This window comes from Cyrtonyx montezumae, unplaced genomic scaffold, assembly GCF_038088225.1.
Source record: "Cyrtonyx montezumae isolate F1298 unplaced genomic scaffold, pur_monq_1.0 scaffold_8, whole genome shotgun sequence".
NCBI lineage: Eukaryota > Metazoa > Chordata > Aves > Galliformes > Odontophoridae > Cyrtonyx > Cyrtonyx montezumae.
In genome coordinates this window covers 60386145-60457999 of record NW_027072089.1, presented here as the reverse complement: position 1 = coordinate 60457999, position 71855 = coordinate 60386145, and the positions used below count along the sequence as shown (strand labels likewise).

The 71855-nt window shown below is 39.9% G+C and overlaps 3 protein-coding genes and 1 long non-coding RNA gene across 4 annotated transcripts in view; 2 read left to right on the top strand and 2 right to left on the bottom strand.

The window, feature by feature from the left end:
• Window positions 1–13021, top strand: part of SLC6A19 (solute carrier family 6 member 19) — a 19369-nt gene extending 6348 nt beyond the window's left edge. The window contains exons 2-12 of the mRNA XM_065752093.1: window positions 744–884; window positions 2104–2241; window positions 2875–3056; window positions 3396–3506; window positions 4237–4349; window positions 6004–6132; window positions 7602–7758; window positions 8689–8893; window positions 9518–9677; window positions 11382–11544; window positions 12329–13021. Of these exons, the coding sequence (XP_065608165.1) occupies window positions 744–884; window positions 2104–2241; window positions 2875–3056; window positions 3396–3506; window positions 4237–4349; window positions 6004–6132; window positions 7602–7758; window positions 8689–8893; window positions 9518–9677; window positions 11382–11544; window positions 12329–12538 (1709 nt within the window). The 3' untranslated portion in view covers window positions 12539–13021. The remainder of the gene's footprint in view (window positions 1–743; window positions 885–2103; window positions 2242–2874; window positions 3057–3395; window positions 3507–4236; window positions 4350–6003; window positions 6133–7601; window positions 7759–8688; window positions 8894–9517; window positions 9678–11381; window positions 11545–12328) is intronic.
• A 1435-nt stretch (window positions 13022–14456) lies between these two features.
• On the top strand, window positions 14457–37350 carry LOC136058554 (sodium-dependent neutral amino acid transporter B(0)AT3-like). The gene is made up of 12 exons (XM_065752094.1): window positions 14457–14901; window positions 21806–21946; window positions 23570–23707; window positions 24430–24611; window positions 25006–25116; window positions 30210–30322; window positions 30626–30754; window positions 31491–31647; window positions 32490–32694; window positions 33922–34081; window positions 34983–35145; window positions 36422–37350. Exons 1-12 carry the CDS (start codon window positions 14739–14741, stop codon window positions 36656–36658), a joined length of 1899 nt encoding a protein of 632 aa, XP_065608166.1. The 5' UTR covers window positions 14457–14738; the 3' UTR covers window positions 36659–37350.
• Window positions 19030–33253, bottom strand: LOC136058561 (uncharacterized). Its single transcript, XR_010623136.1, has 4 exons — window positions 33200–33253; window positions 25888–25989; window positions 21181–21365; window positions 19030–19473 (listed from the first exon to the last, which is right to left on the bottom strand). It is a non-coding gene; the product is annotated as an uncharacterized LOC136058561 (long non-coding RNA).
• Window positions 37351–42532: 5182 nt separating the features above from the next.
• On the bottom strand, window positions 42533–71379 carry TERT (telomerase reverse transcriptase). The gene is made up of 17 exons (XM_065752092.1): window positions 71104–71379; window positions 68634–70557; window positions 66397–66592; window positions 63036–63225; window positions 59690–59872; window positions 58151–58312; window positions 57705–57800; window positions 56086–56121; window positions 55902–55987; window positions 54003–54116; window positions 51857–51928; window positions 49808–49993; window positions 49017–49143; window positions 48641–48702; window positions 46692–46816; window positions 46394–46531; window positions 42533–42697 (listed from the first exon to the last, which is right to left on the bottom strand). Exons 1-17 carry the CDS (start codon window positions 71377–71379, stop codon window positions 42594–42596), a joined length of 4077 nt encoding a protein of 1358 aa, XP_065608164.1. The 3' UTR covers window positions 42533–42593.
• Between the last annotated feature and the right edge of the window lie 476 nt (window positions 71380–71855).

Below are 71855 nucleotides of genomic sequence, written 5' to 3'. Positions count from 1 at the left end.
CATATCCTTATATTATTTACCATCTTTGATTAGGAAGTTGATGATAGTTTGTAATGACATTTAGCTATAACTCTACTATGTCACAGTTTTCAAGCATTTTACTCTGCACTTCGGTATTCCGATGTGGATTTACATGTTGTCTCCAGGTCTGAGGTGCACTTTACTAACAAAAAAAAAAAAAAAAGATTTTTTCCTATACTAAGCAGCCTTGTCATAACAAGTTTGAAACCCTGAACTTCAGATCTCTCCTACATAAATATAACAATTGTATTATAAAGTTTTCAGGAAGAGTTATTGGCTGTTTTATGGTGACAGCCCTTACTCGTGCTGGCACCTTGCTCCAGGCTCCTGCTTAATCATTCCTAGCTCATTTAAGAGCTACTTATAATTTTTATGATTCACAGTTATAAAACCTTCTACAGAAAAAATAAATAAATAAATAAAAAGGAAGTAATTCCAGGAAAGTAATTGTTTTACCTCAATTGCCAATCCAAAGGTGGCTCCTTCAGAATTTAACCTTGGGAGCGAGTAATTTAAGTTTGCGTGTGACACTTGGGAAGAATAAGAATTCCTACCTGAAACCACACTTGTAATAAAGTTTCCCACTTGGACATTATTCAAAGGCATTGTACAGAAATCAGAGAAGGGTTTGCACAACTCACTGTTTGAAAACCCAGAACTGAAGTTTGTGCTTTGCTGTCACATTCCACTGACAGGAAGCGTTTTTTTCCTTTCTGTTACAGGGGCCTTCATGATCCCTTTCCTGATTTTGTTGGTTCTGGAGGGTATCCCCCTGCTTCATCTGGAGTTTGCCATTGGTCAAAGACTGAGGAAAGGCAGTGTGGGAGTCTGGAGTTCCATTCACCCCACCCTTAAAGGTGTTGGTAAGTCTGATGAGAATATAAAAAGCCACATAAGAAAGCACTAGTCTCTGAACTAAGAACAAAGCTTCAGAATTTTAGTTTGGTGTGCCATATTCTAGTTGTACCAGATGGTCTCTAGAGGAACTTTCCAACCTTGGCTGTGAGACTCTGTGACTCTGGTCATCACACACTTGAAAGGGATACAGACAGTTAAGATTACTGGCAGCATCAGCTGTGTCTGTTAATCAGTTACAAAAGATATTGCATGTGGAATTTTTCAAAATTCTTCAGAACCTTAATGCTCTCAGGACATAGTCATTAGCATTCACTCTCTCACCAAGAAGTCACCACAGGTTACTTGGGAGCAAGTGGAGAAGGAGAGATACCAATTTGATTCGTGCAGCTTTTCACAGACTCTGCCTCCTGGCGGCCAAACGCCCCATAAAAATAAGATCGGACACACTCCTCTGCCTACCTCTGTGGTGACGCTATGGAAGAGAAAGACAATCTGGGTCACATTTAGGAAAAAATCAAAGTCACTTGATCTGTACATATATACTTAGCATCTCAGATTTCCTAGGTATCAGAAGGCAAGACTGTGAATAGGAACTGTTCTCACCGATGGGAGTTGGTCTGTCCATAAAGCTGGCTCCTACATGTGCATCAGCTTCACTCACAGAGTAATTTTCAGCTATATATGTGTGTAGGACTACCCAGTCCTGCCTTCAGGTCACGAATTCACAGTGATAAAACCTACATAAAAAAGAGAGTGAAGAAGAGAGTGGAAAGGCAACTAACTGCAGTTGGTAAATGCTGAAGAGCAACAACGCAAGGCTCATACCATGATCCATACTTGGGACCCAGAGCTGAGAACTTGAGCTCATATTTCCCATTTTAGCGAATGTGCATCACTCTGTGCACTGAAAATAGCAGTGTTAATTCTGCCCTTGGAGTTCTTTTCTTAAAGCATTAAACTTCATTTTTGTCAAGTTTTGGAGAGGGAAGGAAATAAAAGCATTTTTCTTTGTACTGACAACCTAAAAACAGGATGTATTTCCATACCCTTCAAATAAGATTTGTCCAAGCTGCTTTCATATTCATATAACTAGTTGAACTGATCTTTTATGGTTTCCTTTTTTATTCCCTCCCCTCCCCCCTGCCCTCTCCACAGCTGTATTTTCTTATGTCTTCTAAAGAACACTGAAGTTTACATTGCATTCTAACTTTTATTATTTTTCAGGCATAGCAGCAATGTGTGTATCTTTCCTGGTGAGTTTATATTACAATACTATCATTGCCTGGGTAATGTGGTATTTCTTCAATTCCTTCCAAGAGCCCCTGCCTTGGAGTACCTGTCCTCTCACTGACAATGGAACAGGTATGTTCTATGAAATGTTGCATTTTTTTTCATAGCACATTTACATGTTTCTAGCAACTAGACTAATCAGGGCTTTTTCTATAAGACAACGGTAAGACAGGCCAATACTGTCGTGAATATTGTGCTATTTTATTATTTGTGTTCTGTAAAAATGTACACTACATAATGTAAGATCAGTATTTAATCTTTGAGGCCAACATGGATGTTTTATAAGAAACTTTGGAGCTGAAGTCACTGGAAAGAATTTGACAGATGTATTTACATTCAGAATATTCACAAAATGATAGTATAAGCATTAACATTTTCCAGATAAACACATTTCCTGTACATATTTTCCTTGGCACAAGAGGATTATAACTTCTTTTGTAGGAAAAAAGAAAAAGCATATAGGAAGAAGAATCTTTGAAAGAGCTTCAAAGAATGGTTGAATTAGCCATGGATTGGTCCTCTCACTTTAATAGAAATAACAATGACAACTGTATCCCTGTTAAGCAATACTCTTTTTGAAAACACTGTTCAGCAATGAAATCTTCCAACAACAACAACAAAAAAAAAAGGTTGACTTTACACAGAATAATTTTGAACACTGTTTATTATTTAACCTGCAGAATGACCATAATTTTGTGGTTACAGATTACATAGAAGAGTGTGCCAAGAGCTCTCCTGTGGATTATTTCTGGTACAGAGAAACATTAAACACCTCCACTTCTATTGAAGACTCAGGCACTATACAGTGGTGGCTTCTGTTATGTTTAACGTGTGCATGGGGCGTACTGTACGTGTGCACAATCAGAGGCATTGAAACAACTGGAAAGGTACTCTATTTTGTTTCATATGAAACAGATGACTTTCATTATGCTGTTGTGAGTCCTTACACAGATCTAAACATAGTGTAGAAACTGCCTGTTTCTTGAGTGAACGCATGTTGAAAACTTCAGGTGTCATCACTGGAGGTGTTTTTTGAAGAAGGAAGCTGGATGAAATTGAAACTGATCTGATTTTATTGATGTGGACACTGGTGTGAGCAGCTCAGCTTCCTTGTCCATACAGAGCTTAGAACACTAAGTATTACCACCTTAACATTAACATGAGCCTTTACCACAGGACCGAGACATTGTCTTTTGCTGACACTCCTTTACATACTCCTTGTGCAGGCCGTGTACATAACATCGACGCTTCCATACCTTGTGCTTACCATCTTTCTAATCCGTGGCTTGACTCTGAAGGGATCAGTCAATGGAATTGTGTTTCTCTTCACTCCAAACGTAAGTCATTGCTTAGTCCATGCCTTACCGAAACACGATGGAGTTCCTTCTGTAATTAACAAGTGAGTGAAAGTGAATCCCCTCTGGTTGTGCCTCAGGCATCTTAAAAGCCTTGATTCTGACAGGCGAATCTTTCTTTGCATCAGATGTAAGATATACGCAGAAACATGTATACTCTCTCTCCCTATCTCCTCCATTAAAATTTGTTATAAAAAAATGGGAGGATCATTGCAGAGAGATGCAAAGGAGTTGTTTCAAGGGAGCTTGCTTTCTTTTCTAGGGATGCCTTGTATTCTAGTTAAGGGTGAGTCTAAATTTAAACCACAAATCACATAGCTGGGAGGAGAACTATCTAGTTGGAATAGCTGTACAAAAGACCTACTAGGATGGTTAAATATTAGGCAAAACTGAAATGATTTTCTTTTTCCATAAGCAGACCTCTTGAGTGGTCATTGCTACTGCTAAATGACTTTTCTGGAAATGGGCATGGCAGCTGTCAGATATTTACTAGAAAGTAAATTGTTTATCAATTTTCAAAATACTTGTAGAAAACCTGCTGATAGGCCTGCATTGTAGAAAAATAAAAATAAAATGTAAGTTCGACAAAAGCACTGACATTTTTAACACTCTTCAAAAATTTAAGTTCTGCATGTCTGACGTTCCTGTTGTTTAATTCCTCATATTCAGCCTAACTAGCAATGTTACATAGACTGTATGTCTGATGCCCCAGGTTACTGAGCTGGCTAACCCAGTGACATGGCTGGATGCGGGTGCCCAGGTGTTTTACTCTTTCTCCCTGGCCTTTGGAGGCCTCATTTCTTTCTCCAGTTACAACCCTGTTCAGTAAGTATTCAGGCAAAAGCCAAATTTTACATAAATATTTAATTCTTTCAAATGAAGCCTATCTGCCCTACTGTTATGCAGTAATTACTTGAGACTGGGACTCCATCCTGTCTGCCAGGTAAGGCACAAATTGTTTTGCTGACCCTGAGCTTATGAGCCAAGATTTCAGGTCCAAGGGCTCACTGACTTCATGCAGAGTGACGGTGTGGGTCATGCTAGAAAGGAGGGACTGGCTACCTGCCACAAGGTGGGAGCATGGCTTTGCCATTCCTCTCCACACAGCTGGAGCCAGCTGATTTTACATCCATTTCAAAGCAATTCACAGACCACAGCTGTAATCTTTTGTTTAGGGATTAGAAAACATACCTAGGAATTTTTAAATTCAGAGTGCTTCCTTTATGCATGAGATGGGGCCAGGGAAGAGAACACTCTTCACCTCGGGACTGACCTAACCATCAAATTATGATGCAGTGCTGCATTCTACCTCCCAGAATACTGGAGTAGCCATCAATGCTTCTTAGTGCCTGCCATCACTTCAGCATTTTCTTTTTGAAAGGCAAACTGTGTGGCATTCTCTGAGCTCAATATTATTGACAAATATCTCCAAATTAAGTTTTGAATATCTGGTTTAGTCGCACTTGTGATGACGAACCTGAGCATCTCACCTCTGAACAAAAGAAATATGATATTAAGCCTGCCTCATGCTACAGTGAAAAAAAATGACAGAAGGAAACAGCAAAGAATTTCAGACCAATGCCCTTGACCCCTTACAGACCTTTTTGCAATGCTATGAATCAGGAAAGATCGCTAGTCTTTGCTGGCTTTCCTCTCCTCTCAAAGGTGAACATAAATTAAATATGACATCAGACTAATCCCAATAGCCCTGCCTTGCCCAAGAGAAATACAATAACTAGAGTTTTACAGCATTCTAATAAAACCATTAACTAATTTCATATTGATTCTTCATCTTCTCTCTCATATGAAAGTCTCTTCCTGGCTATGCAGATTTTCCATCTCAGCACACACACTTCTAGAAGAAATGTCTGCAGCAGAAATGTCTCTACAAGGAAATTTAGCTTTCTCAGTGGAATAAATAGCCTCTCACAGTTTCTCAGCCTAGCATTCCCACAGTATTTCCAAACTTTGGAGGCATTTTGAGCCACTAGCGTCCAATGATCGAACAAAACTATTCCAAAATACTCTTGGCTACTATTATCTTCACCATACCACAGTTCTATGGAAGCTTTTGTTTACTTTTTCTTCTTGGCTGATTTCAAACCCAAATCTTCCACTTTGCAGCAGAATACTCCACCTGCTAAAATATATCCTACAATAATATGTGCATACATACTTGTGAGGCAAAAAGAGGAGGAAACATACTTTTTTACCCCTCCTGTTTTACTTGCTATGAAACTTGGATAAAATTGAGAGAATTATTAATTATGCATTGAGCTATTTGAGGAAAAGAAAAGAAAAAAGAAAAGCTTAAGGCACTGAATTTGAATCCACTAAATCTATCTTTAACAGCTGCACTTAAGTAATCTTAGAGCCCATGCTGATGTACCTGTGCATCTGTAAACTACTTTTGTGTTACTCTTGGTGGCCAGTTTGGGGACTTGTTTGAAATCTGTTGTCTCTTTTCTCTGAATTGCAGCAATAACTGCGAGAAAGATGCTGTGATTATCTCCGTGATCAATGGTTTTACATCCATCTATGCAGCAACTGTCATATACTCCATCATTGGATTCAGAGCCACAGAAAGATACGATGACTGTTTTGACAGGTAAGTTATTGAAAGAGCTGAATATCCAGATGTTTGTTTGGCTGAGGCGCTTCTCTCAGCCTGACAGTAATGCCTCTGTCACTTCTGAACAATTACAGCTCATGTACACAAGTTTTTGGACTGCCTGCTACTCCAGAAAATCAAAAGAACCCAGCAGGGAGTGATAATTGTCTGAGCCACTTCGTTTCTTTCATAGATTTTGTATAAGCAAACATATTTTATAAATATGACAGGAGCAAGATGCAAAGGGACAAGGCTGGACTCTTCTCAGCAGTGTGTGGTGATAGGATGAGGGGAAACGTCCACAAACTGAAGCATAGGAAGTTCTGCTTAAATGTGCATGGGAACTTCCTCACAGTGCAGTGACGGAGCAGTGGCACAGCTGCACAGAGAGGTGGTGGAGTCTCCTTCTCTGGAGATGTTCAAGACCTACCTGGACGCCTACCTGTGCAACCTGGGCTAGGGAGCTGCTTTGGCAGGGGGTTGGACTCCATGATCTCTAGAGGTCCCTTCCAACCCCTACAATTCTGTGATTCTGTGATTTTACCTGATTCCTAGGTGTTTCCAAAAGTAATTGATGAAGAGGACATTTTGTATTTTAATGGTGGTGCCTTTTTTCCCTGAAACATTTGAGATCTAACTGCAGTTAATGTGACAATTTATGCCAACGTAAAGGCAGAGTCAGTTTATGATATATTTTTTTCATCAAATCATACTACAATAGCTATAGTTTAAGAGTGAAATGGAATAATGCTGAGAAATGGCCACATCTAGACTACAGTGTAGCAACTTTGATACTCCTAGTGATTCTGCATGCTACATGGAGAAATTACCCAGTGCTAGAGAGTAATTAACCTTCCATTTTAATTAATTCAATCTTTTATTAAAACAGAAAAATTATCTAGCAACTTTACTAAAAATTGCAGAATTCAGAATTATCCCTACCAGCAATGTACCTTTAGACAGCCCCACATTTACTTTGCCTCCTGCAGAGCTTAAATGCTTGGGTGTTATAGAGGTACCTAATTTCAGTAGAGAAACTCTGACTTCTTTCTCACCTGCTCTGCCAGGTGTCACGGGTTTCAGTAAGTTCCTCCATAGCCAGCTGGGAAAGCCCATGATGTTAACTGCAGGCACTCAACACAACCCCAAGAGCTTCCTAGGCTAAATATCTGACTAAGCACATCTCTTTGCAGTGCAAAGAGGGGCACCAAGCTTTTGTAGGGGTCTCTAAAGTGTCTGATCCCTTTAGCTTTGGCCTGAAAGACATCACTGGGAAAAAAAGAATTGCACTTGTGTGAGACTACTGGACTTCCAAGTTTCTAATTTGATCCTGAGCAGCAAAATATTTGATTCCTTTAAACCGTTTTTACGAAAGACACTGTGCTCTTAATGACTTAAGGATGAAAACAAATTCCAAGGGTGTTACAAATAAACTATTTCAAAGAACTTGTATTTCACTTTCACAGAAATATTCTTACCTTGATGAATGCGTTTGATTTGCCAGAGGGCAATGTAACCCAAGATAACTTTGAGCAAATGCAGCAGCTGTGCAACATGACTGACCCAGTCACCTTTGCAAGCCTTAATTTTGAAACCTGTGATCTGACAAGTTTATTGAGTGAGGTAAGTTTTACACCATAACTCATACCGATACCATTTATACTGCAAAAACGGTAGCAACATTTTTACTTTTTAACCAAGCAACATTTTCCATTATGAGTGTGGGTGTTTTTTTTTTTTTTTTTTTGGCATTGTACTTTTTTTTAATTATATTTCTACTGACTGTAGTTTGCTTGTAATGCTCTTGGGCTAAAAAATTACTTCTGTTTATCCCATAGAATACTGTTTTGCTTTTGAAGACAGAAGCACTTTAAAAGCAGTTCAACTCCTCTAAAAAGTTCTTTCAATTATGGCCTGGTGTAGCTATCAAAACATCAGCAGGCATTTCTCTGCAGCTACCTGGCTGCAGCTGTGGTGGCAGCTTCTGGCACATGTGATGTACAAACAGCTCTCCTACTGGTCATAAATGCTTCTTCTGGTTTATGTGATTCTTTGATGAACAGTTCATTGCTGCTACACTCTCCACCACGGTCTTATCTATCGTCAGTGCTTTACAGATGGCAGAACTATGCTAGGATAAACAGGCAATTAGGGCTATGTTGGAATTACAGAATCATAGACTGGTTTGGCCTAGAAGGGCCCTTAATGCCCACCCGGTTCAACCCCTGCCATGGGCAGGGCTACCACCCAGCATGTAAGGCTGCCCAGGGCCCATCCAACCTGGCCTTGAGTGCCTCCAGGGATGGATTATCCATAGCTTCCCTGGATTAGAAATGGAATCATACAGACTTTTGTTTTCCAGTTCCATGAAATAAGATTTGTATTACAGTTACGGTGAATACATCGCTGTATTTGGAGGTTCTTGTGGAAACAGAAAGTACAATTATTGTTGGATGCTGTAGTATACACCGACTCTAGTGAATACAGATGTAAATTTAAAGTCTGTGAGATGTTAATGAACCTAATTTTTGAAGCTTATGAAATCTTCCACAGGGAGTTGAAGGAACTGGTTTAGCCTTTATTGTCTTCACTGAAGCTATCACCAAGATGCCTGTCTCACCTCTGTGGTCCATCCTCTTCTTCATCATGCTCTTCTGCCTGGGTTTGTCTTCTATGTTTGGAAATATAGAAGGTGTGCTTGTACCTTTACAAGATCTCAAAGTCACACCCCCTAAATGGCCTAAGGAACTTAGTACAGGTAAGTGTTTTATCAGAGACAAATGATCTCCAAACCGTTCAATTAACAATTCATAAGCTAAAAAAATGCAGTGTTACACAAACAGAATCATGGGCAACTTTGCCCTAAAATTGATAAATGAATTTGGGTTTATATGTATATATGTATAAACTTTTCAGTGAGGCTTTATTCAGGCTAGATTTCACAGGGGAATTTGAGTACTGACCAAGAATGGAAATAAAGGGCCTTTCCCCTAGTCCTTGAATATCAAAGCCCTTGGCAGTACCATGTGGGGAATCTTCTGGAATAGAAGACATCTTGAGTTCATGCACTTTGTGTTGGATACCCAGAAAATGAGCTCTACCTTCTGCTCCATGGGATGTGCCTCAGTTCTCTACTAGACTTCTTGTCAGTTGCCTAACAGGCACTTTTCCTCTGGAAGCCTTCTGCGAGGTGGCTGCCCTACACACCTGGACATGGTCACAATGTTCTGGTACAAGCAACACCTCAGCACACACAAGGAGCCCAGAAGTCCACCCAGTTCCACTCGGTTTTGGTTGATTCTTTGGTTAGTTTTGTTGGTGTTCTGTTTTTTTTTTTTTTTTGTTCTAAATGTACTGCTGTTTTGTGCTTTGTTTTTCACAGGTATCATCTGTGCAGGGTCTTACTTGATAGCCTTCATTTTTATCATAAGGTCTGGTAATTACTGGCTCGCTCTGTTCGACAGTTTTGCTGGCTCCATTCCCTTGCTCATAATTGCCTTCTGTGAGATGTTTTCAGTTGTCTACATTTATGGAATAGACAGGTATGAAACATAAGTTAAACATGACTATACAGTAGTGTATACATGGAGTAGTTGCATAGCTGCAGCCCTGCTGCAACTCAGTGCACATCATTTCTGTATAGCAGTCACTGGAGTTATGTAACTGTAGTTTAGGGTGGCTTACGTGATTTAGGCTTCTAAAAAATTCTCAACAAGAAGAAATGATGCTTTGTTAGGGATTTGGTGGGGATTTTTGTTTGTATATGAACAATTTAGACTCTTTCATTAATGCATTGTGACAGGTAATCCTCTATAACAATCAGCTAAAATAGAAACATTCCTAAAATGCTGCAAGAGAATATCAAGCATTACTAAGCACCCTGGAGTGCACAAATGCCACTATAGCTTGCTAATGTTGTAAATGTGGCAGCATCAGAAGAATTGCATAAATTGAGAATTGCATCTCTCCATTCATAATGAATACCTAAGAAGTAATTAAAAAAAAACAAACAGTGGGGAGGCTTCAAACACCCAAAGGTCTTGCTTGAATCTGTGCCAGCCCAAGCTGTGCTGCTCCTAGTGATGGGCAAATGACTTCTGGCCCCTGTTCCCACACTGAGAATCTAACGCTGTGTGAGGAGCTAAGAATCTGCTTAGATAAATTGGCTCCCTGTCTCAGCTCCTCAGCACCATGTCCTGCACGTGCTGGTGAGATCTCCTGCCTCCAAAGTCATAAGTCTCCCACAAGATGCAGTCCTGCCTTGGCAGGAGCTGTGCAGAATGCTCCATCTGCATCCCTCAGAGCTGGCAGGCAGGGCAGAGCACTCTCCACAGGGGGACAGGGGGCATTCATTCAGGGAAAGGCAGGAAGTGGATCCAAATCTGGATCTGAATATTTAATTCTGGATTGCTAATTAGATCCAGACCAAAAAAGCAAGCTTCTTTAGTTTTGTTGGCTAATTTGGCCACAGGGGATCATGGGGAAGGTTAAGGAACCACAAAGGCTTCAAACTGCTGAACTTATTTTATTTAATAGTGTGTGCGCATAGCACTGCATCATGTGGCAGGGGTCATACACAGGGTTCAGGATTTTGCTGACAACATCAGCTGCAGTGCAGGGATGGATTCTTCCTGTGAGGACATATTTGCCCCGTATTCTACTGTATGCTACTTAATATGAATGACACATTTCTAGGGGTCCTTAATGAGCAAGCGTAAAGTTAAATACTACTCAAACCGAGAAAACCGATAGGAATCCAAATTAAGCAAGCATTTTCCATATAATCTCATTTCTAAAATTATTCCAATTTGCTTCTTTGTAATATTGTGTCTTTCAATCAATGCAGCTTTGAGATTCTTACAAAAAAAAAAAAAAAAACACAAAAAAACAAATAGAAAAAAACCAACCAACCCTGAAACTCCACCTACTCAGACTCTTTTGTTCTGAAACTATTTCATATATGCTTCATAGAACTCTTGAAGAAAGTACCTTTCCAAAAATAATTTTCCTGCCTTACTGAGGAAACTGTGTGTTAGAAACGTGTAACACAGTTACAGTAATAGCTGCCTAAATTCAGACTGTGTGGGTCTACCTTTAGGTGTCAATGTCACTCCTCCACTCACATGGACATTAGCAAAGCCCAGAGAAGCTTGGTTCAGTGTCATTTGAACTTTCCTGCTTCTGGGCCTGCAACATTTGATCCTTTCCCATTTTTATTGTCCTGAAGTTCCTCTTATTGCTCCTAGGTTTAACAAGGATATTGAGTTCATGATTGGACACAAGCCCAATATTTTCTGGCAGGTTACCTGGAGAGTTATCAGTCCTCTCATTATGTTAGTTATCTTCTTCTTTTATTTTGTGGTGAAAGTCAACCAAGAACTGCTCTACAGTGTTTGGAATCCTAAATACGTAAGTATATAGAACAAAAATATTTATTTAGAATTACTTGATATCTTCTTCTTTAGCATAAGAGTCACAGTCAGTTATACTCATTTTCCATCTGAAACAAGTATCAGATTAAAAAAAAGGTTAAAATACAAAAAGTGATAATAAAAGAGTAGCACTTCAAAAAATGAGTCCTAAATTCAGCTTTTCTGAAGTGGACAAAACCCTCAAGCATTAATCCAATTTTTAAGTGAGGTTGCAACAGGATCACTTAAACACATCTGTTCTGTGGTAGGAGTATAGAAGAGCTGGAAATATCACAGATTTTCTACACTGACAAAAGATCATCTCTGTGGAAGCATTTTGTTATTGGTTTCTGTGTGCATCTAAAAGCACAGAACTGCCACAGTGCTGGTTACTCATCACTGACAGAAGAAATTAGTATTCTGCTAACCAGATTTCTTCTTTCCCCTTCTGCATCATTTGAATTATATCAATAAATCACCACCTCTTCCTTTTCTCCACTTGAAAAATAATAAGCTGTGTGGGGTACCAGGGCAGCATAATAAAAACAAAGATGAGGAGTCCACCATTTTCTGGAGGTCTTCATCTCCTCCCTGCTTATCTAGCTCTACTTTTTTTCTTCTCTGGGCTCATAAAACTAGAAACTGCTCTCGAATCAGCAAATCCCCATGCCCTTATGGCTAACTGCTGCTGCAATTCTATTTCTCTTCTGTTAAAATACTGAATGCACACATTTTCAGGTATTTGTTTCTCTCATCTCCTATAATCTATTTTATTCTTTCAGGAAGAATTTCCAAAACCACAGAAGATTGGATATCCCAGCTGGGTGTATGTTATTATTGTAATCCTCGCTGGCGTGCCTAGTTTGGTCATCCCTGCCTTTGCCATCTACAAAGCCATCAGAAATTGCTGTCAGAAGAGAAGGGATCGCACAGGCCTTATAAGTTCAATATCTGAGACATCTGTTAATGGCAACTTAAAGAATTCAGCATAAAAGCATGTAAAAATGTGGAAGAATGCCTTGCTAAGAAAGCCATAAGATTATCTTTAAAGAATTCAGAATTAAATTTATTGCCATAAAAGGATAACTATGTTTTGTTTCCAAGTAAGCATTTGTTTCCTTAGGAATGCAAGGCACAGCGATGAAGTAATAGCTTGGATCCTGGGAGCCACATTTGCAAGTGATCGTAAAAACAGGCCAAAATAATTTCTCCTGCTTCTGGTTTTGAAGACAGTTTGCTTGAAACTGGCTTGGAGGACTCTGTCTGGGGATGCACTGCAGTTGGCAAGCCATAAGTGACTCTTCCCTGTCCAAATGTTCTGGCTGGGTGACCAAAATGGAGGGTAATTTATACTGCCTTCTCTTGCACATTAGATTGTTTTTACTTTACATGCCACTGTGTTGCACAAATCCACCAATCTTATATCTCATTCAGAAGTTGAAAATATTTAATAAAAACATTTCTAAGAACTAGAATGACAGATTGAGCCATGTATAATTCTGGATATTTTATTAATCTCCTGTCCAAGTTCCTAGCAGCCTCAAGTTGCACCAGAGGAGGTTTATATTGGACATCAGGAAAATTCTCTTCACAGAGAGATCGGTCATTGGACAGGGCTGCCCATGGAGGCAGTGGAGTCCCCAGCCCTGAAGGTATTTAAAAGACATCTGGACATGACACTAAGGGACATGGTTTAGTGATGAGACTCAGTAGGTCATGTTGATGGCTGTACTTGGTGATCTTGAAGGTCTTTTCCAACTTAGATGACTCTATGATTCTCTGGTTCTATGATATCTATTCTAGATGTCATTATTAGACTATATCTACACCAAGTAGTGAAGTAGCAGGCAATATATTTATTTGCATTTCAACTTGTTTGTTTGTTTGTTTAATATTCTTTGAATGTTATTTAAACCCTTACAAGTTGCTATTCTGTAATGGGAAAGACAGTCTTTGTCAAGTTTTCCTACTGAGAATGGACAAAGCTGAGCCTGAAGCAGCTGCAGAGGGCAGGGATGGAAGTGCTGCCAGGACAGCCCCAGCACAGCACTCTCTGATCTGAAGCACAGCAGAAGTGGGAGGGAGGGTAGTGGGTGCTGTGGCTGATTTCTGTGACATGGACTGTAAGGGCTTGGAGTCCAAAACAGCAAAACCCTGGTATTTTAGAAAGAAAACAAAGTTTTTCTCACACTCTTTCAATTGAATTTAAGCACTCGGCTGTTACATTCCTCAGTAACTATTTAATGGAAAATAAATATAGCCACTTGGGATTCATTGACAGGTGGGAAGTGATTAACCTCAGGCAGTTATGGTGAAAATGGACATGATTTTGGTGTCTGAACTTACGTGGTCTTGTCTAGAGAAGAGTCCCATCTTGGGTTTGCTTAGGAACAAATGTTGTAGGGATCCTCAAAGAGTCCCAGCCATAGTGCTTTGTGCCTTTCCAATAACTTATGTCAGTCATAGGTATGTGCGTGGATGTTCAGAAGGAGAAAGCAACATGGAGGACAGCGCTAAATGAGGCAGGAGCTGTGAGGCTGCAGCTGGTCCATGTGTCCCAGTGGCAGATCTTGGCATGGGCAAAAAGCTGCTGCAAGTACAGCCACGAAAACACACTTTTATCAGGCTCTGTTTGAGGCTTTGGTATAACAACAACAGATGAATCAATTAATACTAATTTTGTAAAAAATACATAACTTCTTGTACTTTCTTACCAAAGATGTCTTCAGTCACTTTGCTAACAAAGCAAGAGAGAAAAAGTCAATGTTTCCTCAATTCCCAGATCTACACATTTTACAATGTTAATGTCTCATTGCTGTAAAGGTTTCTTTTTAATTATATTCACTGTCACACTTCTTTGGTGGTATCTGAGAATAGAAGGGGAACAGAAAATAAAAATCTGTTTGATCCCAAGTTACCCATTAACAACATATTCCTAAGTTCCCTAACTGTAGAAGGAACTGCAGAACATCAAGAGTGGTCACTCTGTCTATATAATAATAAGTCCTGGTTTGGTATTTAAACTGTGGCACTTGCAATGGCACGTTCCTTTGCATTACATAAAAAGAAAGCTCCGCCTCTTTTTGGAGAACCCTTCTGTCATCCCCCATAAAACCCACAGTGGAGACAGGTTTTGAAGCATCCTCCCATTTATAGGGAAGGGGATTAGGAAGCCAAAGGTATTTCATACAAATGTCTAAAGATTTACCAATGGACGTGCCACCTGAAGTCCCTAAAGAAGATGGCAGACCGAAGTGGGACAATAAGTTCCAGTATATCTTAAGTTGCATTGGATTTGCCGTTGGCCTGGGGAACGTGTGGCGGTTTCCATACTTGTGCCAGATACACGGAGGAGGTAAGGTTGAAATAGGACTCTGCCAAAATATTAAGCTGCTATTCTAATATAACTGTGCTAATTTATGATGGACACGGAGCTTACATATTTGTATCACTTTCTTTTTAGCTATCTAATTCTCAAATTCTCATAAATGTTTTGCGCTGTTGTCTTTCTCTTTAGATTGGCTTTCTTTGTAGAAACACATTTCATTTTTAAAGGATGCATCTGTTTAGGAAATAAGACCAACTCGATGCTCAGCTCTGACACTACTACTACAGCCCTGATGGGAGGAGGAAGCTCACTTGCAGAAGCCAGAAGTCCTGAGAAGGCTCTAGTGAGGCAGCTCTCCAAACAATTGGCAGTGGTGCTTCCCCAGGAAAACAAGAGTCGCTCCTCTCCCTTCTCAGTCACCTTCAGGAGGTAACCCACAAGCCAGGGCTCAGTGAAGCTAAATGACACTTTCTGATGGCTGTGAAGCTGCCTGAAATGCTCAGCTGATTTAACACAAGCAAGCTGATACTGATACCTGTCCGAGCTTTTCTGTGGGCACCATTCCCATAAAGAATTGCTTTAAAAGCAGCCAATTTAGTAAATATGAGTGGATCAGGAATAGTAACAGTTAGCTCACTGCTTCCAGCAGCTTTTGAGAGATATCATAGTAACCTGTCTCAAGCAGAGCAATGTAGCAAATTATTTAAGCCCAATTTTATTTGTTATCTTTCAATTAACAGGATAAGTACAAAATTCAAACTGATAGAAACATGCAAATGGCAGAAAAAAAAATCCAATCTCATTCTATAAAGGTATCTGCATTGCTTCATGAGCTACATATATTTGAATAAGCCAAGGAACCATGAGCTGATGCTGTCATTAATAGCAGGAGGTATTTTAGAAAGAAGCAGGCACCAAAGGACTCTGAGCACCTGAATGAATGAAATCAAGCAGGCTGGATCAGCAAAAAGCATCCTGCCATGCATAAACAATGCACTGGGAAGCAGATGGAGATACTGCTACAGATTCAAACGTAACACTTTTCAAAATCAAGTCGATAAAAATAAAATGCAGAAGATCCCCAAGATTTGTTTGAGATCTGGAAAATGTATGGTATGTGGAGTGATTTCAGTACTCAACCCATTTAACTCACAAAGTTGAAAATAAGTGCAGATGAGGACATGGAAATTATTTTGACAGCAAGAAGCTCTTTAGTAGTGAAAATGTAACAGCTGGAAGCCACTGTTGCACTAATTCAAGTAAGAAAAAAGCAGCAGCAGTATGTAGGTGTCTCCCAGGAGACTTTATATTATTTATTTTCAAGATGTGAAACCCAGCAAAGCACTCTCAGCTGCTTACCATAACCAGGTGGCTAGAGAGCCATAGCTATGAGCATGCCATTTCTCCGTCAATTGGAGTGGCTGGAAAAAGCCTGTCTGTCACTTTAGCTAATGACACACACATAGTGAGGCAGGATATGCACCTTTAGAGGGACATCTCCAATGCAGAAATGGCATGGGGCTGAAGGGAGGGCATTCTGGAGTTGGACAAACACCCTGCAGCATCTAAGGTGGTCTTGGATGCTTGACAGCATGTACTTGAGCCGTACCCAGTATGTCCAGAGCAGCATCTTTGGGTCTCTGGACCCAAAGACAAAGCAACATACATCTCATAGGAAAAGCCAGCACTTACACAGATTTTTCAGCATTTCATTTTTTGCAGAACTGGATTTCAGTTTTTCTTCTCCTGTAGGTGCATTACAGAATCACAGAATTGTAGGGGTTGGAAGGGACCTCTCAAGATCATCGAGTCCAACCCCCCACCAAAGCAGGTTCCCTACACCAGGTGATCCCACTCTAAACAATTACTGAGAGTGAGAAAAGGTACAGTCCTACAGCTCACTAAGCTCTAGGAAATGCAGACCAATGACCTGTGTTAAAGGCAAGCTAAAGGAAAGCTGCTTGGTGTCATGCTAAATCCTGTGCTAGCATATTTCCAAATGACTCATAAAGTTCATCTTTAACTAGGCAAATTAATTACAGGAAGCCAAGAAATAAGTCTGGGCTCCTCCATGGAAAGTTAAAAACTTAGATAAAGTGTAGGATGGAGAGGGCTAAGAAGAACACTGATGACACCTGGCAAACCAGTGGCATGCCATGCTATTGCCAAGCACAGACAGCTACCAACAGCAGCAAGGGTGGTACTGGAACAGGCTGCCCAGAGAGGTGGTGAATGCCCCATCCCTGGAGACACTCAAGGTCAGGCTGGAGGGAGCTCTGAGCACCAGACCTGCTGTAGGTGTCCCTGATCATCGCAGGGGAGTTGGAAGGGATGGTCTTTAAGGATCCCTTCCTGCTCAGTTCTGTGGTGCAGGTGCTCTGCTTTACTACAAGCATGAGACAATGGTAACAAAATAAAGCTTGGTGTATGGATGGAGAGCCAGTATTTGGTCACTGGGTTTTAACAAAGGGCCCAGAGGGCTCAGCTGATGACTAACAATGTGCTGACAAAATTCTTTGGGATTTATAAATTATTTATCCTGGATAGCAGTTGTTGGGAGAATTTGAGTGACTAATGAACAAGACACCAAGAAGACAGAGCTGTTAGGTTTACATATGTGCATAATGTGATTGCACTTTCATTCCACAAATTTCAGGCAAAGATGTGATTTGGGGTTGAATTTTTGAAAGCAAACAACGCAGATGCAAAAGCCCACTAGATTTTCAGGTGTACTGGCGCGCATCTGAAGATGTGAACAGCAACATGGTTAACTGTGAGACCCAGAGGTGGTGACTGCACCACAGCTCCAGCCATGAGCACAGCAAAATCTTGTATGGAAATACACAGAAGTCCGAGTCTATGGGTGAATGTCTTCTGGGGTTTAGAGCCCATTTTCACCAATGATCCAGGTGTTTAAGAGTTAGGCAATGGGCTTTTCCTCATTTCTAGATCTTTTAAAAAACAAGAGATAAAAATAAGTGCTTGTATATTTGTCTCATGTCAGCTGTTCTCCTCAGACCTCTGAACCTTATTCATAGCACATTAGTGTTACTCAGTAACTCGGATCTAATATAATATCAGTTTTGCTGACATTTATCACCTGCTTTCGTTTACTGATTATTTGGATTTATTGCCTGAGTTAAGTTAGCTATTTACTTTTCATGACTAATGGATATGAAGGTTGTTTGCTGCAGCAAGCGGAGATAAATATAAAGGTTCCCGGGCAACTGGGATTGAAAAGATATTTCTAAATGATCTGGTATATATTTTGTCACCTAGAACTGAGACTCAAACAGATCATATAGTCATAGATCTACATACATATATACATGTACAATCACCTGAAAAAAAATTAAAAAAACCCTCCAACTGTAACACACTACAAATTTGTTCTGATTCCATCTGGCATACATTTGTCTAACCAATGGGTAAAAAAAATTCTCTAGGCCTGAGCCTACTGGAAAATGCATTTAATACAAATTGCAGTTCTTTTTAGGAAAATAAAGGCACCCTAAATTCCTGCAAAAAGGGTACAACATCCATGTACTTCTGAGGGAATGGTTTCTAGATATTCATAACCCATGTCTGACCTTTTGCTAAAATCTGAATGACAGCTTGCTATGAAATGCAGTTGCTTGACTCACTGCATTCAGAAGGAAACCAAAATCTGAGAGAAACAACACGTAGGCCTAAAAGGAATTGTAAAAATATAAACAGATAAAAAGAAAAAAAGTATGTTGCAAAGAGCAGAACTTTTCACTATTTGACAGAACAATTAATTCAATTATCACCCGCCTCAGCTTTTCTCTGAGAAGTCGAGAGAGTTGGGCTCTGTCCTCACAAGGAAGCATTACAGGGCTGGAAGAACAGGTCTGTGGAGCAAAGCAGTTGGTCCTTGGGACTCAGCATCCACCTGAGAGTATTATCTTTAATCTCAGGCTTGTACCAGCCTGACCTTAGTCCAACCAAAAGCCGATTTATGGATGGAGTGCTTTACACACACTTCCAGTATCTGGGCAGACAAGGGAGTGGTCCTGATCTAGGCAGAGGAATTGCATTTCCATAGGCCAGGCATTAGAAGAGAGTATTGACTCTTCTTTCTTTTCTCAACCTGCGCTTAGTTCTTATGCTTAAATCTTTCTCTGGTACGTGGAGTAAGTGTGCATCATCATGTTTGTAGGTACAGCCATCAAATAACGGCACCTTTATTTGCATTCAGTGCATACTTTGCTTGGTGAGTGAATGGAAAGGCTTCCTTGAGGTGACGTTACAGTCACTCTACTTGTTGATGCCATGCTCTGTTTCCCCTTCAGCTTGCTGGTTGCTGTGACTCAGGGTTAGACGGTGCTTCATCATCAGTTTCTTTGGCTACACAGCCATCAACAGCTCTCGACAGGCTCTCCTGTAGTTCATGTTCTTTTCCAGACTGCCACATGTAGGTGCTACACAAACATTGCACCCTTCATGCCATTCATGTTGGAGTAGGTCCAGAGGATGATCAGAAGACTGAAGCACCTCTCCTATGAAGAAAGGCTCAGGGTGTTGGGCTCGTTTAACCTTGAGAAGGCTCCAGGGAGATCTCACCATGGCCCTTCAGCACTTAAAGAGAGATTATAATCAGGGGGACTGATTATTTATATGGACAGACAGTGAGAGGACAATGGGGAATGTTTTAAACTAAGCAAAAGGAGATGTAGACTACATATTGGGAAAATTTTTCACTGAGAGGGTGGTGAGGCACTGGCACAGCTGCCCAGAGAAGCTGTGGATGCCCCATTACCTGAAGATGCTCAAGGCCAGGTTGGATAGGGACAGCTGAGCTGGTGGGGGGCAGCCCTGCCCACGGCACAGGTTTGGAACTGGCTGATCTTTGAGGTCCCTTCTGACACTCTCCATTCTATGACTCTGTGATCAGAGTGTCATTTCCCAAGCAGAAGGCTGAATATAATTAAGCCATAGCTTTTCCAACCTGATTTACTTGTAGATTGCAATAGAGTACACTGAAAATGCTTCTGGCTGAACAGGGGAGTCTGCACTCATTATTACAGGGTTATTTCCAGGGAGGTATGATATGGGAGATAGGTGCCTTGTGGAATGGCTGCAAGGAAAGGCTCAGCATCCCCAGACTGCGTGCTCAGGAGCCACAACCCATAGCTTGGACAGGACATCTGACTGCCAGTAAGGTGAGAAAGTTGCAGAATTGGCTGTATTCCGATGATCTCACTGGGCTTGAACAAGAGCACAGGGCTGAGGAAGGCAATAGATTACAAAGCTCCCGTGGAAGGGCATGAGAGTTCCTCAGTGTTTACACAGGATCTCCAATGCCTGCCTTCAGTCTAGATTTCATCAGGTGGTTAAACACTTCAAATAAATGAGCTATTGTGGTTCTCACACTCCTCTGAATCTCTCGCTTTGTTCCTGATACTTAGGAAGCTCCTCTAAGTAGGGGGAGTGCCAAGTAGGGCTCCCAAGCATCCCAAGTGGGGACCTCACATCCTGGAAGTCAACTGTGAGACTCCTCCAGAACTGCTTCTTAGTGTTACAACATCTTAGGAAACCAGGCCACAGAGATATTTGTTTTCACCTTTGGCAAAGTAAAAGCATCCTCTCATTGAGAGGGGCATTGTGCTTTTCCCCCCATGTATTTCTTCATTAAAATAAACAACCAAAACACTATTAAATAAACAACACACCTTGCCTGGGTGTTGCATATAGTTACTGCAATTATCTAGCAATGGGTATTGCAATTCCTAGCTCAAAATGATTTGACTTATATGCCCCACCTTTCTTAACAGTCAGTGATTACCAAACAGAGGCAGCTCCAGGAAGAGCTCAGAAATCCATGGTAACTCCCCACTGCCTTTTCCTTGTGAAGGGCTGTGCAGAAAGCTGGATTGCTCTGCTCCTTCAGCATGAGGACTGCAGTGATGGCATAAAGAGATGTAGAATTGCCAAGAGTGATGAAAGGGCACAGAGCTGCCACAAGTTGATAGGAGGATGGGAAGGTGTTGACACAGCGTTTCTATTTCTGTTTCCCCAAAGAAAAGCCATTTTGAGGGCACAGTGTCTGTTGGCCATGTCATGCCAATAAACATCCATCTCTTAGACCATTTTGACTCAAGTAGACAAATGGGCAGAAGGGTTGAACATACCAATGAGATGTCACTTGGTCTCATGAAAATCAGTGTCTGTGTAAAGAATAGAGACCCAAGGCAGTGCACATCATCCTGCAACAGCCAGAAGCACATGCTGTCTCCCACTCAATAGAGATAAAGAGGAAAGATGTAGATGATGAAGGATACAAACCTGGATGAAACCAGACGTCACAGCTCCCACAACTCACAGAACAGTCTGGGGCCTGTTTCCAGTTTCCCAGCACCTAGAGACTCTTGTAGAATGTCACGCAGAAATGTGGCCTCCTGAGGGTCTCCAGTGTAAAGTCCTGCTTTGCCAGTGGGAAAGGGCAGCCCCTCAGCTTTGGTTTGATTATTCTCAAGAAAAGAGATCATGAAAAAAGACATCAGAATGGAATGACCCCTGCATTCCAAGAACTGTGGTAATTGTTAATGTTTTACAAGGGCTAGCCATAAAATCTTTCCGATTTTTGGAGTTTCCAGGAGCACACTCCCTGGCTCATGTATCTGCTCCTATCCTCACACCAAAATAAATGCAGGAAAGGATGTGGATTCTTAGAGCTTCTGTGTTCATGAGGGCAGTCCTGCAGCACTAGTGGTCCTGCCCTTTCCTCCTTCATTACCATCACCAAAACCACCCACAACCAGCAGCAGTTCCTGGACATCCACATCACCAAGTGCCTCTCTCAACACTTCTTATGAGGACTTTGTTACAGTCATGAAATAGAGGAGATAACAGCAATTTGAACAAGGTGCAGATAACTGTATGGCTTAATTGCACTTAATTATGTTTTCAGGGGCATTCCTGATCCCATACTTCATCGCTCTTATCTTTGAAGGAATCCCACTGCTGCATCTTGAACTTGCCTTAGGACAGTGCCTGAGAAAAGGCAGCATCAGCGCCTGGCACACCATCTCACCTTACCTAGGAGGAGTTGGTAGGTCTCTGGGGATATCTGGCCTGAAGGAACCACAGCTGGGCTCCAGCTCAGCACTTATTTCCTACAGACCCACATCTGATGCTCAGTAGTATATCACTCCCATCAGGTGTCACTCCAGACATATGGGAGCCTAAAATATGAACCTTTTAGCCTTTGATGTGGATGCTTGAAATAGGAGAACTGGAGCGTGTCTTTGCTGTATGCAGGAAAATGGGATTGGTGGTGACAACTGTGCTTGTGGAAGGAAAGGAGTGGGTAAGAACAGCTAAGGGTAAGAGGGCAACTGGGAAGAACAACAGAGCAGCAGGATGGGATTTTCAGCTAGATTCCTCTCCCACTACTAAGCAGGTCCAACTTCCTTTTGCCAAAAAAAAAAAAAACAAACCCAGCAAGCAGAATCTGTGCTGTAGATATTCTTTCTCCTTCACTGTAGGAACACAAGATAGTAGTTTAGGGCACATGTGCACAGTATGGGACAAAATAGTGCCCTTTTGCAGCTATACTGTGCTGTGAAACTTCAGTCTCTTTTGGTCTGCTGTTAAAGTTATGCCATGTTGTAAAAAAAAATAATACTGAATTGTACACCACATCAAAGCACTTAATCTTCATCTTTTAAACAAGTAGTCTAAACCTCAGACTCTTCCTGCATCAGATAACATCTCAAGTATTTTGTAGGAACTGGGACAACTCAAAACCCAGCGCTTTAGAGAGCATGAAGCTCTAATTTCTGTCTCAATTTTATTTTATTTTTATGAGATGAGCAGCATTCTGTGCTTAAGCTTCCCCTACATGCCCTATTCCTATGCTAGCTGTTCAGATTCTGGTAACAAGGAGCCAGCAGCTCAGTCTTCATGTACTCTGAGCAAAGTGTCATCTCCATCTGGAGGCCAGATTGGATAAAAACCCTGCCTAGCTTTGACTTCATAGCAAGAAATCAAACTAGAGATTTAGCGGGATCCCTTCCAGTATGAATTTTCCCAGGCTCTACCCAAATGGAAGCTGCTTTTGGAAGTGGGGTAGCACCAGTAAGTCAGGAATGGGGTATGTTCCCAGCTCTCTGTCTGGAGAGGACTCAGTAGCTCAGGTACCCTGAATGTCTGAGCCCAGCAGGCCAGTACTCTTAAAGAAGCCAGCTGTTTCTCACAGTGTTCATATTAGACAACCTCAGTGAAGTCACAGAAAACTTTTTTCCTTCCCTATGGCTGAAAGTGACTCTGGCACAACCTCAGATATTGTCCCTACAATGCTTGAGGAGTTGAGGGTGAAAGGCCCAAAGTTGTGGGCCCTACAGCTCCTGCTTCTGGTTTCCCAGAGCCCTGCTCTTGGCATTTGTCACCTGCTTGCTCAGGTGTCTGCCTCCTGGCACAGAGTCCCCTAGAATGGTAAAAGACTGAGACCAAGGCATGAAACAGGGGAGCACCAGCCTTCTTAGAGCAGGGCTGGTGAAGCCAGGGGCTGTACATCAGAGCTGAGCACACAAACACACATCATCCCTGTGAAGATCTCTGAGAAGAAAAAGGGATCTTGAGAAATTAGGAGATGTGATATTCCAAGAGCAAGTGCAATGACTGGTAACTTTTCCCAGTTTTTCTAAGCTGAAATCTCACATGTCTTCTGCAGGGGTTGCTTCATGGATGGTGTCGATTCTGGTGAGCTTATACTACAACACCATTCTAACTTGGGTGATGTGGTACTTCATCAACTCTTTCCAGGAACCCCTTCCATGGAGCATCTGTCCCCTAAATGAAAACAGAACAGGTAACTCCTGTTTCAGTGTTACTGCAATTGGAGTACTGCAGACATCAGAGCCTGGGGACTAACAGGGAAAAGGAACATTTGGTTTACTTGCTTTGCCAATATGATGATACAGGGACTACTTGAAAGACCATCCAGTGCTTTTGACTATGAAGAAACAGCCTTTTATCAAGATACTCGTGACTGTTACCATAAACTACATATCAAGACAAGTAAGATTGCTGATATAACTGCAAAACAAATTTTAGACACCTTTCAGTAACTGGCTTAAAGGAGATTTGCTCACAACAAGCCAGAAGGTCCACTACTCCTTTGATTTCAGACTAAAAAACTAAGTAAGTGTTTAAAAAATAATTAAAATAAATAACAATATTTGAGATGGCAGAGAAACTATTTGAAGACAATTAGTTACACATTATCCATTACAAAAACTCTAGTAAGACACAAAAGAACATATCTAAACAGGATAAAAACTGTTCTCTGTTCTTCAAAATGACTTTTTGGCTTTTTTTTAGTGACACGTTTCTTAACCAAAATTGCCTTTTTTTTTTACATCATAAACAGAGTATACTGCTAAACTTGAATGAGATTGCATGTAAAAAACAGCAACCCCACTGCTTTCTGCTCCTGTAGAGAGTTGTTTCCTTGTTACAAAGCAAGTGGGCAAAATATTACCACATTTTGATGTTTATTCTTATGCATTCCACGTCCTTTTTTTTTTACAGGGCTCAATGAAGAATGTTATGAAAGTACTGCAGTCAATTATTTTTGGTACAGAAAAACTCTGAACATAACACCCGACGTCACCGACAGTGGCACGTTACAGTGGTGGCTTGTTTTGTGCTTAGCAGCTTGTTGGGCAATTGTGTATCTATGCACAATTCGAGGGATTGAAACTACAGGAAAGGTAGGAGGACACAGAGAAGTAAATATCTCAGGGTATTATCCTGTGCTCTGGATGTCATTCTCCAGAGTTCATCAATTTCACTGCCAGGTACCACTTCAGTCCCATTTCACCATGCTCCTTGTCCAACAAAGTGGTAACAGCAGCCCAGATAGCTCAGAGATGTGCTTCTCTCCTTTTCCTTTGCAAATGCTCTTTGCCCTAGTAGTTCCCCCTGCCTGTTCTAGGAGTATTTTTTTAATACATTATTACTAAATATTACTGAAGCATTTTATAATTTTTAACCATGTTCACTTGCAACTGTTTTATCTAATATTATTAGGATGGCACATAGCAAAAACTTAAAAGATCAGTTTATGTTACCGTCAATAACTTTGTCTTGTCACTTTCTGACTAGGCAATTTATGTAACAGCAATATTTCCTTACGTGGTCCTAACTATATTCCTTATTCATGGACTCAGTCTACCAGGAGCCACCGAAGGTCTAGTGTACCTTTTTACCCCTAATGTAAGTATTACTGCTACTGTCAGAAACAATGCTTGTTCTTTTTCTCCCCTCAGATCTCACGCTATATATTCATTTTGAGGTTCTCTCATTTTTTCTCATCTTCTCAAAGGGACAGGAGTCCTAGATCCCTCCATGTGCTGGTCACTTCAGACAGAACTCTTTACACTGTCCAAAGTCAAAGTCAAATTTGACTACCAAGTGCTTGCTATGAGCTGCAGGCATCCTTGTAGCTCTGCCTCAGTAATAAAAAAACCTCCATAAAGTGAGGTGAAAAGAAGAAAAGCAGCACCCACTGACACAGCAACCTCTGAGCTTGGGACAGCCAGTGGGAACACAACTGCACAGCTGGCCTTCAAGGCCCCAGCAGCTGCTCTGTGACCACCATACCCTTCCTCTGTGGTCTCAGTGCCCATGGGCAGACTTTGCCCTTCTGAACTTGTCCATCCTCTACTTTTCTGGGGAAAAAACTGATAAAACTAGTGTGGAAAAACGCACTCTGAGTTAGCTACAATGGAGAGGTGTATGGCCATCAGTGTTGCTTGTCCATAGAGCCTTGACTAATAGACAGTGAAGACATTCTTAGAGTCAATCTACCAACATTAACAATCAGTCTATTTTGACAATCTATACTGATTTCACTGAAAGGAGCACCACTCTCCTGTTCTGCAGGCAGTTGCTGGCTGTCAAGGCTAGATGTGGATAAGCCACATGCTCAAAAGATAAGCTCATGTAATACAACTACAAACTGCTTGAGTAGGGCGAGTTCAGTACCTTTTTCCCCTCCCAACAGGGATATGCAGTGTGTGAGAGGAATGGGCTTGCACTACTCGCATTATTCCAGGTTCTCAAATGGCTCTGATCATGTTTTTCAACCTGAAAAATAGAAGAACATGCATCTAATTGCCAAACTCCTGCGATACAGCAGTGGAGAACAGGTTTGGCCAATTCAGCTGTAAGAATAAATCAATACCAGCATCCTGAATGCCATCCAGGTGATTATAGGCTCTAAACCAGCAGTAAGGAGCTCTTAGGCTCTCTCCCACGGCAAAGTAGTAACCAAGGCGGCAATTCGTGATGAAACAGCATGAAGCCAATGTCTGCCTCATCTGTTACCCAGCCTGACAAGCCACAGTTCAGAAACACTGGGTATATTCCTTTCTTATCCCTCAGGATACCAATGTCCTGTTCTTCCTCAAACATGGGAATTTTTATCTTCCTTCCTCGCTCCCTCCTCTCCCTGCCCTCCAGCCTAAGAAAGTAAATAAGCTGCTGGATATGTTCATACAAGTTACTCAGAGTACCTAACCAAGAACTTCTTTTGATTTCTCTACAAAGCCTCTCTTCCTCTGCTCTCTCATTTGTTAAAAATTGTTTTCTCACCCTCTTTTTGGGATGCTCTTTATGTTGTCTGTTTGATATGAACGACTTTGTTTTATTAAAAAACATTCACCAGAAGTGCTGGGGGGCCTGAAATGCTAAGAGCTAATACTAATGCCTGGAAAAGCGAGAGAGTACACAGCATTAACAGCCTACAGGTATTTATCCACTCTAGAGACTGTTAAGTACAGACCAGCTTAGTCTGCAACAGGAACACAGGCATTATGGACAACAAGTCAAGAAACCCAGAGGTACACTGCTTATCTAAAAAGGGACAGCAGTGAAAGAAAGCTCAGACACAACACCTCTTTCATCCCTTTCATCCCATGATGACGTGGACAGCTACTTGAATACCATCAGAGCTCAGAAAGGACAGTCTGAGCCTTTACAGGAGAAAAGGACATCCACTTTTGTAGAGCTCAGACAACAAATGCACCCTCACAGCAGAGCAATTTAATGTCAACCAGTACTTCAACTCAGTGTTCAAATACATCAACTAAAAGCCTATTTTCTGCGATGCTCTACTTTAATGAAGAAAACAGATCTGACCAATATGGCCAGAGCAGCACTAGGCCTGTTGGCATTTGGTTCCAGTCTGGCTGTCAGCTTTCTCTAGATGAGCTCAGATGCCTTTGGACATTGCACAATGAACTTAATGCAAAAGTTAGATTTTTGTGTATTCAGTGTATGAATAACAAAGCCTTGAGGTACTGCAGTGCTGAGGAACAAATCATCATCAAAAAAGGTCTTCTGTAGATTGAAGTCAGAATCAGACCAACTGCAACCAAACTGCAGCTAATGCAGTTCCCAGGGTTGTCCTTGAAGAGTCATCTGAGGATGATTTTGGCTATAAAACTAGATTCTTATCAACGAACTTGGACAAACTGATGCAACAGCCTGGTAAGTGACATCAACAATTAGTGTTATTACTGAATAGAAATTTCTATGACAGTTTGCTTTGTTAAACTAAAACAACTGTTACAGAGGCTTTTGACTGACAAGGTTAGCAAAGACAGTAAGAATACAGCTACTACATTTCCTTCTAAATTTGTGTTTTTAGTACTCGTTAGAAAAACACATAAACAGTAACTACATGCATATGGATCTTAAATACAGCAGGCTGTGGTTTTATTTTCATGAAGGAGTGCACAGCCAGCTTTTTTTTCCATCTAACACTTCCATTCCTTAACTTCTAAAACATATAATGAGCATTTCTTTTCCTTGTCTTTCAGATATAAAGAAGCAAAATCCCTGGCTACGTGGAAACAGACAAGAAAACAAAATTAAGATCTGGAAGTTAAGCTTGCAGAACCTCGAAAGGGAAAGCAAGTGTTGTACATGAAGCAGAACAGGATTTGGAACAGAGTCCTTTGGAAAGGTCTTTGACTAATCAACCAACCAAAACAAAGCTCTCACAGGCAGCAGAAAAAGGATTCTGTCAAGCCTTTATGGGGTTCAGCTTCTGTGGTTAACTGCATCAGCTCAGGAGCACAAATGCTTCTTTCTCCAGCCCCTTTCACATCTAAAAGTGTTTCAAGGAGTGTAAATATCTGGGGGGGGTTCTGCAACAGTAAATGCTTACTTTCCACATTACTTGTGTTCACCTGTTCACATTCTGATTTGATTTCTTCATCCACACATTTCTAGCTTCAGCACATTTAGCCATTTAAAAACATGCTTGTGAAACCTACAAGACAAATTACTGAAAATGAAAAATAACCTTTAGGCTCATAATTACTGGCTTATGATCAGATAAAAGACCTTGCCATGATGTTCTTAAATTGGGCAGTTGTACGGAAACTGTTGAATCACGGCCTGAACCACTGATTGATGACCTGAGGTGAGCACTGAGTCAGCCACAGGAGCACAGGTGAAGGCAATTCACCTGCGTGATCAGAAGGGGTGGAGTCTGGCTCCACCTCTCCCAGACCCCATTTAAGGGCTACCACCACTGGGGAAGGATCTCTTATTGGGGATCCCTCTCCTGTGGAGTTATTGGTGAGCCTCAATGATCTGCAAAAGGTGAGCTTTTCTTTATTTACTGGTTGTCTGTTTACCACCCTGATAAGCCAAGCAAAACATACCATCCACCTCATTGTTTTCTGTGAATGCTCTTCTTTTGGGTTATTCACCCTACAGCAGTATTGCTCAACTTACCGCATGTGTTAGGTTTACAAGGGTCTTTTCTAGGAGTTCTTAGCACAGCTCCCCAAAACAAAGGTAGGCCCAACAGTAAAGTCCACTGGCATCTGGATGTGTGTATGCTAGTACAGTGAGTTGGCCACATCACTTACATCACTTTTCACCTGCCTATTTTGACTGTTTTCTTCAAGCTGAGGTTGAGTAGCATCTTCCAGAATTAGTAAATGTATTATATCTAGGGCCAAACTAAACTAACTCCAACTTCATGTGTTGGAAGACGCTATTCAGGAACGTCAGGTTTATAACAACTGCATTTGTCAGCACCAACCATTGGCTTGGCAGCACGTAAATGGTCAAGACAGCAAAATGAACATTTCATTTCTGCACAGCAGTCTGCTTCTGGACCTGCATGAGGGCATAGCAACATGCATGCCAGTATTGAAGGGTTTGGTTACAATCTTCCAAAATCCTAAAAGATCTGCGAGCCCAAGCTGAAGCACTTCAGCCAGCAATGGTTTCACCTATCTGCTCGTTATACTGTACTGTATGAAATGTAACACCTGATCTCCTGTGGTCAAAGCACTGCCATGCTTGCAGAGACAGCATATGGGGTTTATCCAAACTGAAATGAATGCATCACTCTCATTCTTCAAGCTCAGACCAGCTTTAGAGAAACAAAGTACTACAGCCTTTTTTTGGCACACACGTATTCCTATGCATGATAGTGGCAATCTGCTATGGTCAACAGCCTAGAGGTGTAGACATGACACACAGCACACAGTTCAGCCTGGATGACTGGGATGCCAATTTTTTCTGTGCTCAGACTGGTGTAAAACAAAGTGATGTGCTCACCTGTATTTTGCGTGTTACTAGTAAGAGGCCTTTACTTTTAGATGACTTTTAATGGCAAAATTTTAGTCCAGTTATTTATTTAAATTGTAAACTGTTCTTTTTAACTGGAAAAAATCAGATTTTTGTTTCAGCTAGTTTCCTCTATTAAATCTCCCCGTCTCAAATCAAATTCCAAATTTCACTCTATTAAATTCTCCTTCTTCCTTCTTTTTCCTATGTTACTTTTCACTGTTGTTTTCACAGTAGTTTGAATTTAAGATTCTCATTCTATTTTTTTAATGAGTATTCCATTCTTGGATTTTAGATTTTTTGTTGTTGTTGTTTTCAAATGTGACAAAGGTTAAGTATTTGTACAGTTTTAGGATGATAATGACATTAGACTCTAAGTTACTCAGTATGTATAATAACAAGAAGAAACACACTGAACAAAAATGTAACATACTGTCTCCATTGTGTGCTTACTATCTGTGTAGAAATGCTTCTATTATCAGACAAAAGAGCTGTATAACTGCATTAATGAGAGTTTTAAGACCAAACAGATTTTATACATATTAATAACTCCTTCAGAAACATCTGCTCTAATTACGTATTTTGAACTAATTTTCACTTTCAGTGCACATTGTGAATTGTGACACCATCTATTTCACATGTGAAACAGAGCAGCAAAGAGAACAGAGAGAAAGTTTAATTCCTAAATAATGCATTTATTCTGATTATTTCAGCTGAACATCCTGAAAAATCCCCGTGTATGGCTTGATGCAGCCACCCAGATTTTCTTCTCTCTCTCTTTGGCTTTTGGAGGGCTTATCGCGTTCTCAAGCTACAATCCATCAAAGTAAGTAGAACTGCAACCTTTACATGTTGGATAAATTCTTGCAGCACTTCATGCAACTTTCTAAAATTTTCAAAACTTGGCATACTTTTAAGGGATCTTAACAGCTGCTGTCCTTCCAGGTTTTAGTGTCCTATTTTATCATTTACCTTTTTTTTTCTTTATGCTCTGTGGATATATTTTGTACAGATCTACCTTTTGCATACAGTACTAATTGTTAATGTGGAAGTCTCCATTATATCACAGTGGGGGTGTGGATAGACACTGCTTTTTTAAGCCAATTTCCTTACTTGAATCTACTTCTAGAAATGACTGTGAAAAGGACGCTGTGATAGTAGCAATTGTGAACAGCATAACATCCCTCTACGCTTCCATCCCAATCTTTTCTGTTTTGGGGTTTAAAGCAATCACAGGCTATTGGGACTGCTTGGACAGGTGAGAAACTTCCATTTCCAGTGTTACACAGTGGTTTCTACCCCTAAATAGATCACATGTTACTTGAAGACATGCACATTGCTAAAAAGCAAACATATTGAGAAATCTAACAGAAAAATATAGATCATCATGACATGATTGGAGTAGTATTTGTATGGAGTAAAACATTACAGAAGAATATATTTGAATTAGTCTATATAAACAACACACAAATTAAGGATCATATCTTAATCTCAAATTAGCATTAGAAATAGTTAAAGCATTTTTCTCTTCTACGGGATTTGTTAAGTTATTAAATGCAAGAGATGGAAATGGTATGGGCATATAAAATAAGAATTGAAATCTATCTCAGAGACCTGACTTTGTATCTGAAAATTAATGATATAATATATACAATATTATTATTTGTAAATATATTTATATATTTTATATATATATACAGGCAAACACATCATTTATATACAGGAGAGAATATATCCCGTGTGTACATATGTACTTATCTATCTGTTATATATATATATATATGTTATTTATAAAAATATCTACATATAGGAGATATAACTAAATAAATGGGGATATATATATATGCTTATATATATACATGTTTAGGAGAAAAAATTATAAGCATATATATCCCTATGTAGTATTTTCTTTGATTATAAATCACACTGAAAGTAAACAATTTTCTATTAACATCTGAATGCCTAACATTTCCACACATTGGCTTCTCTGACAGAAATATTATCAGTGTCATCAATGAATATGATCTTCCAGAACAAAGCATTACACGACAGAACTATACAGACTGGATTACGTTCCTGAATTCATCGAATCCTGAAAAACTTGCTGGTCTCAAACTGAAAAGCTGTGATCTTCAAGAATTTCTTGATCAGGTACCAGTTGCTTCTAACAAAACAACCCTTAACTAACTAACTAACTAAATATGATTATAGAAGAACCGACAACTATGTTTACCTTATTTTTACTTTGCTTGTAATTAATATATATATTTTATAAAGTCATAAAACATTTCTTCAAAATTTCAAATATCAGCACTACCATAGGGTAGTGCAAACTGCTGAGTGGTACAGCATTCAAAATGATACATACTTATCACAGAACTAGTCTATGCTAGCCAGCATAGCCTAATTCCAGAGGACGCAACATAAGAGGTGACAAAGTTAAAGCTTCACTATTCCCACTGATTTTATCTGACTTTTTGATTGTCAGATGCCATATTTTTATATACTCTGCCATAAATGTATCCCTTTTGACCTTAGAAGGCCAGCTTCAGAAACACATTTACAAACTGTACAGCTTAATTAGGTGCAATGACAGGAAACAATCACTCTGATTATCTTGCCTAGCACAAACCCTAAAAACAATAACATTCTAAATTATTCCTGATTTAAGTCAACCTTGATTTAGACTGTACCTCAGAAAATAATGTAAGCATAAATTCTGGTCTTGAGGTTCAGAATGTGAAGATGCAAGGAGCATATTACAGAATCACAGAATCAGAAAATGGTTTAGGTTGGAAGGGACCTTAAGTAGCACTCAGCTCCAAAGCTCCAATCTCCTGACATGGGTAGGGTTGCCATCCACTCAGATCAGGCTCCCTAGGGCTCCATGCAATGTGGTATTGAACACATTCAAAGATGGGGCACCCACAGCTTCTCTGGGCCTAAGAAATAACGTTTAGGCCCTTACAATGTGTACTTTGTGTATTCTGCAGAGCGTATCAGGATCTGGCCTGGCTTTCATCGTGTTCACTCAAGCTGTTATCCTAATGCCAGGTTCACAGGCCTGGGCCATCCTGTTTTTTGTAATGTTGTTCAGCTTGGGCCTCTCTTCCATGTTTGGAAACATCGAAGGAGTCTTCACGCCTCTTCTAGAACTTCAAGTTATATCTAAATCAATACCTAAAGAGCTTCTGTCTGGTAAGATATTTGGTTTGCTTTGTTCAAAGAAGGTGACTTCTGTATAGATGCATAATGATCAACTGCTTAGTAAATATCATAAAGGGATTAAGAATTTGTAATATTAACTTAGCTATTGTGTAGTGCTAAGTCGAGGTAGTGGATTATATTTGCAGAAGATAAGCACATAGATGAGGTAGCACTTTAGCATATTGGCCTTGCCATTGTCCTTAGCTTGCAAGAGCTGTTTCGGTCTGTGAGCACTCATTAAATTATCAGGACTGGAGCCAAGCTTCTTTTAAGCTGTTGCATAGATCAGGAAGAGCTTTGTCTCCACTGAGGCCTTTTGACAAATAAAATACTAAAGTAACAAGTGAAACCAGCCAGTGTTCCCTCTGTGCAACAACTTACTGCGTCCCATCTTATCTTGACTGTAAGACAGATTACTCGCCGTATTTCATTCAGAACGATAGCACTACCAATTATTTAACATTTACTGAACAGATACTGAGGAATGACTGCTTACTGTTCAAAGCTGGAATTTTTTCCAGCTGAGATGCTCACCAAATCCAACCTACTCTTTAGGAATTGGGCTCCCAGTTGGACTTGTTCATTTTGGCTTTCTTTGCTGAAATGTAAAAGCCTGCATTAGCAAAAAGAAACAAGAAAATAAAAGGAGAGATCCGACTGTGAGACTGATCTATAAAAATTTTGGTAGTTTCAAGTAATGGATTAACACCTGTATAACATTTTAATGTGCCACCTAAATCAGATTCTTCTCATTCCACAATATTTTATGTGGAAACAAATCTATTCACAACTTGATGAGGTAACTGTATATACATGTGTTTGTACTTAAACCTTGGGACATAAGGAGGCCTCCTTCTCACCTCTGGGCCCCTACCCACCACAGGTCCCAGCTGTTCATGCAAACAAGTGACTGCATGAAAATGAGAACTAATGAAGTGAGCTTCAAAATTACCATAAAGCAAGGCACAGTCTAGACTACTTGCTTTGGAACTCTAATAACTGAAGGATACTTTAAGTCACAGGAGTGCTTTTGTCGTGCAACCCACTGGTGCCTTTGGTCACCACACAGGAGAAAACTGAGTTTAGGAAGTGGTATCAACTAGGTCCATACATGGGGAGAGAATAAAAGTCACTCTCACACAAGCAAAAACAATTTAGAACAAAAATAATCTCACCAAGTTCAGTTCTCTGGTAACAAAGGTATCTTTTTTTCTTCAGGTATAATATGTCTAGTTTCCTTCCTTTTTGCTCTATGTTTTACCCTGGGTTCAGGGAGTTACTGGATTGACATTTTTGACAGCTACGCAGGCTCACTGCCTCTTCTAGTCATCGCTTTCTTTGAGGTGATTGGGGTTGCGTATGTCTATAATATTAAAAGGTAAGCTGGAAATGCAGACTTTTTACTCATACAGGTAAATGCAGTGTCCTCTCAATCTGTGCGTGTTACATATAGATACAAACACTAGCACTCCAGGTATGCTTTCCCATTCTGTGAATATTACTATCATTCTTTGCTTCAAGTTTCATGTATGTAAAACAAGAGAAATCAGCATCTATTGTTTGTCCAAGCAGAGTTGCATTGTCTTTGAAATATCCTTCTGTTACTGCCATTTCGTTCCTTATATTCTTGCTTTTTTTTTTATCTTCTGTTTTAGTGTCAACATTTATGGTAAGCAACATACAGTAGCTTTCTCTCATTAAAAGGGTCAGCCAGCATGTTAAAAACCTCCTCAGTCACAAAGACAGATTAAAATCACTCTTTAGTATAAAAGCTTTCCTATGTCCTTCGTAATTGTAAATACCAGGAATCTCAAGTCATTTTAATTGAGATTAAGCTTATCTTCTCTAATTGGGATCTTTCAAGTCCAGAAATTGTCCCAGTCCTCAACAAATGTTAGTTTTCATCATTCTCTTTACTCTCGTGCTTGCTGGGACTTACACTTTGGTCTAATTTTCACTCTGGTACTCGAGTCATGGAAGTCCCAGTATCTTCTGAATTAGATGCAACAGAATTGCTGTTAACATGTTTATTACTCACCTGTGGTTAGAAACTTACACTAGCAATAAGTGCTTGGGTTATGTAAACTGACACGCAACATTCATTTCAGGGGGAAAAAAAAGCTCTACTTATTAACACCTACAGCAAGTTATTAAGTAAAGGTATGGAGTAGAAAAGATTCAAAGAGCTGTGCCACATGTTTAAAACTTTCAGAAAGAATGCTGAGAAAATGAGATTGTTATCACTAAGCTCTGACAGTTCTATACATACCTCTTAAAAGGTTCAGTGAAGATGTGAGATGGATGACTGGACGAAAACTAAATATCTACTGGCAAATCACATGGAGGTTTATAAGCCCTCTGCTCCTGCTGATTGTCTTTGTGGCCTTTGTTACTCTCCAGATACAGAAGACGCCAAGCTATGCAGCCTGGAACCCCAAATATGTACGTTCTCTAATATTAGCAACGCTTAACAGAAGTGAGGGTTGTATGCTTTTCTCTCCAACCAGATCCTATAAAACCATTTCTGTTCACTCCTTACTTACACAATGTAGTCCAAAGTGACGAAATGCTCAGTACAAGAAGGCTCCAGTGTGCACAGAGATTACAAGGTTACAAATACTAAAATGGCTTTCCAGCAACAAGGGCATCTTTCTGAGAGGTCTTGTGTCACCATGCTCCATATCTTTTAGAGAGGCATGCAATGGAGAGAACTGCCAAGTGAAATGGCTCACAGAGACTCCATAGCTACATCAGTTTCATAAGTGATGCGCAGCTCCAGAGCTGCAAAACAAACACTGAGCATGGAAACATTTTAGGAGCCTTAGGGGAGACCTTATCGCTCTTGACAATGATCTGGAAGGAGGTTGTAGCAAGGTAGGGATCAGCATCTTCTCCCACATAACACTGACAGGACAAAAGCTTTATGCTGTGCCAGGGGAGGTTCGGGTTGAGTATTAGGAAAAATTTCTTCTCAGAAAGAGTGGTGAGGCACTAGAACAGGCTGCCCAGGGAGATGGTGGAACTACCATCCCTGGAGCTATTCAAGGAACGTGTAGATGTGGCATTTTAGGACACCGTTAGTGGGCACAGTGGTGAATATGGTGACAGTTGGACTAGATGATCTTAGTGATCTTTTCCAACTCAAGTGATTCTGAGTTTGCTTAAGAACAACTGATACCAATGGGACACTGATGATGTATGACTGTGCAATGTAGACAGACAGGAAGGGAAGGAGGCAGTGCTCCAAAAACAGTGCTTGTTAATTCTGTGCCAAAGTCTTGCTGGTGTTGAAATCATTCAATATGAACAGTTGCAGCTTCTTGTATCTCTCTCGAATACAGCCTGTGTAGGGGTCAGATCAATTTTGGCCTTACAGTGCACACAGATTGCAGTAATTCTCACAGATTGACACAAGCCTCTGTAGTGTAATATATGCAGATGGTGGAATAAGATCTACAAAAAAAAAAGCCTATAAAAAAATTTAGTTACATTTAGACTCATGAGAAGGGTATACAGAGAACATAGCCTCTGAATGAAACTACTGTAGAGGAAAAATAAAACTTCTGCTACCCTTAATAAAACAACGTAAGAAAATGTATATGGAAATCATAGCAAAAACTTCTGTAAGTTCTCTGACCACTTTATTTTTGTCTGAGTTTTTTTTTTTTTTTTTAACAAAAATCTTCATAGGAACGCTTCTTAACAAAAATCTTCATAGGAACGCTTCCCTACAAAGGAACAGAAAGTCTATCCACCCTGGGTACAGGCCATCTGTGTGCTGTTGGCTGCTCTTCCTTGTGTATTTGTACCACTGGTAGCACTCATCCACCTGATCAAACGAACGTGCAGAAGCAAGGACTCAAGCCTTACACCGCCAGAAATGTTTTCATGTCAAGAGGTTAACAGCAGCTTTTCTCATCCCAAGAAAATAAATATTCTATCTGTCTGTAAGTAAAAGATGACAGCTTCTGTTAGACGTGATTAGATGCGTCGCTCAGCTTATATGGTTAATGCAGTTCTGCTTACAGCCTACCATTAGCACTCTATAACGTTGCTGCTATGTTCTCTTTATTTTCAACTTATGTCACAACTCTTGCTGTGATGCACCTGCATCCTGTCCTGAAACCAACCTACCAACAAGCACCAGATCCATTGCCATGATTCTTTTCATGCATTGCCAATTTCATGTCTCCCTGAGGCCAGATCTTCTAAACCTTGAAAGCCTGACAGTTATTTCAAGTGTCCTCTGTCTTCCTTCTCTTCTCTTTCCAATAAACAGCATTCCTAAAGATCATCAACATAAAAATTAAAACCCAAGGAGCTACATTTTCTTTCACTAGCCCTCCCACTTAGAGAGTCAGAATGAAAGCTCATGAAGGTGACTCCTTGCTTAGTCTACTTTTTGTAAATCCCTTTATGCATTTAAACAGTAGTTATTTCATGATTATTCTATAATCTCAAGCATTGCAAATAAAGCATCAGCAATTAAAAGAACATAATTAAGCAAAGCTGAGTAATTAATTTTGCACAAACACCTTAGCTAGCACATTCTAGGGATTACTGTAGTGGAAAATACAATGAGAACAAGCATTCCCAAAGATCAATCTTTGATTTCTCATGCTGAACGTGATAAATGACTACTGTGATTAAAAAATATCTGGAAGTGTCTTAATGTGCTGCAACCTTACATGGCATGACCATGAAGCTGATATTTATTTAAAAACAGGTTACCCTGTACTTGCTTGCAGATCCTGGCTGTTCTGATGGGAGATTAAAGGTTCCTTTTGCAGAGATACTTGAGCAACCAGTAGCTTCTGAAAAAAAAAAGACTGAGAAAGTATGGGAGGGTAAGGCTAAACAAAGTCTAATTAAGAGTCAAGAGAGACAGTTTCAGTATTTAGCTTTGTGATAAGCTATGTATTAATAGAGCTTTACAAGGGATAGCAGGCATTTGATCACAAGCTGAAAAAGAATGAGATCAACTCAAACCCCTCACTGACGTTACTTCTCTCCACAAAACACACCAACTTTCAGGCCGATTCTCTCAAGCAGTATGGAAACAGAGTTGTTGTCTCTAATTCCTTTGCAATAGCCTGAAGGGTCACACCAATGGAGGCTCCATGGTGGCATGACTTTGGCAAGATGATGACTAAGAGACACAAGGGAAGGAGACAGGCTCACTTGAGAGATGAAAACAATGGTGAGGGATGACTACTGACTGACAATGCTGTTTCCATGAGGAAGCAGCAAACATCAAAGCCTAATGGAGGGAGCCATGCTGAGAGGAGCCTGAAGCTCGTGGGAACAGCTTTTGCTCAGACATTAATATTAATCCATTGTCACTGGAGCCAGACTCTTCAGGCAAGACATTTCAAATCCAAATGCCTTTCCCAACCACTCCAACTCTTGCCGGATGTGCCAGAAGCTTGATAACAACTAGTTCAACCTACTTGCTCACTAAGGTTATTACTAAAAGCTCAAAGCAATACTACAAGCACTACCTCCCTGTTAGTGAGAGACTGTGTGCAGGATCAGGAAATAATAACTTGCTCTAACAGAAGTGTTGGAGAGATCTGACAACACTCGTGTGTGTGGCACTGACTCACTGCTCCTGGGCTCTTTAGCTTATCCCTGGATGTGCTCTTCACCTTGTAGTCCTGGTTACATCAACAGCAGTATTGCTGCCTTTGAATGCTCAAGCCCTTCCTCTTCTTGTAATACCAAAATAGAAACAAAATGCTAGAACATCTGTTTTCTAAAATACTTTTGCAAACTACTGATTGCTTTTAGAAGGGTTAATTGCTAAAAGTGAAGTTAGGGGCATCAGATAATAAAACTATAGAAAAAAAAAAGTGGAAATTAGGCACATAACAGATTATTAACTACACATTACAAATTAAATTTGAAAGGTTATGAGCTAAAAAGACTTCCATGAAGAATAGTCTCAATAAAGAGACTGTTTCAAGTTTGAGCATATATTCATGTAAAACCTAACTACATAAATAGAAATTTTAATTAAAGTGTGCAATATATATTCACATATTTGACTACAGATAGATGTTTATTAAAATCATATACGCAGCGTATGTCATCAGGCTTAAGAATCTGGTCAGAGGTATGTCTGTGACAAAAACTGCACTTAAATAAGAAAATAATTAAAAATGTATAGATTTATAGGCTTGAATCTTGTGGATGTATCTCAAGTCACTGCCATGACACAGACAGTAAAAATTTGAAATTTCCTGCCCTCTGAGCTGCTCATTTCTGTTTCCTCAATGACAGACTTCATGGATCACTGGACACATGCTTCAGTCTGCAAAAGGAGGCAAAGGGAAGAGACTTTTCAGTTCCAGTAACTACAGTTCATAGTAGGGAAATGCACAGGGTTAAGTTACTGTTTAGCTGAAGTAGGCATGTAGAAAATCTGCTAAACAGCTCCAGCAGGAAACTGCCTTCCTGTTCTTGGTGCATTTTGGATGTGATCTGTACTGAAATTCCTGTGCTAGAATTGTAGCCTCATTTCAGTAAAATTTAGTGCTACAATCCTTTCTCTCCTGTTCATAGAGAGCACGGTATCTCATGGGGACTTTTTCCTCTTAAATAGCATGACTGACTTTCTCTTGAGTAGCATTACTGAAGTCTTTTCCTGGGAGAGAATACAATAGGATAGAATTATTTGGGCTGGGCTGTAAGCAGAGCTTGAATTCTTCAAGGGTTAATCTGTAAGAGACGCAGCTACGGGTATTGTGATTTCAGCCACAGCAGAATTCCTAGCTCTATGGTATGAATTTGTATAACAAGCTCAAGTATCTATTAGTACAAAACAAACAAAAATCCAAAACAAAAACACAGCAAGAGCATCGCAACAGCACCAGAAATGAGGAAGCTTCCAAATTATTCTAAAGCAGATAGAGAAAACCTGTACATAGAGGACCATATTCCCTCTGGAACACAAGCACTTCCCTACACTGCAAAATTTCATACCTACCTCAAACTGAAACTCACAGTCTGAAACCCCTCCCCAACAGGAAGCAGTGAGGATACCGTCTAAGCATGTCAATGCTTTGACATCTTCTAGAAGAGTTTGTGTCAAGTTTCTCCTTTCCTGTTCTGCATAGAGATAGTAAAAAACAACTTTTATCCCAACCACGCCTCTTCCCCAAGGTGGCCCAATTAAAGCCTCCAACAAATTGACTTGGAGCACAGGTTGCACAATGCAGTTACACCAGCTGGCCTAGCTTTCAATCTTTCTACTTACCTTCTCTTAAACACTGAAACAATTTAAACATTCCCCTTACCCATAGAGTCTCCTGAATTTTCCCAGCTTTCCAATGACTGTTGAAAGCTCACATCATAGGTTCAGAATGCTCCTAAGCAAATTATTTTAGTATTTCCAGCCCAAAGTTACTCAATCCACCAAGATGTTTCCTGTCAGCATTTGCTTTTTAACATACATACTTGCCATCATTTAAATAGAAAATATTTACCATCGTAATATTTTGCACTATTTATTTTAAAACAGTTCACTATGGAAGTAGCTTTAAGGAACATTTCTACCTTCCCTTCAATGGTATGGTCCAATCATTTTAGCACAATAAATCTATGCTACTGTTACATTAAATCTATTCCTTGAACATGCATTCCCAGCATTTTCTCTACTAGTCCTGAGCTGTAGCAGCAAGTTTCCAGTACAGACTGCATTATTTTCTACAAATTTTCCAATTTCCCATTTGCAAAACATATACTAGTTTCAGCACTGCTTTCAATGGTCTTCTTATATAGGCTATTTTAAAAGGAAAGTGATTTCTGAGAAGTATTTGCATTTGCTTACAAATAGCCTTCAGAAATAGCAACTACTGCTGTAAAACTGATGACTTAGCAAGTAGTTACACATAAAGGCAAACATCAGCTCAGAGACTTGCAAGCATCACACTTTATGCATTTTTTCCAGAAGTACAACTTCAGCCAAGGTACTGCCTTGTTAGTTGATGTGCCACTTAATCTGCTGTGGTACAGAGTAAAAATGGGCTAGTCCAAGCAATACATCTGCAAGCTAGAGCGTCCTATGGAAGCAGAATAAAGAAGCAATGAAGTTAGAGACAGGTGCCCACCTGTTCTGAGCTTTAAGGGGGAAAAACACCCCGATCTCTTCTAGAAGGGAGCATGCTGAAAGACATCACAGACCTTCAGTCTATTACAGTTACTAAAACACACAAAATAGTAACAAGGTTCATCTCTTTCTCAGCACACATTGAAAGATCTGCATTTAAAGTCTTTAAAAGTAAACCTATACGTAACCACCATGCTCTTGGATGGAAGCAGAGGGGTTTTCTTCTAGTTCTCACAAACCCACCTCTTTCCAATGCTTCTTATAAACAGTGAATCATTCAGCACAGTTTCTGCCCAGTTTTCTACCACAGTTTTCCAGGACACCCTTTTGATCACTCTGAAAGTTTGCCTTGAGACAGCCATTCAGCACGGAACATGGCCCATCTTCTCAGCGTGGATTCACATCATAGGACCCTGGTTTGTAAGGTATTATTCAGACTTCCCTAGCCCCTGTCCTGCACAGCTGTCTCATAGCAGGCATACTAATTCATTCTCAGGAAATGATTAGGCTCATCCTTCTCAGGAGGCTCATCCAGAATACAGTGACAAGGACAAAATAAATACACATTCGTTCTTACTGCTGCCCACCAGCAAAGCTTTCTTCAGCATGACACACAAAATGCACTGAGCTGGTGCAGTAAAGATTCAAAGTTTATACCACCTGCAACTATGCAAAATCTTAATTAGTACAGCAGAAGATTTAAAGAACAGCAGACAGGAAGGAATGCATAGCTGAAGGAAGACTGAATGGGGAGTATACAGCCACAGGAAGGAACAGCTCCCTCAGAAGTGCAGGAAGTTCTTAAATTGTTTAAATCTCATCCCTGCCAAGAGATTTTATTTATTCTAATCAAAGAGCTCTACATTACAGCACTGAAATTCAACATGTGAGCCAAGAAAAAAAGGCAAGTGGGCAGGCTTATCAGCGCAGTCCTAGTGCACAATTCAGTCCTGTATAACATGCCAACTTAGGTGCTAGACAGTAGTTCAGTAATATTAAGGAGCAAAAGATAAGCCTAAATAAAGAACAGGAAATGCAAATATACCAAGCAGATTACTCTTCTATTATCTAATAAAAAAACTCTGTTTCCTCTTGGTTTTGTATTTATAAACACATCACCATTGTTCTGTACATCTTTATAAACTCTCAGAGTATATTCAACATCTTAACCATGCCCAGATATGGCATACAAATTTTGACTGCATTCTCCAAAGCAAAGAAGTCTTTATCCCATATATCTTGCTAGGTACAGACACAAAATGCACTTTCCCTGTATCAATAAGTGCCTTCCAAGACACTGCCCAGTTGGGTGGGATGTTGAAGTTTGCTATAAAATAAAGGTATTGGAGACAAGTATGCATTATTGCAACTATGTAGACAATTTATTATAAAATTGTCTGCAATAGAAAATCAAAGAACAGTTCTTCAGAAACAACACATGACAAAAATGTTGATCTGTTTATACAGAGAGCTTCAATACATCTTCATCAAGAAGACAGGAGTTACTGCAGGAGATCAAATCAAGTTCACAGGTTGTACTTCAAACAGGCTTCGAGCTTACAGAAAAACACAAACATGAAGAGTTAACAAAACAGCTTACTCTTTTAAAGTCATTGTGTGGTAACCCCCCAAAAAAATGAAAATGCACAACAAAAAAATAAAACTTTCAAGTAAAGATCCGCTCAGTTCACTCTACCAAAATTAACTACAGAGAAAATTAACCTAAAAATTTAACATTTATTTTTAAGCCTGGAAGGATTATGAAATAAACCTTCATCACTTAGTCCAGTATAGTTTTGAAATCTTGACAAAGAGATGGTTCCGTCACTGTCTTCAGCAATTCCACAGTATCCTTTGGGATCTTCCCAAACAGATGCATCTTATCTACAAAGGCACAAAAACGATGTATTACTACTGCAGGTAACTAACAATTCGTTCTTAGACAAAATGCTAGTAAGCCACGAAATCAACAGTAACTCAACAGTACAAAAAACTAGAACACCTAGAATATGGGGATAAAAAGGCTATAGGAAAGTATGCTATTTAAGGGCAGAAGAACACAGCAGACAACTGCCAGTAACTAAAGAGGCTAAAAATATGGAAAACTGAAGAGTACATTCCTCCTCTTACGTCCTTGCAGTACTGCTTGTCTGTAAGACTTTTTAAAGTTTTCCAAAAACTACAAGACCAATTACTCAGTAACTATATCCACCAAAAAAGTTCTGTCACAGCACTGTTACTCTGAAAGACTCTAATTTAAACAATGCTGAGGACGTGGGACAGGTCCTTATCTAGCTGGTGATATTTATCTACAGGAGTAAGGTATTCCCAAACTGTTTCTTTTCTCCTCAACTCTCAGAGATCTCAGATATGGTATCAAAGGAGTCTATGTTTGGAACTGCCATAAATAGAGAGGAAAAAGAATTTCATGGAGAAAGCAATCCCCCAGTTACAGCAATCCCCCACTGTGTCCCCTTGTAAGGCTACCTGGAAAGACACCCTTAAGGGGGAAAATTTTGGAGACCTAAGATTTAAAAGCCTTGCTCAATTATCTGTTTATTTTTAACAGGACATAACAGTTTTGAAACACAGAACGTCACTGAAGTATACGGCCAACAGAATCAAAGACAATAAAAAGGACTTTTCAAAGATTAGAAAGAACATGGAAAATCCTAGCAACAGTTTAAATATGTAACCTAAACAGGGTTGGTAAAATTGTCAATGGTGCAGAAAGGCAGACGTGCTCAACAAACATTTGTTCTGTATTTGGAAAGGAGATAGATGGTGTATTTATATCTTATCATGATAAGGAAAGACTCTTGCTCCTTTCCCAAGTGGTAATAATAGGAGGGACGTTAAACAGTAACTAAGTTTTAAATACTTAACTCTAAAGGATGATTTTAACTTGCACTGACAAGCCACTGATGTTGATATTTAACAGGTTTTGGTACACTGAGAAAGACATCCTTCCCAAAGCCCATGAGCTCAATATTGATTTCCAAGGAGAGGAAAGGCATGTGTAAGGAGATGATGTAAAATTTATGAAGTTTATATCAATTTCTGTCAAACAACATGACCTCACAGGGGCAATAGTTTTCATATAGCTGATACACACTCCAAAATTACAACAAAAAATACAGCTGTTAAGTCAACATAGGTGCTATTAGCAGTCTTTGTTATCTATGTGCTGCAGATCGCTGTGCCACACAGACATATACAAAGCTAGCTTTGCTTTAGAGGAATACAACTGAGTAGCAACATCTGTGATGTCACAGCTTCTCTGATATCCATACATGCTATCTGAGTTTCAGAAACATGGCAGAACTTAAAATACAGTGTTCAAAATTAGCTCCAATATTTTAACACTGAGCTCAGCTCAGTATGTCTCTACAACATAACATTCTAATTACAATAACATTACCCAGAAATACACCTGATACAGGTGAAACAAAAATATAAGTCTAAGCAGAAAGCTATCTGCCTCTTCAAATGGATTTCTAGTGAGTTCCTGCAGGAACAGGATATTCGGCATCTTAAGAAGTTCATTTGGAAGAGAATACAAATATAAAAAATGTGGATTTTCAGGTGACTGAAAAAATATTCTTCACTATGATCGGAGTTCTCAGACATGGAGATAAAGGTCATGCTACACCTTATCTCTATAGATCACATGGTACAGCTTTATGGTACCAGAACACCAATGCCTCATCTTCCCTCCTGCTCAGAATCTGGGTGCATTGTGCACCTGGTACATTCTGAATTCTTTTCCAAAAAAAGCTAATCAGCAACAGTTTTAAAAACTTCAACCCACTCTTAAAGGGAGAAAGGCAGGTGGGGGGGCAAATATACATGTGGTGAAAGCACTGCTCAAACTGCAGTTACTGATAAGTATTTAATTTCATGACAAGCTGACCCCCAGGCAGCTTCCTGGCAAATTACTCAGTAGCTCTACAAAACCACAGAACTGTTTCACCAAGTAGCATACAGACAGATGGAGATTAGAAGGCAGAACAGAGATGCTGGAAGAACCAGGTAAGGCTCCAGGTGGCTATAAGTAAACAGATTTCTCAGAGATGGCATCCAAGCTGCCTGGGTCTCAGTGATCTGCTGACAGATCACAGATGCTTCAGTATTAAAAGCTTCATAGTAAAAACAACTCACAACCTGCTAACTGTTTAGTTAGCTATTAGGCAAAAATCTCTGAACTCTTGGTCTTCCAGCAGCATACTTAGTCTCAGATTTTTCCAAAAGAAAAAGAGGAGCCTGTAGACAAGGACTGCATTGTTTTGACATTATGGATGTGAAGAACACGTTCTGTGTTGGAGAATGTAAGATGAACAGAAGAACTGCTGGAAATTACTTTTAATGATGGCGACCACTGATTTTCTACTTGCCTTCAGACCTTTTATGCTCTGCCTTCACAACACTCAGGAAGTACATTAATAGTCCACCCCAGGAATTTAGGAACAAAATTATTCAGTTTCTGCAAGGGCAATTCTTGCTGCCAAGATTGATGGTGATGGTGAGCTTTTCCTTCTTGGGTTAAGAATTTCAGTTCTGCTCCCAGCAGAAAGTGGACATGTCCATAGCCCTTAGAAACAAGTCTACTGAAATCCCAGTCCTCTGTTTGTTTCCTATGAATGTTCAAGTGTCTTCTTTGCGACACTGTACCAACAAAAATAAGCCTGCACGCATTCAGGCTTTGCTACAGGCCTTTGATACAGGAAGGAAATGCCTACTTCCAAACCAGGACTGCTGTTTTTTCAGGGCACTGTGCCTCAGCAAAAGTACCAGAGGAAGCCTGTGATGCATTTACAGATGAAGTACTGGTTATTCTAGAAGCAGAATAAAAGGATCTAAGTAACGACTCATTCAGAGTGCAATTACATGGTCAGTGCTGAGAGACTGTGAAGCAGTGGCTGCACCACTAAGGCTGAATTCAACAGCTCTACCACGTGCTTCAGAAAAAAGCTCCCTATATTTGTTTTTAATAACTTTGAATTGAAAGCTCTGCTATTTCTGTGGCTGTCCCAAGTACAGAACACAAAATTGGTCAAGGAGAGGGAGCTGGGCAGAGCCAGGTACACTGACATCTTTAACAGAGAGAAAGAGTCACAGAGATTTGCCAGCACCACTCTATTACAGTGAGATAAACAGCACAGCAAGTGCTTCTCTTTCAAAGTGTCCCCAGGGACTCTTTCAGGGGTTAAGAGTTTACACTGTGGGAGGAAATTATCGTGTTGGAGTTTATCTACATTTTTTAAAAATGGAAATCTGAGCCTTTGTATTTTATTTCATCAATACGACAACATAGTCGAACTAACGTTTTTGAACTGTACAAGCATGAGTGTCAAATAACAACAAATGTCCCTTAAGAACAAGGTTCTAGAAAACAAAATGCTGAAAAACATAAAAATACCATTTTCATTTGCCTACATAAAGTTAATTGATTTGATTAAGAACAGAAAAAGCCTACTAATGTATATTTTAGAACAACACTATGATAAAAAAAACCAAAACATTAGATTGCAAGAGTTTATGATAACTGTATTTAAACTGTAAAAGGAATTGAATACTTACAGACTTGAAGGGGCTTCAGTAAGCATTTGTAAATAACTTTGTGGTTGGACAGTTTGACAATGAAGGCATGGTAGCAGAGCCATTCTGCTGCCTCAAAAGGGAACATACCAAATGCATCTTTGCTACCCAAAGAAACCCCTAGAGACAGAACAAGAAGATACTGAAAATTAAACCTATTCAGAAGTACAAGTGACCCTTCACACTTCTTTCTATAAAACCAAAAGGGCTACACACGCAAGACTACTTTATCTTAAAAAGTAATTTAAAAAATGCTGTTTCTCTGCTACTAAAACACTACCTGGATTTTTAGCTTTCAGGATAAAATAGCAGCATGAAGCAGTATCTGAGATGATCCTTAGGAAGAAATAAGGATTATTCCTAACTTTCTGGTTGAATGGAAGTTGAAGAACACAGGCATGGAACCTGTTAGAATAAAAAAAAAAACAACAAAAAAAACCCAGCCTATTTAGTCACAAGCCATTTGCTACTTCAAGTGAAATTATGATTATGCATTACACAACATTCAAAAGCACCTAACAGACTTAAGCCAAATAAACGCTGTTAGCATGGGAAACCTCTCCTATTTACAAATTACTGAAAAAAAACTAACAAAAACTCAACAACAAATCTTATTCTTTGGGAAAACCGACCTCCAAACAATGTATTACCCCACAGACCAGGATTCCTCACTCTTCTGTCTATCTGGAAGTCAGTTCTATGAAAGTTAATTGTACTGTATGCTCCCTTATTACACCACAGCTTGGACATATTTTAAACCCATTGGCTTTTTTCGTTTGCTTCCAGCTCTGAAAATACAACCCTGATTATGCTGAAAATATTCAGTATATACAACACTGATTTATTTTTTCCTTTCACAATGCAGTATTTAGTTTATTAAATTAACACAGCAGAAGCATAATTACTTCAAGAAATTTTAAAATAAGAATAGAAAGAATTTGAAGTACTTATTTTAAAAATGACTTTGTAGAGGTATTTTAATGTCGTGTTCTGGTGATGTTTTGTTAGTTGAAGTGTCACTATAACAGCAGACAGAAGTAACTTTAATCAAGTGTGCACTGTCACAGAAAATAGTATGTCAGTCACAAAGAAATATTTAAAAGACTTTAAGGTATCAGTGCAGTAGCAGACAAGTCCAGTTATTTGTACTGGATAATGATACAGAGAATGATACAGGTGAACTGATTCAAAACGAGCTGAATTTAAGAAAAAAGCTCAAATGTCACTTCCTAAGCAAAAGTCTAGTAACACAGTTACACTCAGCATTCCTCTATTTACAAACACCTCTTATCTCTTCTTGTGCTAAAACAATTTACAACATAAACTCCTAACGGATTACCCCTTCAGTCACAAATCAGAGAAAATAAGGAACAACCTTTTCCTTGTTTTCATTCATAAGCTAATAACAGGCTTAATAAATTCAAACAGAAAACAGTATCAACGTGAGTCTATTATCTTTTTTTTGTCATCACTGGGGTTGTGTTGAACAGAAAAATACTTCTTAGTACATAACAATCCTATGGTAATAGCATAAGCAACCAGCAAAAAAGATGAATAAAAGGGATTTTAGACCTGTGAAGTAGAGTACTACTTGATCTTTATGCTACTCTTTAGACCCAGGATCTTCCTGTTTTACCCAGTACAGCCAATAATGCACAGTCTTTGGTGCAGAGTTTACTTTTCCTCCCAACCTCTTTATCAGCTCCAATATCTTTCCCTTCATCCTTGTTCAAAGTGCTTACTTTCTCTACTGGTCAAGAAAAACTCACAAAAGTCAATGACATTTTTACCAGTTAGAAAGCAATTAAGACGTTATCAGCAGCTAAGAAATCAGAGTTAACTCAGAAATGAAACCCCATTTAATGCAAAGCTATACAGGTCAGAGTTCCATATGATTTTAATGGATACAAAGTTCTAAATATAATCTCAATATAAACTGCTTCTTGTTGCTCCTACAGCAAAACAAACTGTTCTTCTTGAAGTCAGCTGAAAACACCCAGGGATAGTGAAAATTAACTTGGTAAGTGTCATTTACACACACATACTATCATAACCCTCTATCCTGAATCCAAAATTATGCAAGAACAGTCTCAAGACACAATTATGTACCTTACTACTGACATTTAACAAAGCATATATTTATGGCATGTGTTTTGCTAAGCAGTAGCTGCTATGTGCCAAGACAGTGTCATGGAACATTCAGAGTTACTACAAGAGGCAGTGACCTACCTGTAAGCCTGAAGTAAAAATATCTTGTAGATGTTAATTGAAACTGTTTTAAGGCTGTTGATCTGGAACAGAACCACAAGATTATTTTTGTTTTACCATATCTTGAGTTCAACAGCAAAAGATGATTTAGAGATCTATAGAGAAACACATTTTATGCTATACTTTCATTATTTCAATTATGTACATGAGTAACAATAGGCCCAGAACAGAAGGCTCAGTTCTGGAAGATGCTGAGACCCCACATTTAAGTCGGTGCCAAGACTTCAAAGTTAAGTGTATAACCTTTCAAATAATCTCTTACGTTAGTACTCAATGCTGTTCAATGTTGTTTATCACTAATGAAAATATTTACAAACATCCATTTCCATAGTCCCACCTTTAAATCAAGAAGCAAAGGATGGCATTTCAGTTTGAGGACTGCAGACAATTTGTATTTCATGTTTTTCCCAGCTATTCTACTTGAATTGAAGGAAAGACTTGATCTGATAGAAGTAAAAGCATAACTAGAAGAAAGAAAGAAAAAAAATCAGACACCATGGGCTAATAGACTGAATTAAATTCTGTGAATTAAGGCTCATTTAACATCTTAGAGAAACTGCATTCAGATCAATAAGCCAAGAACAGAAAGATGATTATAACAAAACTCAAACTAGAAACTGACAGGACATTATGACATTAAGGCTACTGTCTAGGGAATTATTTCAGAACCTTAGAACAGAATAACTTCCTGTTATTTAAAACACCACTATCACTGCCAACAACAACCTCTAAACTTACTACAGCAATAACCAAGTTATACTCTGTGATCCATGTAAGCAGAAGCTCAGTTTACCCTGGCCCAACAACCTTAGCATTGCAATTACTTAAGTCACACAATCACAGAATTGTAGGGGTTGGAAGGGACCTCCAGAAAAGCAAGGAGAATTCCCATAACAAACAGCTTCAGAACTCTTAGTGCCTCCTATACCATAAGCACCAACGTCATCAGCAACATAAACTGTTTCTTATGTTGTTGAAAAAAGAAAAGTCATGTCAAACATTCCTTTTCCACACATCATATTAACTGACCAAAGTCTTCTCTTTTGGAAGACTACTGAAGAAAACTTTTGTTTTTCACACTGTATATAATATACTGTCAAGCTGATGCTGGAATATACAACCATTTACCTGGAGTAATCACAATAAACCTCAAGTGTCTGCACATCCAATAATAAACCGCACCATGAGATCAAACGACAATCTGGCAGCTGTTTGAACTTGGAACATCCTGGGATATCATCAACAGGAAAATTCACCACTGTCTTCTTGGCATTTATTAAAAAGCCATACTCAGGAATACCTGTTGCTATAGTCCTAAAACAGATGAAAACAATTAGCCTAAGCAGCCACAAAAAAAGAAAAAAAAAAAACCAACAAAAACAAATAATAGCCCCACCATGCTGCATGATGCATACAGCTTTGCATAAAAGACCAGCAATGAAGAGAAACACAGCCAGCTCTTAAGGTTCATGAACACAACTAGAAACAGACAAAACTAAAGGCAATGCAGACACAAAGTTTAGTGGAGAAGAAAAGCTTTTACAGGTCAATGCCAATGGAAAACTTAGTATTTTGAATACTTGAGACCAGCTGCATAAACCACACTCACAGAAATCACTAGAAAAAGATGGATGGAGAGTTATTGTTTCTGAAAGTTCATGAAGACAAGGATACTCTACATAACATGAAATTCATTTATCTGATGAAAAATCTTGAACTTCCTTCAACAAGGTTTTCCCTAAGTACCTCTCCATTGCCAGTAGGACTGCTGATGACCTACCATACCATTCATTGGGTCAGCAGTATCATGTCATGGACAAGCAGCAGCTTGTCTTATTTGGTGATTTATTCATGTTCAGGCTTCACGCTTTTAAAAGGGGAGAGGGAGAGGTAGACTCTTACTGTTGGGAAGTAATAGTTACAATATTGTCTCCTCAGAATGAATTTCTTGAGTCCCTCACTTCAAACACTACATTAGAAAAACTGCTGCTACTTTATTTATTGTACAGAGCTCACAGGACCTATAAGTAGATGCAGAGAGGATCTTCCATAGAAGAGGCTACTTGTCTTCAGAAAACCAACACAGCTTGTGAAGAAGCTGATGCATAACACACAAGCAGGAGAGTATCTGCAATACTAATGTGAGTGATGTTATAATGAAAAGCTACTACAGGAATTAATGGCTTAGAGGCATCCCCGGCCCGTGGGTTTGACTTACTTGCAAAAACACAGATCCACACATCCCCAGAAATTTCCTTTGCTCTGAAACAGAACTGAGGACTAATGAAATCTTCGAGGTACACCATTTCACTACTTAGGACAATCAGTGTTTCGAACTGTACTTAACTGACTTCCCCATCACCTTCTAGGGTCACAGCAGAGCTGTACCTTTCTGGCTATGAAAAGCACTATGCATATGACAGCACTGCAGGTGTTAAGATGTCCTTCAAGACCTCTCCACTGGATCCTTTAACGAAAGAGCTTTGACATCAGAACAAGTCTTCTTGGATACTGACTGGATGTTCAGATCCACAGTAAGCAATAATCTCTTACAGGGCCTAGGTTGTTTTTTTGTTTGTTAGTTTTTCTTTTTTCTTTTTTTTTAAGGTAGTTTTGCAGCACTCTAAAGAATTATTGTTTGAAAACTTCTGTACAAGTTGTACACTGCCATGCTATCAGCATCTTCAAATACTCACCCCAGAATATTAATGATTAGAAATTTCTTAGCAATATAGCAATACAGTTGCAGCCTTTCCCTAGGAATAGCAAGTAGGAGCAGGTAGGCTCAATAAAAATGATTTAAAGAAAGCAACTAAAACACCTTGAAAACTTGAGGGAAAATATTCATAAAAGAAAACTGTTAGCTTCTTGGCTTGGTCTACATTACTCATGGCAGCCAGAAGTATCAAGGTCAGGAGATAGGTTCAGAATTTAAACTGAAGGAGGAATCTCTGATCACTTGAGCTGTAACAGTTTTTTAGCTCACAGTCAAGATTGTAGCTGTTAAGACCTTCCTAGGTACAACAGGCTTCCAGCAAGGCCTCCAAAATATCCCTTGATTAATAATCCATAAAATCAAACGCATCTACATGTGCACAAACATATAAAGGAGATCAAAGTGAATGACCTAAAATGTGCTAATGCTTATTACTATAAAGAATATTTTTAATAGCGTACCTTAGAAAAGTTCTTGCCTGCATTAAATGTGGTGTAACCAGCAAAAAGTCATCAATAAGACGTATTAGGACTCTGTAACCAAAAATAAAATGTCATTAAAGTTTTGGACACATAACCCTTCCAAATCTTTGTCATATTCTTCAAAGTAATAATTTGCCCATTTTAATTCGCAAGAAAGTAGAGGCTAATATAATTTCCAAATCGGGTCTCATGAAGAAATTCTCAATTCTGCTTCTTCCCTAAAAAGCAAATGAGGAGGGGGAAAAGAAAAAAAAAGCAAAGAAACTGGCTACATGAAACATGACAGCAGTTTCCAGCACACAAGCTGCTCCACACTAGTTTCTTGGATATAGCATTCTACACCCTTCCAAGGGAGACTTAACAGTGCTCTACAGTATAAAGTTAGGAAAAGAGGTTTAGTAGCAGGTGCACAGGCAGAGATGAAATACTTTATGTTCTATAACTCTGTCTTCATTTAACACTTAGTAATTTATGAAGATGCAAGTTGGATGTAAAGCAGACAGACACTGTGTTCAGTTCAGGGCACCTCAGAATAGAAAGGACACTGAGGTCCAAAGAAGGGCAGCAAGGCTGGTGAAGGGCTTGGAGAATATGCCCAATGAGGAGCGACTGAAGGAGCTGGGGCTGTTTAGTCTGGGGAGACCTTATTGCTCTCTTCAAATACCTGAAAGGTGATTGCAGTGAGAGCAGGGTTGGTCTCTTCTTACTTGGGACAGGACAAGGGGAAATGGCCTCAAGTTGGGCCAGGGGAGGTTTAGGTTAGATATCAGGAAATACTTCTTTACAGAAAGGGTTGTTAAGTGCTGGAATAGGCTCTCCTGGTAGGTGGTTGAGTCACCAACCCTGGATATGTTGAAAAACCATCTGCATGTGGTGCTCAGGGACATGATTTAGTGGTGTTAGCATTAGGGTAGTATGGCTACACTGTGGTTGGACTTGGTGGTCTTGAAGGTCTCTTCCAACCTGAGGAATTCTATGATTCTATGAAAAGTCTACCATTACAAAGGTTGAAATTTTCTTTTAAATTAAATAGAATGTTCGTATTTTTTCCAATAAATCCTGCTAAGAGACAGATCATAGAAAGGAAGCTCTGGAGATGACCTTTTCCAGTCTCCCTTTTAAAGCAGAACTATGCCATCACAATGATCAGAACAGATATACCTTCATCTATCTGAGAGCCAGTTGGTTTATCTATTTATTTATTTATTTTTCACTATTGCTGTTGCTCTTGGTTGGGAGAGGGAGATGCTATGTTTAAAGGCCAAATGATAATACCAAAGTCATTCAACAGACAGCTATGTAATATTCTAAAAACTGCAACATATAAGCACAGCTGCTACATAAGAAACACACTCTTAATCTTGGATACTTAAGTTCAGTATGTATAAATTGTGTCCTCTAGAAGCAGACAAGTAGCTTTTCAGTATCTCACCGTCACAGCACCCTAATGCTCACCAAAAAGAACTACTGTGTAGGAAGGCATTTAATATTCTGTGGATTTCCATTATCCAGTGGGCCTCCCTAGGAGAGGCTCTGGACTGATGCACTTACCCAGAATACTTCTACACATCTCTTTTATCTTGCTTTGGACAAAATTCAAAGGAATGGAGACAGATGTGAACAGGTACAAGCTTCAGGGGACTTACTAATGCTAAGCTCATGCCTAAGAATCTGAGATTCACCTGGATATCAATTCATAGGGAGGTAAAAAGAATGCTGTATTTCTTACTGTTAATTCAGAAGCAGAGTTTTCACCATGCAAACTTTCAGCAAGGCTCCTAAGAACCAAGCACATGCAGGGCTTGGAAGTTGTTAGGGGACCCACGTGGCTCACAGTACAAGAACCAACACGTTTGTACAGCATTCCTAAATACTGCACTCTTTGTAAGAAGTCATCCACACTCACATCTAGGAAAACTCTCCATCTTCCCAATCATATGACAAATAAGGAAATTCCTTCCAAAACAGATACTAAATCTGCAGAGATCTTTGAGTTCACCATGCTTCTGCTGGGAAGCTGAAAATTCTTGAAATTCAACATTAAACTTAAGAGAAAACATATATATACACACACTATACAATACTATAGTAGAGCACCCAACAAAAAGTACCCAAATGTTCCTACCCATCCTTCTGGATCCCACAGAGCAAGTTGTTTTCCATGTCTCCATAGCATAAGCTGCAAAGTAAGGTTGACAAAATGGAGCCCTGTGGGATTCCAGAGCACTGTACATAGTACCTAGAAAAGAATAAAAGAAAAAAAATCAAAGTATGCAACAAGACTCCAGTAGTCATCAAACATATACTTAAAAACACAAAGTATAACACATAAGTTCCAATAATAAAAGCTGAAGACATGCTAGTTAACCTTACCTCAATTCTTTCCTCTGAGAACCTAGATATGGCTCAAAATTTTTTCTTCCACCTCCTACTAAACTTAAAACAGAATGCACTAAAACACACCTGTCTTTCACATTAAGAAACCCTAGTAGACAACTGTCATTAAATGAAACAAATTGATAATTTAAATCAACCCACAATGCTTTTTCCTTTACAAAAGAAGCTGCAGAGTTGCATTTCATCCAAGCTTTGTAATTTTGTTATGTCTTTCATTGCTTTACAACAAGTACCCTTCTACAAGAAATGTAAAGTTCAGAACTCATCTTCCAAACTATACATCTATTTTTAAGTATCATCCAAACAATTCCCACTAAAAATTCATACACTGAAGCTCATAATGTTCATCTACAGCTAGAAATGAATTTAGGTAGATCTGGAATTGAGAATTCCTAACTTTTCCCATAAGCAGCAAACATCCGCATTAAATTAAAATATAAAATTCACCACTATCAAATCCTGTTTTCTTAAAGTATTTATTTCACACAAGCCAGAGTAGAAGTGTTTACCTACATGAACTAATTTGTCAGGCTATTTGCTGCATTTATTATAGAATCTTAGAATGGCTTTGATATACTTCATTTACAGTGTCACAGCACGACATGGTCAAGCAATGTATTTCCTTGTTTGTTTTGTTGTTTGATTTTTAAACAAATAAATACTACTTATCACTTTTAGGGAAATTCTTGATGAATCCCTGTTAAGAAATATTATATTGTTTACTAAAATCCAATTTTTGTTGGTTTTTTTTTTTCATGACTTTTACTGTAAATTGCAGTTATTTCCTCATTTAACTGTTCTGACAATTAATGCTAGAAAACTTAATGCTAGGAAATCCTACAAGTGCTCTTACATTTACCTCCTTGAAACCTGTTTTCCCCTCTCTCTGTCCAGTTGAGTTTAACTACCATACAATAACGTTAGCCTCTCAACAGCAAGAACCTAGTTATCCTAACAGACCTCATTCTAAATTCAGAAATAAGTATCCTATTAGTATGTGGTTTCTAGTCTTGGTACACATGTGCCACCTAGAGGCAAAAGCTAAGTAGCAGACCAGCATTTCTAGCAACACAAGAAATGCACATTTCATCCTCCTCTCTAACAGCAGATTCCTAATCTTGGAGTTGCCAGTCATTTTAATTCATGTTATTACTTAACATGTTTATTGCAACTTGACAAAGAGCTAGGCCATGCATAAGAGGTTTTATTTTGTACTGCAGACTGATAACGCTTTAGCACAATTGCTTGGACATCCCCTTGCTTTTGTGGTCATCTCTGTGGATTTCAACGTTCTTTTGAACCACATCTGCAGCTCTAAATGAAGGTAGCATACCTACAGAATGATGCAGCCCATGCATAATTAGCATCATCAGTGTGGGAAAGCTATTTTAACTTTTTTAACTCAATTATTCAAATGTAAATGGATGCAAACACTTCCAACTTTCTATAAAACATAAACTACATTTCAAAACAGATTTCAAATTAACATGAAATAAAATTGTTTAAAAGACATTAAGCAGAAAATCTCTGAGCCAATGAAGGCATCCTGTTAAGCAGAAAAACAAACACAAGCCAACCAAATCAACAAAAAAAAACCCCACGCTTCACAAATTTATTTATCTTTTACCTGTGCCCAATCTCCAGGATGTTATTATGTAACATTTGAAGAAAGAAAGTAAACAGGGTGGAACTGTTCTCATTAAAAGTTAAGCACTAGAAATGGGACAAAACAAAACCAAAATTGTACTTTAGAAATGTGCTGAAACTAAAAAGGAATATAGTATAAATTGAAAATATACATATTAGCTTACCTGAAGAATTAGACTGTAACAGTTTAGTAAAAATCTCTAAGGTAAGAAACAAAGCAAACATCTAAAATTAAAATCTGAATATAAACTCTAAAAAGCAACTGACAGCCAACAAATGAGCTAGAGAATTGATCTGTTTTTTTCAGGTTTTACTTCAGGAAAAAACTGTTTTGACCAGTGTTATGTTCAGAAAATGGTATTATTATTATCATATTAACAAATATAAAACACTTTTCAAAGTGCTTAGATATTATATTGGGTTATCCCAGTTTATTGTACCTCCCTCTTTAGGTCACGTTCTACCTTTTTAAATTCTATGCTCTGTACAACTTTGCAAGTACAGATAACACTCTCTTGCCTGTTCTGCTATGAAACACATCTCTCTCCTCATGTTACCAATCCCTCCATGCATGAGAGCCTACACAACTACATCAAGTCTTTTGTGTTAATAAAATTGTAATAGAAGTTTCATTTAGAGCAGTAGAAGATACCTGTCTGGCCATCTGTGGCTCATGGCTTTGAATGTTGTTACCATGGAACACTGTGATGCCAAGCAACAAAACGTAGTTGGAAATTGACTGGGTGCATCATCTACCTCTACACTTTGTCCTTTTACTGAAGTAAGTCTTAAGAACATACATTATTTGGAATTAATACAGTTCTCTGAAGCATGCAAGTTAAGCAACAGAAGGCTGCTTGTTTCTTGTAATAGCACTAGCTGGAGCAAATATACAATTTATATAATTTTCATCTCTTCAAACAAAAGCAAGGAATCTCTTCAAACAAACAAAAACAAACAAGCAAAAGAGTTAATCTTGTTTTGTACTGCACTAACTGCTGCAAAGAACAGTTTATTCTTAGTAACCCTGGCAGGAAATCATTAAAATAAGCCGACTTTTTTTTTCTATTAAGTGAAGTTTGGTATCCAAAATGCTGTACCTATTTCCCTAGTTACTCAGTTTAGAATACACTTCTCACATTCTTAGTTCTGTATATTTTGGGCATAGTGCATGTTGAAGCACTTCTTCACTGTTGTAATAACTAATGGAATTTGTTAAGAAAAGGAAGAAAATAGTGGTTCAAATGAATGTTTAAGACATCAATGAGAAAAACTAGAAGTCCAGAATTACGTATTGCCAGAGTTCTTGCCTGAGGCACTACACCCCTGAAAGGCTGCTAGAATCAACAGGTAAAAGATGTCAAAAATCTGTCTGAATTAGTTACTGAGTAACTAGAATACAAGTGGTGTCAGCATATAATACATACATTAGTTTCAAAATAAATAAAGAACACGTAAAACCCAGGAATCTTCATCTACCTAATGTAGCTTTCTCCTTCAATTGAGAAGAACCCTCCTAATCTGGGCAGGAATGACTCAAACTAAAAGAGCAGAGATTTAGACTGGGTATCAGGAAGAAGGTTTTTAAAATAAGCATGGTGAGGCACTGCAACAGGTTGCCCAGAGAGGTGGTGGATGCCCCATCCCTGGAGACACTCAAGGTCAGGCTGGAGGTGTCTCTGAGCACCTGACCTGCTGTAGGTATCCCTATTCTTGCATGGAAGTTGAACTACATAACCTTTAAGGATCTCTTCCAACTCAATGGTTCTAAGATAGTATTTACCTGTTCAACTACTATTGCATTTCGTAATGAGGTTCTCTCTTGAAGCTTGGACACAAACTGCTTCATGTCTGGAATAAAATCCTCAAAGGTAGAAACCTGCATATTAAATATTTAAAAAAATGCAAATAGCAATAGAATACTCAGTAGCAGATGGAATTTATTCAGAGAAGGGGCTTATTTTACTGCATTATTTTAACCCAAATAAGTCTGATATTGTTAAAATGAAATTTTGCCCTCACCTATCTCCATTTCCACAACACATTCACCATTACCCTTACTAAAGAGTAAAGAACAGCTTTGTTCCCTCCAGGAAATTTCCTACATTCTCAAAACAAAGGCTTTCTGAAGTAATTACCTACTTCAAACTCAGACAAAAAAGCTACAAATATATTCCTTGGACAGAAATATATTAACAGAAGTAATTAAAAGAAATGAGCAAGTCATACGTGTCTCTTATAGAGCTTCCTGGCTTTTCCAGTTGGGGTAATCATAACCACTGCATACCACCGTATTCCATAGACAGTTTGGCTTTCAGGTTTCAAGACCTGTGAGATCACTTCCACAAGTTTCTTGTGAGGAATGGTATCAAAAGCCCTGGACACATCACCCTGAAATTGAAAAAAAACATCTTCCACTATGTCCCATATCTTACATTCCAATATCTTTCATATTCATCAATAGCACCACAAATACTGTGGCAGCATGTGGAAAAAAAATACCGTTGTAGTATACAACCACAACTGAAGCATCACATGGGAATAAAAATACTAAATTGTTTAGCTTGCTTTGGCAGGCGGTTTGACTAGATGATCTCTAGAAGTCCCTTTCAACCCCTACAGTTCTGTGATTTATTCAGAACTGGGACAAGCAAACTCTTATCTGAAAACTCCTTCCTCAGTCATCAATGAGTTTTTCCTTGGAGGGGACAACCAAACTCAGTTTTAGTACAACTCCTGTTACCAACAGAAAATAGTACAATAGTCCCTACATTCATTTGTACTGCATAGCACTTCTTTTCATGATTAATGGACACAAAAGGTAGCACACTGGAAGCTGCATACACAGCCTTTAATCTTACATTTCACTGAAGCTCATTGCTGAAATTTTTATACGCTTATTACTGTAAGAAACCTTCCCCTCTATATATAATTATGATCATCACATCTGAGATTTCTGGAAAACTGTAAACATAGGTGTTTTGCTTTTTCTAAATCTCATTCTACAATCTAACTTTGCTTTTTTTTTTGTCATAGCCACAATTCAAAGCCTTCCGAAGAAGCAAAAACTTTAAAAGAATTGCGACAATGACACAGTCCTTTGTCTTGAAAAGTAAGAAAATTACTGAAAATAATTTTGGTACGTGACGACTGATGTATGAGAGAATGAGGTAGGAGCCCTGCTATATTATACATAAGCTGTATAATTTTATATAAATCACTCCAACTCAATAGCAGTAGCCTGCCAGCTATTACTTAACACAAGAGTTAAGAAAATGCTCCTTCAAAAAATGAGATTTTACAAAAACCCAATTATTTGAAGTGGTAGGATAGATTTATTGGAGATATATTACACTTCAGATATTTTTAAGAGACACTGATGTTATGGAGATAGGAGAGACTTATTTATCAAAAAGACACTAAATTTATCTAGATGCACAGAGGATTTTTTCCCCATTTTTAATTTAGGAAAATGACCCTAAAAGCCTATTCAAGTTTATATGTTTAATATCCCATCACTATACCCAAGTAAATGTAACTGCAGAAATACAGCACATGTCCAGAAGCAAGAGCTGCTGCATGACAGAAATGAATATCAAAGTAAAGGAAGCAATATTTCAGGAAAAGCAAACAAACCAGTCTATATTAAGTATGCACAAAAACCAACTATGGCAAAGAAATAGTTAAGCACACAGCTCACAACTATAGAAGATCTGCAGTAGCAATCTTTGATAAGTCAGTCTGACTGCAGGATCAGAAAAGGCATACCTTTACAAAGTAGAAGTGAGGCATCTCACCACCTGCTTCAAGAGCCTTTGTAACAAACTCCTTCCATTTCCTGTAGATATCATCTCTGCCAAATACTGAAGAGCCAATGATACTGGTGTTTACAGTCCGTTCATAATTTAACACGCTAAAGAGATTTTTTAGCTGGGTGTTATAGCGCTGTATCTAAAGAGACCAAAGAGAATCATCCTAAAGTATGTTGACATACTAAATGCAATACGTAAGATTCTCATTTAGAAGAGCTACGAGAGGAAATTTGCTGTGTATCTGCTGTACTTCTTTGGTCAAATATAGTTTTCAGAAAGCAGGAACACAGCTGCAGTGAGTTCCTGGAAGTGACAAAACAGCATCAAAGACACCAATATGGTTTCATAGTCATGGACATAAATGGAGAGACTTGAACAAACAATACCACCACCAACGATAAGGTAAGAAGAAATAACATGTGCTTGAGACTTCAAGCTAAGCACAGCTGCATTGTCAGATGAGCCTCTACAGATAATTTATGCAGAGATTTACATTACTTCAGCAAAGATTTAACTCTCTTAGCTATGGGAATGGTAGAGTGCTGCAGAGTGGCAGTGAAGTCCTGAAGGTCGATCAGCTCTGTCAATACAGACCTGGCTAAAAAAGTTTGGAAAGGGCAAGCCACAAACCACACAAGTGGCACACTAATGAACCAATTTAGAACTCCGGAGAAATCCTCCAAAATGTACACATATATCCTAAAAGGTATTTTTTACTCTAAATGGTAGCACTGCGATCAAGGCATGGATACACTGACATCGCCAAGTACTGGAAGCATGCCAAATTCATCTGAGGACATTATTTTTGCACTGAAAAAAATAAAATAAAATTCAATTCCAGGTTTTGGTGAAAAGCTGACAAAATTAAAACACACCAAAAACACCTGGGTGTACTATCATCATCACTGCAAACAACATGATCCAATTTTACTGCTTTACAAGAGAGAAACAGTTTGTTTATTCACTGGCTGATCCTGCAAAATACTTTTGACTTGTTCACAAAAAATAACTGCTGGATTGACTGATGAAAATTAAGACACTTTCCTGAACTACCGAAGAGGTTTCTTTTCTGGTATAGGCCAAGTTCCTACGAAAAACAGTCAAAAGGGTAGAGACGTAGCTCAGAGTTAAACACAAGCAGCAAGATCAAAGTAGTTATCAGTACAGAAGTTCCTCCTTCCCTTCTTAATGATCGTGTCCCCAGATGGTGCCTTAATACCTTCTCACAAAGCTGATGGCCATCTGGGTGTTAGCACACAGGTCAATAAAAGACAACTGAGGCTTAGCAGTCAAAGCCTAGCTTGAACTAGGCCTGCAAGACCTAGAGCAGCAGTATTCACAGCAGTAATTTGTAATAATAACAGGAATTATCTCCAGTCCCTTAATTTTCCACAAGTCTAATCCACAGAGCTATCAATATTTTTGCAAAACCTAAGGGTTTGCTGGAATCTCTACAGAACGCAGTAAAAGATTATACACTCTCAAACAAATCAGATGATTAAGAATCCTCTTTGGGCTTCCCATTATGTTTGTTATGCATTTACAGACTGATATGTTTAAGTTAAAACAAAAAGAAGGTTGAAAAACAAATGCATAAAACCTACAATTAAAAAAAAATAGAGCATGATTTACACTGTTTGAGGATAAACTCACAGAACTGGACTCACTTCAACACAGTTTTTGCAGCAAAGGTTGAGAGCTGCCCAAGAGCCAGAAGCTGATTTGCTGGGTACTTGAGAGATTTTTTTTTTTTGGCAATTCATCTGGACACATTGCACTACTGAGCTACAAGAACTGCCAAAGTCTACCCTTACAGTGTCAGACTGGGTTTCAAATTGCAAAACCTGGAACACTGTTAGACACAGAAAGAATCTGAAGATAAGTCTTCTTCCTACAATTCAAATGCCTGGAGGAAACTGCAGAGCAGTGACATGGTGGAATATGAGAGGTTGAAAAACGTAACAGACTGCAGGACAGCAGGCAGTGGGAGAAACAAACTCAGAAGTCATGCAAAATGGGAAAGGAAAGAGGGGAGGGAAAACTAAAAAAAAAACAAACACAAACAGCACTTCCATTAGCTCGTAACCCCTAAATTCTTGAACAAGACAATTGTTTTGGATGACACTTTCTTCTACGATAGCAGATGGACACAGAGAGGTAACACTATTACTACCTTTCACGGATTTATAAAATCATTAGTATTGCTTTATGATGTTCTCCCATTTGTTGACAGATGAGGTTTTTCCATAAACGGCTCAAGTCCTCGGCTGCTTGTCAGCACCCACAAACAGAAGTCTACAGCTCCCACTTCCTAGCAGGCATATATCTATCTTCCCTCTCAGCTCCAGGGTCACCCAGTTATCTGGAGCCAGTTGTCCAGCAACCAGAGCTGACTTTTAATCCTCATCTTCTGTGCATTCAGGTCTGGGGTGTCACCCTTTATCCCAATTTGTTACAGAAGCAATAGAACCTTTTAAAGCAGCGCAGCTATTTTCAGATTAACTCTGTGCATACTCTCAAGTTTGACAGTATGATAGCCACAGAAAGACTAGATGAAAGTAACACTTCAGAACAGCTTTTTGTTGAAGTCCTTTAAACGCAGAATAGGATCACACATTGATCCATGAGAATTAAGAAGCTGTTGAACTCTCACCCATTTGGAGAGCATTTCATCTTGCGCTCTAAATGGGACTCAGCCTTAAGTAAAAAGAATCAAGCAGTCATGGGAGATAGTGACACTGCTTCCACTAAATCTTGCAGTTAACTGGCCTGTTAAATGGATTATTGTATGTACTCTGTGTTAAGTCTTTGTCCCCACACAGCAGTAATTCCTGTCTTACTTCCTATCTCCTTACTACACTTGATTCAGCTTCCTCATCCTTCTTAAGCCTTCCACTGTAACACACATGGTTCACCACTGTTTGGCCTGCTAACTTGGCAGGATCCCTGGGCTGACCTGGCACAACAGCCAATCAGTCCATCAATACACACAGTCTGCATTCAGGTAAATCCCAGCAGGCAGACTCATCTGTCCCTAACCCTCTGGTGTGCCAAACAAATACGACATTAGTTCTGAACACTGAGTACTTAGTGTCTTCCTCATCCTACCCCTATGGATGGCTGTGTCTGTCACAGTCAGACTCAGAAGCAAGCCTGAGGGAAATGGATGGAAAGAAGAGAGAAAGAAAACTTGCTTACCCAACAACCCACATTATTCTGTGAGACTAATTTCATTAAGACACTTCACTCACTTAACAGCTGCCTCCATCAAACCCACAGAAAACAATAAGGAAAATAAAAACCTTCTTTTCTCTGCTTTCCTTGCTGAGTTTCTGTCCTTCAACAACACGGCTTAGTCTTACTACAGGTCTTAAACCATTGATTTTAGGAATGAACCGGAGCCTTGACGCAACAGGAAAATACTTTTTTTGACGGATCACTTCCATCTCCTCTGAAGATAAAGCACGTAGATGTACTTTGGCAAAATGGTTTCTAAAATATAAATACATACTGAATGTAAGCAAACAGGAAATGTAATAAGTTAAAATATTTCACTCTTCTTGGTAACTGAACACAGATATTTTACTAAAGAGACAATTACAAAAGCTAATCCCTATAAAAGCTGGTATGAAATCTGAATTTTAGAGTAATTCCATATATCAGTGGCAACATAATACATCATAATACATTAATAAAAGATCATATACTTATCCCTGATGTAAACTAATGTAATATAAAAGATCTAAATTAACACACATTTCATTACAAACTAGCCAAATATATTTGAACAGTATTTTTTTTTAATGCAACAATTAAAAAAACAAAATTCAACTTTTTTCATGGTTTCAGAAACCTGAAGGATAGGATAGGATCCAAAGGATAGGATTTTCTGAAAGCTGTATGAAGACAGACCCAGGGAAGGACAAATTCAGCGTAATGGGCTGTTGTACTCCCAGCATTTAGAGCAGTCACTACGTTTTAAAAGTTACAACATACAAAACAAAAGGGCAATTAAGCATCCTGTAGCATCATTCAAAATAATCAGTCTGAGGAGCAGCGATGAGCCAAAGTAAATAGCAGAAAATAAAGAATGGAAGACTTGTAAATGACAGAGCAGTGGCACAGCTGCACAGAGAGGTGGTGGAGTCTCCTTCTCTGCAGATGTTCAAGACCCGCCTGGACACCTACCTGTGCAACCTGGGAGCTGCTTTGGCAGGGGGTTGGACTCGATGACCTCTAGAGGTCCCTTCCAACCCCTACCATTCTGTGATTCTGTGACAGACCGGGAAATGTGCTTCCCCCCACAGACACCTCTTCAGGATTTACAATTCAGTATAGCTCAGTCCAGATCAATACTAACCCATGCAGTAAGGTAGGAAAAGGAAGTGGCACAAAGACTTTGCTTTTACTTAAGATGGTTCAAGTGCATTACCTGCAACATAAAGGGGCTGGGTCACTGTCCTACACTGCCTATATTGTTCAGAAGGAAAAAAACCCGTTGTTTATACTTCCCTGGGAAGTAAAATGAGACACTTCAAACCCCTGAACAACGAAGGCTGCAAATCTGAATTTGCTTTCAGATTTTGATGTCCCACACAAGCCAGCCAGCTGGTTTAGCAAAAGGAGGCCATGACATTACATAAGGCAGTGGATAGATGGAAGACCAAGTCAGCATGCTCTAGGAGATCTCTGAGAAGTCAAGCAAGCAGATGAGACACAAAAATATTTCTCTTATGTAAGCCAGCACAATCCACATATAAGTCAGTGATGCAGCTGCTCCAACTGCAAGGGCCCAAGTGATACAGTGCTTACCAAGAATAAGATAGAGGTATGCCAGCAAGTTGGGCATGTGTTTGGAGGATTTATACTCAAGACTGGAATTGAATTTCCAAAGTACAGTTGAAGGGACGGGAAAACAGCAACAACAAAAAAAAACAAACAAAAAAACCCCACCAATGTTAAAGCATGACTTCCTCTAAAAGTGGAGATAAAGACACCTCACTATCAGATCTTCATCATTACTGCCCCTGCCCAGTTGTGGAATTTGATGCTGTTTTGCCTGCAGCAACACTCATTGCTTATTTCATGGCATTTGCAGCAGCGCTGCTGATTTTGAACATGCACCAATCTAGTGGCCTCTGAACCATCCTACCCTCATTCATACTCACAGTGCTGTCACACAGTGGACATAGTAGGAAACTGAGTACAAGGTCTGGCTATTAGTCCCTGTGAAAACAGTGCTGTAACTGTGACAAGGTATACATCATTAAAAAAAAAGAAAATAAAAGGTTTGCACTGCATGGGCCAGGTAACTTCAAGCAACAGTATCATATTGATTTTTTGCCTTAAAAAAAGGAAAAAAAAAAGAAATAGTAAACACATTGTTTATTTGGGGGTATGAAGTTCAGTATAGCTTCAAAAATCTGCAGAATGTTGTTTGCATGCAACATGACTACCAGACTTGATCAAGGATGCTGAAAAAAACAAAATTCAAGTCCCCTGTCAGACCTCTTGCCTTCATCCCTGAGTGGGATTCTGCACAGGAAGATTTACTGACATGAACAGAAGTACAAGATAGGGATTTACTTCCTAAGGACAATGCAGTGCAATGGCAAACTAATGAATGAAGCTCTGCTCTGCTCAGCCCTGATTGTTTCATCTATCTTTTCTTCTCCAAAGGTTACATCCAAGCTACTCTGGATATGAACACCTTCTTGTGAGCCAGCTCACAGCAATCACCAAAAGCAGCTTCATCTGGAGAGGAGAAAGAACCAGGGCAGCCACAGAACAACCTTCGGGGGAGCAGTAGAGGCCACCTGATACTGTTCACCCAGGGAAGGCAGAGGCAGCTCAATACACCAAATATGCTGCCTGGGAAAGAGGGATGGTGCCCTGAGAGACTAGAAATTCCAGCCCCAATCAGCAGTTTCTCAGCATCTCTAAATCCTCATTTCTGTCTTCCCACATGAAATAGGCATCTTGCCATCTGCATGAGTTCATTAAACTGGAATAGGAAAGATATTTTTCTAAATATTCAGGAATAGAAAAGCTACTGAGGGACTCAGCATGCATTGTTTTATCTTTTTATACATAAATTACTGCTTCCTTGTATGCAGTTAGAGAGCACTTGTAAGTACACACATTACACACAGGCTTGTGCCTAACTTAGAAAATCAATCACAGTGCAGTGACAGAGTCCTGGCACAGCTGCACAGAGAGATGGTGGAGTCTCCTTTTCTGCCGATGTTCAGGACCCACCTGGACACCTACCTGTGCAACCTGGGCTAGGGAGCTGCTTTGGCAGGGGGGCTGGACTCGATGATCTCTATAGGTCCCTTCCAACCCCTACAGTTCTGCAATTCTGCTACTACTGTTTAAATTACTCATTCTGGGCTGCAGCTGCTAACAGGACCAGAGCTCCACTAAGTGCTAACACACACAGAAGAGAGCTGCACAGGAGAAATATCAGTGGTACCCTCTGGAAGCATAGAGTAAATAAAAGAATAAAAAATTAAAAAATAAAAAAAAAAGAAGAAATTGCATAGGAAGCTGGAGATCAACAGGCATCCAGAAATTCAAAAAGATTTTTCTGAATTGAAGCACTAGAAAACGTGAGATTTCCACATAAATTTCAGTCATATTTGGTTAGTTTGTTAATGTTACCTAATTCCAATGTTCTGTAACTTGCCCCAGATAAACTTTCTGTAGTAGAAAAGCATGTTTTTCTGGAACATGGTCTCGGTGATATAGAAAAATGATTTGAGTAATTCGGTAACATAGGAATCCATCAGCCAGTATAGGAATTTTGCCAAGATTTCTTCACGGTAACAATGCTCATAGGCAGGAACAGAATGATTACCTTCAATAAACAATTCAAACACAGTTAATGTAGTTATAGTAAACATCAACTTTCTGTATTAGCAAAAAACCAAACCAAACAGAACGAATCATATGTACACTCTCTCCTCAGCATGAGGTTAATGAAAAGGGGGAAAAAAAACCAAACACAAAATTCCACAGATGCAACTCCAAATTTTCATTGGCATTAAATAACTATGAATTGTTGCCACTTTTCCATTATACATCTCTAATAAAATGTAAAGTAGAATTTAGGAAAATACAGAAGGATAATTGAAAGAGACTGTACAACAATGTTCGTTAGATTATCTGCCCAGCACAAATTATAACTGTTGCACAAATGTGTTAAAAACAGCCCAACTTTGACACAAAAGACAACGCTTAAAAGCGAAACTTATTAAATGGAAATAAAGTTTCCAGTTCTCTAACCTGCTTGGGTTGCATGCTCTTTGGGGCAGAGACACTTTCAGGTCTAAAAAAAAAAATACTGCCACGAAAAGATAATAGCACTCACTTCAATAAAAGCCAGAGAACATTACTGTAAAAATGCTGTCACTGTTAGAAGATTCTCTAAATGAAGAATCGTAATACACAGGCCACAGATACACAGATTAAATCAGCACGTTAAGTCGCTGTCCTGGAACAAAATGATTTGTTTTTGACATTTTGACATCAGATGTCAACTTCCTGAACTGTAGTCATGATTTACAAGAAACCACTGCCACTCCTTTTGGAGAAAAGAACACCTACAGTGCAGCAAAACAATTAAACGTGCGTTTAAACTCCATGCAAAAGGGATTAGTTTCAGAGAAAATGAAATTAAGTCAATGGGCTGTTTTTCCTGGATTCAGGCTATTAATTCTTTCCAGAGGTAAGACATTACAAGTGACTATGAACCAAACGAGTTTTTACAATAAAACCCCTTCAAAATATTTAATTCCTCAGTATTTTAAAAGCCACGGGTTTGACCCAAAGTTTTTAAATGATTAATCAACGTATTTGCTAGCACTAACAGTTTCCTATGGAAGTGCACCTCCCCTATTTTTGACATCAGTTCTCAAATATCAGACCTTCTACTCCCCTCCTACATTGCCGGGAACCTGTAGTAATTTCAGAACCCTACTGCACCTTTTAAAAAAGAAATGCCATTTTCAGCTCACGCTCATGTAAGATCCAAGTATATTACCAGGTAAGAATTAATGCTGCAAGCACAGCGGTTAAGGAAGCATGTTACACGTTCTGTAGGTGGAGAATGGAATCACAGAACAATTACATGTGAGATTCCACAGCAATCAACCACAGAACCACAGGTTCAGCTAGAACAACATCCTAGGGTAACAACATCCTTAGGCTTCTTCAGAGAAGTAAGATTTGCTTCTCATCACCTGAGAAGATGAGTGACTGGAAGGATTCATACAGCATCCAGAGCAATCAGCTGGTTGCCTTGCCTGTACCACTGGGATGATCTCTGCACCACCAAATCCCACTCAGTAAGGATCTCAAGCTCCCAAAGAAGAGCTCTAGAAAGCTAATGGATGGAGGGCAACTCCTTCATTGCACAGATCCCTTACTCATGTATTTTTCACAGGGTAGATGTGAGGGGAAAAAAATGTTGTGAAATGACTACATACATGTGTCTTGGTTTGGCTTTACTTCGCTCTGACGGCTTATGGCAAGTAAAAAGACTATGCTTGTTCCTTACACGCCTTGCTTGTAAGTATTCGTTTGTCACAGGTAATGGCAATTTGGGGAGCAAGGGCAGAAGAGAATGCATTTGTTGGAATGCCTGAGTCCTGAATTCAAGTTTCTGCATAAAACCATAATCCCATTAAACACGAAAGGTGTCAATGAAGATGCACAGAGGAAGAAAGCTCTAAGAACACACCCCCACCATCGATTACAACCACTACCAGGTTTTCTCTCTCAGCTCCCACTGTCACCAATAAACCACCAGCTCCAAATCCATATTCAGTGCCCGCCCCTCCCCACCTTAAACCTGTCCACCACCCATCTAACCCCCTTGTTTTTGTATTACAAAGTACCTTTGGCCAGACGAAGCCACACGCAGTCATTCACTCTCATCTTCCACATCAGCTGCTGCAACGAGAGCTTAGCATACTTCCCCATGGAAATGAACGCTTTCACGTTTTTAAAGAAACGGCATTTGTTATGGCTCGAACCCCACAGCTCAGCAGGGATCACCCGCTCCAGGCATTCCCTCACAAAGCCATACACCTGCCAGTGGCTGCTGTGCTGCCTGAGCAGCTCCCTGAGGAGCGGATCGCTCCCCTCTGCAGGGTGCTCCCCTCTCTCTGGCTGCCCACACGCTGGCACTGCGGGAGAAGCGTGGAAGCTGTTTGGTGCAGTACCCTCACAGGGCTCTTCCCCACGTTCTGTGTGCTTGTGAACCCTTGCTTCCCCAGGCAGAGCTGCCCGCACGGTCAGCTCCGTTTTTTTCAGACAAGCTTCAGAAAGCAAAACAGGGCAATTTTTTCTCAAGAAAACTAAATAAGGGCACTTCTCGTGGTTCTTTATCAGCTTCTGAAATATCTCTCTCATTTGCCAGTAGCGTTTGGGCAACCGCTTCTTTCTCCACTTTTGTTGCGGTAGGCTTTGGTTCTGCTTTTCCTTTAAAGGGTTTTGGCTCAAGAATATGGTTTCTACAAGCCGCCTTCCACCTGCAAGACAACCCTGCAGGCGGCTCAGTATGAACGATTTAGGAAAATATTCTTGGTAACTGCGGGAATACAGAAGAAATTTCTTCTCAAAGTACACTGCAGAGCGCAAGAATGTATTTGGTAACTGCTTTGCCAAACGAGCTGGGGTTTTTTCCTGCTTTCTGTCCCCTGAAGAAGCACCTTCCATTGGTTCAGTTTGTATGGAATTCAACCCAGGTTTATGGGTTGGATTTATACGCCTCTCTAAGCCCCTTCTATTGGGTTTACGGATTGGATTTATATACATCTCTATGCCCCCTCTATTGGATCCTGCTCGTTTTTTTCCTGCACCCGTCTTTATGTGTTTGTTACCCTGAACTCCTCGTGGAAAAGAGCTTTTGTCTGCCACAGGTCTCTTCCCAGGGTGAGATCTGCAAACTACAGAAGGACCAGACATCTCACTGTTACTTCTTTGACAAACGTAACGTTCTTTAATAAGACCTACAGCACGTGGTGCTACATGCCAGGTTCCATGCCCCTGTGGACTACTTTGGTTTACATGAGGAACGATACTACAAGCCTGCTCCTCTGTCTCTTTCACCGTTATTTTCACTCTCTTAGCTGCGATTTCCACCTGTTCTCCATCACGCTTCCTTTTTAAAGATGGTGCTCTAGCTGGCAAACATAAATTGGAGTGGCTCTGTTTTTCCAGACGCGCAGTAACTGTGCTGATCCGTCTGCCTGCTTGAAAGTTCACTTTTGCAGAAGATTGGTAACTGGATCTTAAGCTTTGTATCCTACGGCAACTTCTTTTTCTCCTGCTGGAGACACAACGTGGACGTCTCGGCCTGCACTTCCACCAGTGTGACTTGGAAAGATAGTGTCTGTGAAACACGAGCCTTTTTCGTACATAGTCAAGCAGGCTATTATGTTTAAACCTCGAGTACCGTCGTCTAACAAATCCTGGGGATGGTCGTCCTACGTTACGTGAAATAAGTTCATAAACTGGCTGTCCGCAGACCTGGTAACAGTTATTTGGGGGAACCAGCATGAAGAGCGCACAGTGCTCCAGCAGGTACATCATCACGTCGTCCCCTATCCTGCTCAGCAGCATTTCCCAGAGGCCACTGATGCGAATTGTTTCTGTTACAGTATTGGGCAGGTAGCTGTATATGCACGAAGACGGCAAAATTCGGAAGTGGCAGCTGTTTTCATCCAGCAAGGAGTATCCATACGCAAGGATGTTCTTCTTTTTCTTTTCACACAGCCTCTGAACGATTCTTGTGATGACTTCGCTCTGACTGGATAACTGAACAGACAGAAAGAGGGAGAATTGGGTTTTAATCGACAGCTCTTCCACGAATAACACGCAGCCCAAAGAAGCAGACACGCCAGCTACACCCGGCCCTAAACTTCAGCCTTACGTTACGCCTTCGCAGAGCAGCAAAGCGACTCACAAGCCCTACAATTGTGCGATGCTGCGTGAAGTACTACAAGCGCTGCGCCAGAGTTGCGTGCGCACTGTTTACATTCAGCAACCTGAGCCGCACGCCTTACGGAAGTCTGCTCGGTGCTGCCCTTTTGATCCTGCTCCTCGTGCGCCCTGTGCTTCTCGTCCCCACCCCGAGACCCAGCTCAGGGCCTGCGGTGTACGCTCCCCTCCGTGCCCCTCTCACAGGGGAAGGCGGCACTTCCCTTCCAGCTGCTCTGAGACAGACATGCAAATCTTAGACCCCAGCGCTCCGCCGACCCTCTCTGGGGACGGGACCGGGGTCGGTCCCGGCGGGGGGGGCGGACAGGAGGGGAGCAGCGCGCTCAGCCAGGAAAGGCAGAGTCCGCCCTGCCCGCTCCCTACCTGCTGGAAGCAGATGGGCCGGGGGATGGCGCGGGCCCCGCGGGGGACGCACACCACGCACTGCGACACGAAGGTCCGGTAGCACTGCGCGTCGTCGCCCCGCAGCACCTCCACCTCCCCGGCGCCGCCCTCCTGCAGCCGCCGGACGAAGGCTTCCAGCGGCGTGGCTTCGGCGTAGCAGCCCCTCAGCGCGCCCAGCACGGCGGCGAAGGGCTCCGCCCGCGCCATGTTGCGGAGCCGCCTCACGCCGAACGCCGGAACGGCCCCGCGCTCCATCGCCATGCGGCGGAGGGGTGCGGTGAGGTGAGGCGAGGCGGGGCGGGGCGGGGCGGGGCCGGGATAGCCGATGTGCTGAGCCTGGCGTACCGCGGGACGCTGCGTCACTCTGGTTCATTGACGGTGGTTGCAGTTCTTAGTGAGCTCTCAAGGTGTTGTCAGAAATCTTTTTTTATGGCGTTGTACTCTTCCTGTGCTTCGTCCTTAAAAATAGTTGTTTGTAAATGTATGCGCTGCCAAAAAGCAATGACTTGAATAATGTGTGATCGTGAACCTTTGCCTAACTCTCATCCCGACCCTCCCTGACACAGCTCCGTGCTGTTCTTTTGGTCCCGTTGCTTTCTTCAGAGGGAAGAGCTCAGCACTGCCTCTGTTCCCCTCATTAGAGCTATAGGCCCACCACGAGGTCTCCTCTCCGTATCCTTTTCTCTTGTCTGAACAAACCAAGTGACTTGGCAGCTCTTCCTACCACTCAC

Coding starts and splice junctions, on each gene's coding strand:
- TERT (XM_065752092.1), bottom strand. CDS start 71,379: ATGGAGCGCGGGGCCGTTCCGGCGTTCGGCGTGAGGCGGCTCCGCAAC. Junction 48,703..49,016: donor CTTTGCTTCTTGATTTAAAG/GTGGGACTATGG, acceptor GTTCTGTTCCAG/ATCAACAGCCTTAAAACAGT. Junction 46,532..46,691: donor CCTGAAAGCTAAAAATCCAG/GTAGTGTTTTAG, acceptor TTCTGTCTCTAG/GGGTTTCTTTGGGTAGCAAA.
- LOC136058554 (XM_065752094.1), top strand. CDS start 14,739: ATGTCTAAAGATTTACCAATGGACGTGCCACCTGAAGTCCCTAAAGAA. Junction 23,708..24,429: donor CCTAAATGAAAACAGAACAG/GTAACTCCTGTT, acceptor TTTTTTTTACAG/GGCTCAATGAAGAATGTTAT. Junction 30,755..31,490: donor TATTGGGACTGCTTGGACAG/GTGAGAAACTTC, acceptor CTTCTCTGACAG/AAATATTATCAGTGTCATCA.